Source organism: Salvelinus namaycush, chromosome 29 (assembly GCF_016432855.1).
Source record: "Salvelinus namaycush isolate Seneca chromosome 29, SaNama_1.0, whole genome shotgun sequence".
Lineage (NCBI taxonomy): Eukaryota > Metazoa > Chordata > Actinopteri > Salmoniformes > Salmonidae > Salvelinus > Salvelinus namaycush.
The window spans coordinates 15,538,688-15,610,776 of NC_052335.1; the positions used below are offsets into that span (position 1 = coordinate 15,538,688).

At 44.2% G+C, this 72,089-nt stretch overlaps 1 protein-coding gene and 1 pseudogene across 1 annotated transcript; one reads left to right on the top strand and one right to left on the bottom strand.

The window, feature by feature from the left end:
* Positions 1-36,170: 36,170 nt before the first annotated feature.
* LOC120023970 lies at positions 36,171-44,246 on the top strand (annotated as a pseudogene).
* Positions 44,247-44,496: 250 nt separating this feature from the next.
* Positions 44,497-47,234, bottom strand: LOC120024151 (39S ribosomal protein S18a, mitochondrial-like). The gene is made up of 6 exons (XM_038968309.1): positions 47,041-47,234; positions 46,108-46,139; positions 45,724-45,828; positions 45,375-45,498; positions 45,218-45,290; positions 44,497-45,046 (listed from the first exon to the last, which is right to left on the bottom strand). The coding sequence occupies exons 1-6, from the start codon at positions 47,192-47,194 to the stop codon at positions 44,902-44,904; spliced, it is 633 nt and encodes a 210-aa protein (XP_038824237.1). The 5' UTR covers positions 47,195-47,234; the 3' UTR covers positions 44,497-44,901.
* Between the last annotated feature and the right edge of the window lie 24,855 nt (positions 47,235-72,089).

The following is a 72,089-nucleotide window of genomic DNA, read 5'->3' on the forward strand; positions in this document are numbered from 1 at the left end:
TAGGACCCTGTGAGTGTGTAGGACCCTGTGAGTGTGTAGGACCCTGTGAGTGTGTAGGGCCCTGTGAGTGTGTAGGGCCCTGTGAGTGTGTAGGACCCTGTGAGTGTGTAGGACCCTGTGAGTGTGTAGGACCCTGTGAGTGTGTAGGGCCCTGTGAGTGTGTAGGACCCTGTGAGTGTGCACAGAGACAGTGCAAAACTAAAACTAAAAGGGCAATACAGATACAAAGTTAACTCAGATAGTCTGTGTAGTCTTATTGCTTGTGGATAGGAGCTGTTCAAGAGCCTGTTGGTGCCAAGACTTGATGCACCGGTACCGCCTGCCGTGCGGAAGCAGAGAGAATGGTCTATGGCTTGGGGGGTTGGAGTCAATTTTCCAAACCTTCCTTCCACACCGCCTGATATAGATGTCCTGAATGGCCGGCAGCTCGGCCCCAGTGATGTACCACCCTCTGTAACGCCATGCGATCGAGGGCGGTGCTATAGCCATGCCAGGCAGTGATGCAGCCAGTCAAGATGCTCTCAATGGTACAGCTGTAGAACCTTTTTCAACCTGCTGAGGTGTTGTGTGTTTGGACCATTTTCAGTCTAAAGTGATTTGGATATACTGTATATACTATATATATATATATATATATATATATATATATATATATATATATATATATATATATATATATCTATGTATATATATACTCTACGGGCATATCAAAGTCCCAGCGTTGGATTTCTGCTAGTTTTAAAGTTATGGTCCATTTTATACAGATACATTGGCATAGTAGTCACTGTAACTATTCACATCCTCAAAATCATCAGCCAACATGGCTGTCAGTACGACCAAGGAGCTGATCGTGTCCTACAGGAAACGGACGGGCGAGCACGCCCCCTCCACATCGACGGGGCTGCAGCGGAGCAGGTCGAGGGCTACAAGTTCCTATGTGTCCAAATCACTTTAGACTTCAAATGGCCTCAGCAGGTTGAAAAAGGTTCTATAGCTGTACCATTGAGAGCATCTTGACTGGCTGCATCACTGCCTGGCATGGCTATTGCACCGCCCTCGATCGCGCTACAGACGGTGACCATGTTGAATCCATTTTCACATTCACTCGGTTGGTAATGCTTACAAATTGGATCATCAATCTAAAAGTAGCAGAGGTCCCACTCTGGAACTTATGCCAGTAGAGTATACAGTATTATGTTCAACAATATATTGAATAATTAGCCAAATAAAACATTTCGTTTTTTCAATAATCATGTTTATATGTAAGGAAATTGTTATTGAACTCAAAATACTACTCATGTTACAGAGCAAGTGGTAAAGCTTCATATGACACATATGTAGCACCTAAAATGTCATAAATATGCCAACTTTGATAAATAATTGTTCAATTATGCGTTTAAATACAATAGTCAAATATATGGCAACAATCCATACTCCAAAGGACCCTTCTATTGATTCAATCTCATGAAAATCCCGAAAATCATGGTTTCTTTTTGTCCTGGTTTCTTGAGAAATCACTCCATTTCAAATATGCATTATTAGCTCGTAATCCAATAGAGTCTGGCTTGATAAACCAGCAAGTACACCTGCTTTAACAGTCAAAAGTACAAGACAGAGAATGGATTTCTTAGGTCCATCCATCCATTAAAAATAAGTGGCCATCATGAAATGGACATTGCACTAATGGGAAAGTGCTAATTGCTGTTATTTCAATTAGCATACTGGCATTATCAATGTCACAATACTATGTTTACATGAAAAGAGGAGAGACAATATACGAAAGAGAAAAAGAGTGTCAGAGAGAGAGAGAAAGAGAGAGGGAGGGAGAGAGAGCGAGAGAGAGAGAGAGAGGGGGTAGAGATAGAGATAGAGAGAGGGAGGGAGAGAGAGAGAGAGCAAGAGAGAAAGAGAGAGAGAAAGGGATAGAGAGAGAGTTGATGATCTGATACTGAGTCCACACACACCATCACAGGCAGCGGTAAGGTAATGACATGGAAATTATATGGTAATGATATGGTAATCTGGCAGAGTTATTCTACTCACCAGAGACAGAGAGGGAGAGGAACTGCCACACGTTGTATACACACACACACACACACACACACACACACACACACACACACACACACACACACACACACACACACACACACACACACACACACACACACACACACACACACACACACACACACACACACACACACAGAGCACAAACTAACTGACTGAGAGAATAAAGAGACTATAGGGACGGGAGGTAGGGGAGGTGCTATCAAGTTGTAAGAAAGGAGAATGCTGAAAGCTGGGGTAGTGAGGATAGTTTGAATGCTCTTCTCAGCAAAGAAGTCAGTGGACTTACAGCCAAAAACAGTGTGTGTTAAGACGAGGGAGCTTTAATGAAAAAGTATTGTTTTCTACACAATACAACACCATAGCCCACAACATGAACCGCAACACCAGAATGTAGCCTTACCCATGAGCTTGAACTGAAAAGATGTTGACCTGCAGGGTTTCCTCTGGTTACCACAGCCACAAATAAAAAATTGTCCCTATCATAAAAATTGATGAAAACAAAAATGTGTTTTTTGGTCTTAATTTAAGGTTAGGGTTGGGCATAAAGTTAGCAGTGTGGTAAAGGTTAGGGTTAGGTTTAAAATCAGATTGTAAGAAGATAAATTGTAAAAATGGGCGGGGTTTATGACTTTGTGGCTGTGGTAACTAGTGACGCCCCTACTCTAGAGCGCTCTTCTCTCGTATTTTCCTCTTCCTCTCTGAGGATGGCGTGGAGCATATGCCTGTCAGTGCAACAGTGCCACCATCTGTTCAACTTACACTACTGCAGTGTAAGAAGACATAAAGTGGGTAAGATCATCAACTGAGAAAAGTGAGAGAAGGTGTCCACATTCAATGATAGATCTTTCTGAAATAGACCAGACACACTCACATATGAACATCGCCGTCATGACCCCATAATATTGCTGCCTGATGTGTAGAAAAACAAGGTAAATCCTTGATACGTCCTGTTTACTGAGTAACATTTTATAATAGCTGCTTGTGCCTTTCATTTGAAAATGTACCCAATTTTTGAAGCATAAGGAACTGAAACATGTATGAATAATTCCAAACAGACAGAAAACCAAAATGCAACGTTGCCATGCCAGCACCACCGTTCCTCCCAACCAGCCTCCCAGCTCCTCTAAGTGTGTCAGATTGATAGGTGGGCTATATCCATTCAATATCGCTAGACACACGTTCCTGTTCCCTCCCGGCCGCTCCATCCGACGGCCAAATTAACCTTCCATGCCGACGGGAGGGGTTGTTCAGCGAGGGCCAATCAGCAGGTGATTAGGGCGGGGGTGGGCGGGGTGAAGGGTCACGGCGATGGGGCCATCGCAAGCCTGATTGGTTTCAATCAGTGGCCGGCCGCAGGGACAGCTGGGAACTGAGCCACAGCGGGGCACTAATCAATGCATCCCACAGCGAGGCATTAACGGTCACACACACACACACACACACACACAAACAGATACACACACAAGGCGAGGTGTGAGGATTGGACACACACACATTTTCCCCAGTAACAACTCTGAAATAGGCTCATAAATCCAGAGGTTATTACAAGACAAATAAAACCCCTAAATGAGAATGTAAATAAAACAACAGGCCATCAGTTATCCAGGCTTCGGCTCGAAGGGCTAATAGCTCAATAGAAGATTGTTAGTGTAATAGTTTAATAGGGCGAGTAGCGGACTGCCATGCACCCAGACTGGGGTTGGTCTATTACAGCAATAAAGATTGGGCGTATGGGATATACTTACCTTAGAGTTGTTGGCAGATAACAATACACACCAAACACACACACACACACAACAAGTATGTACACGCACACCATTACACACAGACACACGCACACTGTGCTAGGGTTAGGATCAGTGTTAGGGTCAGTGGATAGTTAGTTGAGCAGTTTGTATGGTGACTACTCCCATACAGTATACAACGCAAGAATAGAAGGAACAAATGCCTCACAGGTTTCTACAACACCTCTTGCATCTCTCTCTCTCTCTTACACACACCGTGGTGGTATATATTTCATATATATTTCCAGGCCTGCATGGCGTGGTTGTCCATCAGCAATCCATCAGAATGCAAAGAGCACTCAGAACCAATCTACAGCACATCTATTTCCTGCATGTCACACCACATAGAGGGTAGTGTTTATTAAAGCCTAACACAGGTGAGGAGGGAGGAAACCCACACACACTCACACACACACACACATCGATACATACTAACTGGAGGGTTGAATGTGCATCACACACGCTCGCACACACAAACAACATACTGATGCCTTGCCTGGCTCCGACCGTGATGGATTGGCTGCACCCCCGCCGTGACAGACGAGCGATGGATGGAGCATGGGGCAGATGAAGGAGAGGAGGAGAAAAAGAGAAAGGAGGAAAAGAGCTGAGTGAGCGGTCTCCATTCCAGGAGGATCTCACACAGGCAAAGGAGTCATTTCCTAGGAAGGGAACATGTCCTTTCCTCTAAATAAAAGAACCTATGTGTAATGGATAAGACCCAGAGCGTCACCTTGACAATCCTCCCTTCTCCTCCTCTTCCTAGCTGCTGCTTGTCCCCCTCTTCTCCGCTATCGCCTTCATTCTTCCTTTTCTTCCACCACCTCTCCCTTTCTCTCTCCTCCATCTCCTCTCTCTCTCTCACACACACACACACACACACACACACACACACACACACACACACACACACACACACGTGTCAATCAACCCTGTCTAACCCCTCCCCTCTCATGGCCCTCCCAGAGGATGTGTCAACCTGCCGTAGATGAAAATGTCATCTCTCTGTCTCTACCCCCTCCTACAGCACACACACACACACACACACACACACACAACACACACACACACACACACACACCACACACCACACACAACACACCACACACACACACACCACACACCACACACCACACACACGCACGCACACACACACACACACACACTTACTCCTTAGAGCTCCAGCCAATCGATCCAAACCTGCAACCCTTACATCTCAAGCCTCTAAGAGCTTTATTGACATGGCCAGTGTGTGTGTGTGTCTGTGTGTGTAGATGTTTGATATCATGAGGGTTCTGTGTGTGTATGTGTCTACATTGATATGACGATGGGCCGTTGGTTGGTTGGTTAGTTGGTGTTGATGTAAATAGGAGTTCAAGTGACGTGTGCATGTGTTTTCCAACCTGAAGCCTGCCGTATGTATACACCACCAATTACACATGCTGCTAATTACTGTGTTAATTACATAATTAACACGGCCTGTTCCACAGCTACACAACGAGATATCCCCACTACACACAGTGAGAGAGGAACTCAGCCTACACACAGAGAACATATCGACACACAACATATTTACTGAGGAAAATAATGCGACTTATCCAAATTCTGAAGAATAACGTGTAGAATTACTTTACATAGTTTAGTACTACTTTCTTCCCTAATTATAATCTCAAAACATCCATTGCAGGGGTGTGAAGTAGTGTTGGTGTTTATGTTTTCATAAATCAGAAAGACAGTGCTGTTTGTACAGTATATGCTGAAGGTGTCTGGTTACTTAAGTATAGTTTTCCACAGGTGTTCAAAATAGTTGACTTTTCTCATGGATGATGATTCCTTAAATACAGACAGGGAAATCTGCACAAACACATACACCAAATCCAGGGTAGGGCTGGGGACTGCCAGAGACCTCACGATACGATGTTATCACAATACTTTGGTGCCGATACAATGCATACCGCGATTCTCACGATTCTGTACGTACTGCAATTCAATACTGTGATTTTATTGCAATTCCATGGTCCAAACCTATTGCTCACCATATGTCTGCTGCAGAGGGACAAGAGAGAGCCATGAGAAAATAACACGTTTTGATCAGTCAGGAAATAAAAGTGCTGAAAACTAATTTGCTCCCCATTTAAAAAAAAGATGGAGAACAACATATGAAGAAGGAAAGTTTTAGTGCAGGTACAGCCAACTAGCGCAAAAAAATAATATTGGGATATTGTCAAACAATACGATACGACATATCATCAAAAAGGATATCCTGATGTGTAACTGAATGCATGTTTCTCACCATCAGTACTATGGAAGCACAGACAAACTCTAGTTTGAGCATATGTACCTGAACCCTGTGTGTGTGTTCAGTTGTGCGCACGCCTGCGTTCTCAGCCTGTGAGTGCGCGTGTGTGTATCCAGCAGCCCCTACTCCATCTTGCTGGCTGCTTAAGAATCCAGTCACATCTCTTTCTAGCAGGCAGGCAGTAAGGCGCTTTCACTCGCAGGTTTGCTTTGGTTGTCTAATAACCCCTCCTCTTGTGTGTGTGTGTGTGCGTATCTGAACTTGTGCGCGTGTGATTTAACCTGTGTGTGTCTGCTTGTGTGTGTGTGTGTGTGCTCCTGTGTGTGTGTGGTGTGTATTAGCCCCACTCTTTGTGTCTTGAAGGGGGGGGGGGGGGATCTACGCCGGACTGATAAACCCACTTAGGCTTGGTCCTGATCCGCAGCCCAGGGCTGGCAGCCCTGCTTTAGCTGGGAGCTGATCTGTGACGGCCTGCCACTCAAAAGCCAGCACCACTGAGACACAGCACAAAGGAGGAGAGGAGAGAGGGAGGAGGGGAGGAGGGGGGGAGGATGAGCACGAAGAGAGGGGAGAGAAAGCAGGATAGGGTATCAGTGTTTTTTGTGAGCGTACTAGCTCTCCCTCTCGCTGGCTGTCTCTTTATCTCCCTCTCCCCCTCTCTCACTCACTGTTTTGCTTCTGTCTCTTTCTCTTTCCCTCTCCCCCTCTCTCTCTGGCTACATTACAACATCTCCTCTCTGCTCTCCTCTCAGCTCTCCTCTCAGTTCGCTCTCTCTTGCACACACGCTCACGTCTCTCTTCTGAGAAGCAGAAAAAAAGAGGGAGGGGAGGAGGAAAAGAGGATAGTATCAGTAGTGGGATGAATGACAAGGTTGTGCTGGACTGCTATCACAGTTGAGGGCCCCGGGAAGCTGAGGTGTGTGAGTGAGAGAGAGAGGAAGGAGAAAAGTGTTTCAGAGAGTAAAAGACAAAGAGAGACACAGAGACAATCAGAAAGAGAGAGAGAGAGCACAGAGAAATGTCATTCTTCATATTTGTCTGCAGAGGCTGTATCTCTGGCCTGCAGCTACTCAACACACACACACACACACACACACACACACACACAAACACACACACACACAACACACACACACACAACAACACACACAACACACCACACCACACACACACACACACACACACACACACACACAACCACACACATCCCTCTGAGAGAAGAAGCAGCTATCCCTCTGTTGGTATTTTATTTGAAGCTACATAAGGTTAGGCCTGGTCTGTGAAAATCTGAATTCTTCTAAAAATGGTGCTGGAGGGCCACTAAGGGACACTTCCTTCTGGTCTGAAAGCTGACGGGGATACTTCCCTGCATGGGGTGCCGTCCTGTGGGCAACGTTACACCAATGACCTCACTCTGTTAATACATGGGAACTAATATTCCATGACACTCGTGGCAGTGTTAACCCCAGTGTCCTGGCTGAACTCCCAATTCACAGTACGTCACCTAATTATCCCCAGCTTCTTGTTGGCACAACCACTGCTCGGCTCGCGCTGCCTGTGTGTGCTGAGTGTTCTGGCACAAAATGGCTGCTGTGCATCACCTGGGTGGGCAGTTCAGATTGATGTGGTTGGTAGGGTGAGTTACTTGCATGCATCAGCCGGGCCTAACACAAAGAGACAAACAGGGAGAGTGAGGGGGAGACAGGAAAACGAGCAGAGAAGAGAGAGTGAAGGGGAGTGATCCTGAAAGAGACGGGAGAAAAAACAGATAAGAGAAATGATATAAACTGAGTTGAAGAAGAGATGAGAAGGAAGGGGGGAGAAGCCAGAGAAAAGAGAAGAGAGAGAGAGAAGACTTTAGAGCCAACTTTGCTGGGAGAAAGAGCCAGCTCAGCAGTATAGAGTTAGCCCAGGTTACTGCATAGGGTTCCTCATCAGCACCTTCTGCTATGAATATCAATGAGCATCACTGCTACAGCACACCACCACCTCATCCTCATCATCCTCATCCTCAGGAACCTAACACATAACCTCTAGATGATCATCTCATCATCCTCAGGAGCTAACACATAACCTCTAGATGATCATCCCCATCATCCTCCTCATCCTCAGGACCTAACACATAACCTCTAGATGATCATCCTCATCTTCCCCAATGCATGGCCCAAATACTTTGAGTAACCTCAGCTCTTCTTCTTTACCATCTTCTTCTTCATCCTCCTCCTCATCCTCACCAATGACAAAAGACAACGATTAGCTTGTTTCAACACAGTCATTTTCATCAATTGCTAGGTGAAGTTCACTTGGCAAATGAAAAGGTTTACTGGACTTTCTCTCCCAGACCTATACACACCTGCCCCTGAAGCGGAGTAAAAGGGAGAATAACTATGCCTGCCTGCCTGCCTGCCTCTCTCTCCTCTCTCTTCCTCTCTCTCTCTCTCTCTCCTTTTTAATTACAGAAAAGCAAAGAACTGCAAAAAACCTGCTACTAATTACACAGCCCCTGCCTCTCTCTCCTCTCTCCCTTTCCCCTCGATCTGCATTCTTCTCTCTTCCTCTCTTAATTCTATCTCTCTCTTCTCTTCCTCTCTTTCCTTTCCCTTCTGAGCTCCATTGGCTCAATGCAACAGCCTGTGGAATCACTCACTCGCTGCTGAGACGAGGACACACTCTCACACACACAAACAAACACACCAATGATGCCACACAAAAATAAAAGCTCAAGCACGTGTGTGCGTGTGTGTGCATAAGCGAGCATGTGTGAGGGGGCAGGCACGAGGCTGATCAGCTCCTAATGAGAGAGAACACTAATCATATTTCACACTGACACAAAAACAATCACAACATCTGTATCTGCTGCCTGCGACCCTCCTCCTCCCCTCTTCACCTCCCTCCTTCCCTCCCTCTTCACCTCCCTCCTTCCCTCCTCCTCCCTCCCCTCTCCACTCCCTCCTTCCTCCCTCTTCACCTCCCTCCTTCCCTCCCTCTTCACCTCCCTCCTTCCCTCCCTCTTCACTCCCTCTTCCCTCCTCTTCACCTCCCTCCTTCCCTCCCTCTCCACCTCCCTCCTTCCCTCCCTCTCCACCTCCCTCCTTCCCTCCCTCTCACTATCCCTCCTTCCCTCCCTCTCCCTATCCCTCCTTCCTTCCCTCCCTCTCCACCTCCCTCCTCCCTCCTCTCACCTCCTCTTCCTCCCTCTCTAGGATAGGAGTCTTGGGAACGATGATCAGTCCACTGAACACCTGAGACAAGATCAACACTGAACAACATACAAACTCCTTTTTCCCAGGTGGCTGCTCTCCCTCCCTCTCCCTCCTTCCGCCTCTCCACCTCCCGCTCTCCCTCCTCCGCTCTCCCACCTCCCGCTCTCCCTCCTCCCGCTTTCCCTCCCTCTCCTCCTCCCGCTCTCCCACCTCCCTCTCCCTCCCTCTCCTCCTCCTCCCTCAATCCATCTCCTTATCGCTCATTTTCACTCCTCCCTTCTCTTCTTTCCTCTCCCCCTCTATCCCTCTCTTGTCCTCTCCATGTCCCTCCTTCTCCCTCTCTCGATCTCAATATAGAGGGTGTTTTTATTTAAGCTTGGGGGTGGAGGCGACACACTGTAATTTACCCATGGGTAGTCTATCCATCACACAGACAATGTAACACACTCTACTGCCATGCATCACTTGGGTCTGCTGGAGAACTGTATAACTGTGTGTGTGTGTGTGTGTGTGTGTGTGTTGTTGAGAGAGAGAGAGAGAGAGAGAAAGAGAGAGAAGGGGAGGAGACAAAGGGAGAAAGGAGAGGTTGTGAGTGAATGAGTAGAGAGAGCTTAGAATAAAGGGAAAATACAGAGATAAGTTGATGGAGAACACAGAGACAGTATAGAAACAGATCCAGGGAGAGTAAATAGAGAGCCACCGAGACAACAAGAGGAGGGATAGAGAAGTGATAGAAGATAGAGAGAGCAGATAGAGGAGTGTAGTTGGACAGCAGGAGTGGGTGGTACGCAGAAGCCCCTCTGCTGCAATCAAGGCTCTGTCACCATTGGACGCCATTTTAAAACCATCAGCTTCAGCTCCCCATATAAAAAAAGGGCGCGACCTCAAACAGGCCCCCTTTCTAAATGGCTCCGCTTTTCTGTAATGGACCCGAAATGTGACTGTGCTGTACAGGGGTTACTCTATAATGGACCAACATGGCCGACTGTGAGGTACAGGGGTTACTCTATAATGGAGCCAACATGGCCGACTGGGAGGTACAGGGGTTACTCTATAATGGAGCCAACATGGCCGACTGTGAGGTACAGGGGTTACTCTATAAAGGAGCCAACAGGCCGACTGTGAGGTACAGGGGTTACTCTATAATGGAGCCAACATGGCCGACTGTGAGGTACAGGGTTAGTCTATAATGGAGCCAACATGGCGACTGTGAGGTACAGGGGTTACTCTATAATGGAGCCAACATGGCGACTGTGAGGTACAGGGGTTACTCTATAATGGAGCCAACATGGCCGACTGTGAGGTACAGGGGTTAGTCTATAATGGAGCCAACATGGCCGACTGTGAGGTACAGGGGTTACTCTATAATGGAGCCAACATGGCCGACTGTGAGGTACAGGGGTTACTCTATAATGGAGCCACATGGCCGACTGTGAGGTACAGGGTTACTCTATAATGGAGCCAACATGGCCGACTGTGAGGTACAGGGTTAGTCTATAATGGAGCCAACATGGCCGACTGTGAGGTACAGGGTTAGTCTATAATGGAGCCAACATGGCCGACTGTGAGTACAGGGGTTAGTCGATAATGGGTCCAACATGGCCGACTGTGAGATACTCTGCACAAACAAAACTTACCTCAATGGTTAAGTTTAGGAATTCATTCCGAGACTTTAGTTAAATTTAGGCAACAGTGTTAAATGTAGGCATTCATTCTGAGTGGTTAAGGTAAGGTTTAAAGTTTGGGATAGGGTTAAAACTAATCTCGCTCACCCAGATGTAAATTATTTCGGGAAAGTTGTCATTGCCTGTTTTACAAAGATTGTTGACATATAATAATTAATATTTGTATCTAAAAGCATAATTGAGTAATAATTGATCAAATTTAGCATATTTCTGACATTGTGGCCTTACCCACTACCCACTACTCCATAATGTTTCAAAGCTAAAAGTAAAACGTGATGTCATATAAAGCTTTACTGCTGTGTTCTGTAATATCAGTAGTATTTTGTTTCAATACCAATTTCTTACATTAATATTGAAAAATTTAAACATGAATAAGAAAAATTAACATTTTTGATGCCATTTTTTTCAAGTTTCAAGTTTTTAATGTCACATGCACAAGCACAGTGAAATGCCTTTCTTGCAAACTCAAAACCCAACAATGCAATAATCAATAAAAATGTAATACTAGAAAAATCATACTAAAAATAGAAGAAATAAGAAGAACACAGTAAGTAAGTAAGTAAGTAACTATATACAAGGTCAGTTCCAATACCATATTTACAATGTGCAGGGAGGAGATCGATAGATGTAGATACAGTATATATAGGGGTAAGTTGGCAAGGCAACAGGAAATAAGATAAAGTGTGTAGGACCCTGTGAGTGTGTAGGACCCTGTGAGTGTGTGGGCCCTGTGAGTGTGTAGGACCCTGCGGTGTGTAGGACCGTGAGTGTGTAGGGGCCCTGTGAGTGTTAGGACCCTGTGAGTGTGTAGGACCCTGTGAGTGTGTAGGACCCTGTGAGTGTGTAGGACCCTGTGATGGTACCGGAGTGTGTAGGACCCTGTGAGTGTGTAGGGCCCTGTGAGTGGTAGGACCCTGTGAGTGTGTAGGACCCTGTGAGTGTCTAGGGCCCTGAGTGTAGGACCTGTGAGTGTGTAGGACCCTTGAGTGTGTAGGACCCTGTGAGTGTGTAGGGCCCTGTGAGTGTGTAGGGCCCTGTGAGTGTGTAGGACCTGTGAGTGTGTAGGACCCTGTGAGTGTGTAGGACCCTGTGAGTGTGTAGGGCCCTGTGAGTGTGTAGGACCCTGTGAGTGTGCACAGAGACAGTGCAAAACTAAAACTAAAAGGGCAATACAGATACAAAGTTAACTCAGATAGTCGTGTAGTCTTATTGCTTGTGGATAGGAGCTGTTCAAGAGCCTGTGGTGCCAAGACTTGATGCACCGGTACCGCCTGCCGTGCGGAAGCAGAGAGAATGGTCTATGGCTTGGGGGGTTGGAGTCAATTTTCCAAACCTTCCTTCCACACCGCCTGATATAGATGTCCTGAATGGCCGGCAGCTCGGCCCCGTGATGTACACACCCTCTGTAACGCCATGCGATCGAGGGCGGTGCTATAGCCATGCCAGGCAGTGATGCAGCCAGTCAAGATGCTCTCAATGGTACAGCTGTAGAACCTTTTTCAACCTGCTGAGGTGTTGTGTGTTTGGACCATTTTCAGTCTAAAGTGATTTGGATATACTGTATATATATATATATATATATAATATATATATATATATATATATATATATATATATATATATATATATCTATGTATATATATACTCTACGGGCATATCAAAGTCCCAGCGTTGGATTTCTGCTAGTTTTAAAGTTATGGTCCATTTTATACAGATACATTGGCATAGTAGTCACTGTAACTATTCACATCCTCAAAATCATCAGCCAACATGGCTGTCAGTACGACCAAGGAGCTGATCGTGTCCTACAGGAAACGGACGGGCGAGCACGCCCCCTCACATCGACGGGGCTGCAGCGGAGCAGGTCGAGGGCTACAAGTTCCTATGTGTCCAAATCACTTTAGACTTCAAATGGCCTCAGCAGGTTGAGAAAAAGTGTTCTATAGCTGTACCATTGAGAGCATCTTGACTGGCTGCATCACTGCCTGGCATGGCTATTGCACCTGCCCTACACACACACACACACACACACACACACACACACACACACACACACACACACACACACACACACACACACACACACACACACACACACACACACACACACACACACACACACACTCTGAGCACACTTTGCTCAGAGTGTAGAAGGCCAGTGCACCAGACCGGTGGACATAAATACTGTGCTTTTGAAGATGTTTCTGGTCAGGAAACAACAATACAGGCTGGATGCCTAAACAAATGAAATGTGTTTGTCAATAGATTTTTTGATTCATTCCATTAATGACAACATTCTTGAACTGAGTTATCACTCATCGAATTCTGGGTATTCGGGGTAATTTGGTTAATGATTATGAAATTGATTATGTGGCTCTTTCCTTGTAGAATGTTGACAGCTGTATAGAACACATTGTATTGCAACGCAAACTTAACTTAATAGCTACACTCACCGACACGGGATAAACTTTATCCATCATGCTGGCCTTGACCAAACCTGTCATGTTGGTATAAAGGGATCGGGAGACAGGCGCAGGAATGCGTATTAGGGTTTTTTATTCACCCAAATTACAGTGTGCCGTGTAAAGACACGGGGACGAAGACCAAACAAACACGTACACAAAACACAGGGTTGAAACCCAAACAAAAGAGCGAGGAGTACATCAAATGAATACACAAGCGCACAATGATACCACGTGGGATGAGACTTGTAATCATCTGCACAATACACGCAGCACGAAAGCCAAAACAACACAGCACAGGTACACACACAACCAACGGACATTGGAACAATAATCAACAGCCCAATGGTGAACCAAAGGGCACATTTATACAATTACAATCAGGAAAGAATATGGGGACCAGGTGTGCGTAATGACACAGTTCCTAGAGGCCGGTGACATAGACCTCCGAAACTGGTGCACGGAATGAGCAACAGTACCAGCCAGACTTATAGTGGTCTACCCATCCCTTTTAATGCTCTTATGCTCATCCTTTAAAAATGCCATAAGGTCTGAAATGGACACCAAAGTCAACTGTAGAAACAATTATCTAGGCTAAGTAAAACAAAAGTATTTTTTTATCTATTTCTCTGCTAACTAGCTACCTAAAGTGTATTTAGTGGCTAGCTAAGATAGAGAAAGGGGACATAAGTTCATGGATTGGACACAGGTCTCTGATCGTGCTGGTGTACTGTAGCTGACAGTGACAAGTTGTAATCTTTCTAAGGCCTTCTCAGTTGCTAATTAGCATTTATGATTTGAGAGAAAATTGAGGCTAATATTGATCAAACGCATTTTGTCCAAGAGAGAAGAGCAACATTATCATAACATTACGCCAGGGTAAGCCTACACCAAACACAAACCTTATATGAAGTAGTTCTAAAATCCCAGACGCAAAAATGAACGGTGAAAAAACTATTATTGGGTTTTACCACTAGGTTTTATGGGTATTATGACAAGTCCACTGTGCTAGACTATTGTGGTCTTGAAAAGGTAAACCATGATATTGAAGTGCCAGAAGTCGGTATTTTTGTTTATCGGCTGTGTAGTGCATTGACACAGAAACCGGTTGGCAGGTAGCCTAGCGGTTAAGGGTGTTGGGCCAGTAACTGAAAGGTCACTGGTTCGAATCCCTAAGCTAACTAGGTGAAACATCTGTTGATGTGCCCTTGAGCAAGGCACTTAAACATAATTCCAATTTGTTGTGGCTAACGTTAGCTGGTGGCTAGGTGACTAATGCTATTGTTAACTAGGGGAAAAGTTTAGGGCTAGTGGAAGGGTTAGCTAACATGCTAAGTAGTTATAAAGTAGTAAGTCGTTGCTCATTAGCAAAAATGCTAAAGTTGTCCGGGATGAGATTCGAACTCGCAACCTTTAGGTTGCTAGACGTTCGCGTTTTACGCATACATTAAAACCAGTATTTATAGCGCTGTCATCATCCACATATTCCTATGGAAAACTCCCTATGGCGCATGAAGCCAGAAGAATTTGAATTTGAAGCGTGCCATATTGCTGAATGGGGCTGAATGGCACCAAAAAATCACTAAGGATCATGGTCAAAGTGAGTTACATTGTCTACTAGCCTATTATACCATTTTGTCTGCTCAGCTAACTTAATGCACCCGTGTCATTCTAATTTGATCTATTTACACAGTAAAAAAGTTTGAAAAAAACAATACTTAAATTTTTTGTCTACAAAAGGTTCCTGCATTGTCATAAAATGTGGAGTATAGGGCTAATAGCCAAGTTTAGAACTATGCTACTAGATCGTAGGCTATTAGATGCACTAGACCAGGACTATAAGTTATATTTAAACCTCCTTTCCATAACCACATCATTACTCTGTCATGAAAACCAAGACGACCCAATTAAATGAACTAAATCAGGTCCGGTGGCTAGGAAAAACTCCCTAGAAAGGCAGGAACCTAGGGAGAAACCTAAAGAGGAACCAGGCTCTGAGGGTTGACCAGTCGTCTTCTGGCTGTGCCGGGTGGAGATTATAACAGTACATGGCCATTAAGGCCAGATTGTTCTTCAAGATGTTCAAACGTTCATAGATGACCAACAGGGTCAAATAATAATCACAGTGGTTGTAGAGGGTGCAACATGTCAGTACCTCACAAGTAAATGTCAGTTGGCTTTTCATAGCTGAGCATTCAGAGGTTGAGACAGCAGGTGCGGTAGAGAGAGAGGGAGAGTCAAAAACAGCAGGTCCGGGAAAAGGAAGTATGTCCAGTGAACAGGTCAGGGTTCCATAGCAGCAGGCAGTACAGTTGAAACTGGAGCAGCAGCATGACCAGGTGGTCCTGAGGCATGGTCCTAGGGCTCAGGTCCTCCGGGACGGGACGGGGGGGGGGGGGGGATTAGAGCGAGCATACTTAAATTAACAAAGAATATCAGATAAGACAGGAGAATTACACCAGATATAACAGACTGACCCTAGCCCACTGGCACATAGACTATTGCATACCCCCTGAGAGGGCCAACCAAGCAGGATATAACACCACCCACTTTACCAAAGCACAGCACCCACACCACTGGAGTGATATCAACAGACCACCAACGTATTACCCTGAGGCAAGGCTAAGTACATCCCACGAAGATGTCTTCCACCACACGAGCCGGAGGGGGCGCAAAACCGGACCGGAAGATCACGTCTGTGACTCAACCCACTCAAGTGACACACCCCTCCTAGGGATGGCATGGAAGAGCACTAGTAAGCCAGTGACTCAGCCCCCGTGATAGGGTCAGAGGCAGAGAATCCCAGTGGAGAGAGGGGAGCTGGCCAGGCAGAGACAGCAAGGGCGGTTCATCGCTCCAGTGCCTTGCACCCCTTGGCAGACTACACTCAATCATAGGACCTACTGAAGTGATCGAGACCGAGTCTGCGTCTCTCACATGGATAGGCAGACCCTTCCATAAAAATTGAGCTCTATAGGAGAAAGCCCTGCCTCCAGCTGTTTGCATAAGAATTCTAGGGACAATAAGGAGGCCTGCTTCTTGTGACCGTAGCGTATGTGTTGGTATGTATGGCAGGACTAAATCAGAGATAGGTAGGAGCAAGCCCATGTAATGCTTTGTAGGTTAGCAGTAAAACCTTGATATCAGCCCTTGCCTTAACAGGAAGCCAGCACTGGAGTAATATGATACATTTTTATGGTTCTAGTCAAGATTCTAGCAGCCGTGTTTAGCACTAACTGAAGTTTATTTAGTGCTTTATCCAGGTAGCGGGAGAGTAGGGCATTGCAGTAGTCTAAGCTAGAAATGACAAAAGCATGGATTAGGTTTTCTGCATCATTTTTGGACAAAAAGTTTCATATTTTTGCAATGTTACGAAGATGGAAAAAAGCTGTCCTTGAAACAGTCTTGATATAATCATCAAAAGAGAGATCAGGGTCCAGAGTAACACAGAGGTCCTTCACAGTGTTATTTTTAGACTACTGTACAACCATCAAGATTAATTGTCAGATCAAACAGCAGATCTCTTTCTTTTTTGGGACCTAAAACTAGCATCTCTCTTTTGCCCGAGTTTAAAAGTAAAACATTTGCTGCCATCCACTGTCTGAAACACAGGTTTCCAGGGTAGGCAATTTAGGGGCTTCACCATGTTTCATTGAAATGTACAGCTGTGTGTCGTCCACATAGCAGTGAAAGTTGACATTGTGTTTCCGAATGACATCACCAAGAGGTAGAATGGATAGTGAAAACAATAGTGGTCCTAAAACGGAACCTTGAGGAACACCGAAACGTAGAATGGTCAGAGGACAAACCATCCTCAGAGACAAACTGATATTTTCCGACAGATAAGATCTAAACCAGGCAAGAACTTGTCCATGTAGACCAATTAGGGTTTCCAATCTTTTCAAAAGAACGTGGTGATTGATGGTGTCAAAAGCAGCACTAAGGTCTAGGAGCACGAGAACAGATGCAGAGCCTTGGTCTGACGCCATTAAAATGTAATTTGCCACCTTCACGAGTGTAGTGTCACATCTGTTCCCGCTCTCTCCCCCCGGCGCTTGAGGGCACCAGGCTGCCCTGCATCACGCACTTCTGCCATCTATTACGCACACCTGCCTTCCCTTGTTACGCGCATCAGCGATATTGGACTCACCAGGACTCACTCATCACCTGTTTATTACCTCTCCTATATTTGTCAGTTCCCTTGCTCTGTTCCCTGCTGCTGCATTGATTGTTTTTTTGTCTGTGTTACCTGTTTGCTGATGCTGTTACTGTCTCGTTCCATGTCCGTTCTATATTACATTTTTTACTCCCCGTACCTGCTTTGTCTCTCCAGCATCATCCCATGTGACATGTAGTCTCAGTGCTATGATGGGGTCTAAAACCAGACTAAAGCGTTTCGTATACATTATTTGTCTTCAAGAAGGCAGTAAGTTGCTGCGCAACAGCTTTTTCAAAGAAATTAGAGCGGAATGGGAGATTCGATATAGTCCGATAGTTTCTGACATTTTCTGGGTCAAGGTTGGACTTTTTCAAGAGAGGCTTTATTACTGCCACTTTTAGTGAATGCTGTTTTTTAGTTAGCTCCTCAATTAGGTAAAAAATATGATGATCGAGCAGAAGAGCTCTTCAATATTGCACTGTAATGTCTTTTCAAGCTAGTCAGAAGACTTCCAGTTTGGTGGAGCACCATTTCCATTCCAATTTTCTGGAAGCTTGCTTCAGGGCTCGGGTATTTTCTGTATACCAGGGAGCTAATTTCTTGCGACAAATGTTTTTTGTTTTAAGGGGTGCGACTGCATCTAGGGTATTTAAATCCTCAGTCAGGTGGTTAACCGATTTTTGTTCTCCGACATCCTTGGGTATGTGGAGGGAGTCTGGAAGGGCATCTAGGAATCTGGGTTGTCGGAGAATTTATAGCACAGCTTTTGATGATCCTTGGTTGAGGTCTGAGCAGATTATTTGTTGCGATTGCAAACGTATGTGGTCCGATAGTCCAGGATTATGAGGAAAAACATTTTGATCCACAATATTTATTCCACGGGACAAAACTAGATCAAGGGTATGACTGTGGCTAATTAAAAAAACTCACAAAAGCTCTGACGAAGGCCATGGGGCCGATACGTAAAGCTGATTAAAGAGCAGTGATACTATCAAGAGCAGTGCGTGGGTTTCTTCTTTTTTCTCTTTTTTTCTCATGACTAGAAGCTTAAAATACAAAAACACAGTCATGTTTAGTTTTGCCCAACCTAGATCGAAGCACAGACAGGGTCTCAATGGTCTCAATGGAGATATGTCCGGGCAGCCGGCCAGATACAGTAGGTCCGGTCGGCCAAAGAGGTCCTGTTGGCCGGCCAGATAGGTCTAGTCGGTCATTCAGCTAGGTCCAGTCTGCCGGGTGGACGGCCAGATAAATCCGGTTGGTCTGCCAGTGAGGTACAGTCGGCTGGTTGGCTGACCAGATAGGTCCGGCCGGCTGACTGGACCTATCTGGCCACCCTCCCGGCCAATTGTCCCTATCTGCCTGACCAACCGGACCTATCTGGCCGGCCTACCAGACCTATCTGCCTGACTTTCCAGCCCGACCAGAACTATCTGGCCAGCCGGCCGACTGGACCTATTTGGCCGCTTCCAACTTTGTGGCAACAGTTTGGGGAAGGCCCTTTCCTGTTTCAGCATGACAATGCCCATGCTCAAAGTGAGGTCCATACAGAAATGGTTTGTCGCGATTGATGTGGAAGAACTTGACTGGCCTGCACAGAACCCTGACCTCAACCCCATTTAACACCTTTGGGATGAATTGTGCATTTTTGAAAGTGATCTTCGATGAGCCGGTGTCCACACACTTTTGGTCATGTAGTGTATGTTAAACAGGTGAGACTGAGAACCCGCCTCTGTATCAATCAGGTGGGCGCAACGTTACAGAACATTCTGATAGAGATATATACAAATAGACAATAATCTGTGTTGTACATGATTAGTATGGAATGGTTAGCTCAATGTTCAACTTTTCTATCTACAACTTTCTTAACCGCAAGCCAGTGTTAAGTTCAGATGATGTGGGATCTAACGCCTTCTTGTCCTGTCTGCAGAACTAGGCAAGAGCCATGTACGGGTGGACCCTGTGTGTGTTCACTGTCATTATGACCTACAGCATCGCTGTACCTGAAGCACCTAGTGTGTGATGCTAAAGCACCTAGCACCTTTGCCTACCTGCACACTCGCCTGGACAGATAGGTACACTTGGGAGCTGTCAATCAAGCCCTGGCCCTGACCATCATCTGGCTCTATTTCTTCTCTGTCCTCTGGACAGGTAACACACAAACCTGGATAATTGAGCATTCATACATGGGAGGCTTTACTAACTTTGGCTGTTTCCCTGTACGTACCTGCTCAAGTTAAAGAACCATTTTTTACTTATCCTCCCACTTCTTCTGTTGCATGTGTGGCGGACACGTCTCTCTTCACCCTGGTGGACCTGTGTGGGACCATCTGCATACCTACTTCAATGTAAGCTTGTGTTTGATGCACACACTAGGTTATTTTTCTATGTAAGTTTGTGTTAGATGCACAAGCTAGGTTCGTTTTCATATAAGTTTGTGTTTGATGCAACTGCTTGCCATGAGACTTCAGAATTTATCCACTGTTACCATGGCAACCTCCTGCCCTTAAATGGGGAGCTGAACATTTTAGTCTCACCTAAGTGACTCATATTTGAGGGTACATTATGCCTGATTGAGCATGGAATACTCCCAAAAACATTTATTCATGAACTTTTAGTCATGTCTTATCATTAAAACACTCTTCCTCAAATACTTTCATTGTGCTCATGTTTTAACACTGTTAACACTGAAAACACATAGCAATGTATTAAAGATATGAGACAGGATTTATGTTAAACTTTTCTTTATGCACCTCTATAGAACAACTTGTCTAATGCAGGTGCATTGCATACTCATGTATTCCTGTCTGGGGAGAGTGAGATTATCATTATATGTCATGATGAACCTTAAACCGAGACCAAAGAGCCCAACTCCACCCTACCCCAGGTCCCTTTTTCCAAATGTGTATTATGTACTTCAAATCAAATCAAATCAACTTTATTTGTCACATGTGCCGAATACAACAAGTGTAGACCTTACCGTGAAATGCTTACTTACAAGCCCTTAACCAACAGTGCAGTTCAAGAGTTAAGAAAATATTTACCAAATAAACTAAAGTAAAAAATAAAAACAATAAAAAGTAACACAATAACATAACAATAACGAGGCTATATACAGGGGGTACCGGTACCGAGTCAGTGCGCAGGGATATAGGTTAGTTGAGGTCATTTGTACATGTAGGTAGGGGTGATGTGACAATAAACAGCGAGTAGACAGCAGCATGGTCAGTAACAGTTTTATTCCAAATCTGTCGAAGGGGAGAAGCAATATGGTGTAACCCCTCTCCTTGTTCTGTCCAACTATTTCACAAGAATTAGGTAAAGCCCATTTAAGAGTTTCAGAACACTTCTCTCTGTGTCCATAGGTTTACATTCCCAGGGTGCTTAGAACTGACTTCCCCGACTTGACGGCCACGTCACCAGATAGGTGTAAAACCTCTCAGTTGTACGGGACCACAGACAGCAGCCCAGTCTGTCAGAGCCCGGTAGCTGATGAATTGTTAGTGAACCCCTGAACCTGAGACGCTACCCCCTGGTGGGGCACCCCAGAACTGAGGTGATGGTGTAACGGATGTGAAATGGCTAGCTAGTTAGTGGTGGTGCGTGCTAATAGCCTTTCAATTGGTGATGTCACTTGCTCTGAGACCTTGAAGTGGTGGTTCCCCTTTGCAAGGGCCGCGGCCTTTGTGGAGTGATGGGTAACGATGCTTCGTGGGCGACCGTTGTTGATGTGTGCAGAGGGTCCCTGGTTCGCGCCCGAGTCGGTGCGAGGGGACGCCATAAAGTTAAACTGTTACAATGGCATAGGGGAGTAGATCCCTAAATGTATTGCTGTACCATCCAACAGAGTTTAACACAGACCCTTCCTATGATCTTGACCTTTCTTTCCCTTTTCATTGAACTTAGCATGTATCTTATATCAATAGATTGGCCTTTGCTCTCACTTATTCAATAGTGCTCGATCAGTGATTCTTTCCAGGAAGGGAGGAGAGAAGAAGTGGTTACGGGGCTCCTGTGACAACTCTGCCAAGGCACCACCAAGAGCTGGGAGCCACTCAGAAGCAAAGCCGTCCGTCAGAATTGCCCTAATAGACAAACCTGGCAGGCTTGCCTTAGCATAGATTATTTTCCGAAGACCTGCGTATAAGGACTGCCTCGGCTGAAAAGTGCCTTTATAGCATAACATGGTTTAGAAATGACATTTTAAAGATCAACCCAGAGTGCATTTCCAGTTTGCTCTTGATATCCAGGTTGCCAGAATAGAAGGCATTTTGTTTCTCTGACCGACAGAGGGCACTCTTGCTGCACACTAAACCAGGGCCTTTCAAATCTGGACCTCAAGGTCCGCAGTACTGCTGCTTCTCATCCTTCCACTCTAATATTTATCTGAACAAGACTGAACAACCTTTCTTCTACAGCAACCTTATATTTGAAACCAAAAACACAACATTTCAAATGTAGAAAATCTTCCCATAGTGCAGCTGTGATTGATTATTTATTACATCATTGTTACTGTAGTTAAGAAGCTTAATTTGCCCGTTTAAAAGCATTATGCATAGGATAAGAATGATACTGTCAAGAATTTTGGGAATAGCGAACCAATAGCTTTTCTTCATACTTTGCACATACAGTAGTTACTGTAAATGGAAATCACGTTTTAAAGTTTAAAAAAAATACAGCCATGCAGTATTTTTACAAACACTTTTTTGTATTATTTAACAAGGACCTTTTATTTCATTGACTGAATCATGTTTTACAAATGTTTAATACTAATCTGATATTGAACATAACATTTATTTGACATTTTTATTAGACTTTTGACCCTGACAAAATCTGTCATGAATTGACAGATGACAATTGATTATAAATGAGAGTATTTGTGTGCAAATAAACATCATGGAACTTTTCAGTGTTAAATAGAATGCGTTGAACTCTTTGAAATGTCAAATGTTAATACATTATGAGCTTTTGTTGATAACTGAAGAGTTTATTTCCAAAACGCCATATCCACCAATTTTTCACATTTCTGTTTTTTTATCAGACATTATTACTTCTGGGTTCCTTCATGAGTGTGTAAGATATTACTGTTCTCAGATTTTTTATTCATAGATTTTAGATGTGAATGAAAATATATACTGTAACGGCTGTCCTCCTCCTCTTCAGACGAAGAGGAGGAGTAGGGATTGGACCAAAGCGCAGCATGTGTTGAATCCATAATTACGTTTATTAAAGTAAAGACGAAAACCGAAAACACTTCAACAAACTACAAAATAACAAAACGACGTAGACAGACCTGAACATGGAACTTACATAAATACACGAAGAACTCACGAACAGGAACAGACTACAAACAAACGATACAGTCCCGTGTGGTAACATATACGGACACAGGAGACAATCACCCACAAACAAACAGTGTGAACAGCCTACCTTTATATGGTTCTCAATCAGAGGAAACGTCAAACACCTGTCCCTGATTGAGAACCATATAAGGCTAATTACACCTGACCTAAACATAGAAACACAAAACATAGAATGCCCACCCCAACTCACGCCCTGACCAACTAAACACATACAAAAATAACAGAAAACAGGTCAGGAACGTGACATATACTGTATGTATCCATTGTTCGTATAGTATATTTTTAAATGAAACCATCAATTGATTTTCAACGAATGAATGTCTGTTATTGAATAACCCCATGTCATGACTATATAGTAAAAAAATATATATTTCATAATTTCTTTGACCCTAGAAATGACCCGGCCTAATGTTTTTTTTGCTGTATTGATCCCCCCCCCCCCAAATTGTAATCATCTAATATTCCAGGAATTCCTTAAATAATGTGTCTTTAATGTTCTAACATCCTAGTTTAGTTTTTTTCTTTCTTATTTTTTAAGTAAAAATAGTTTTTGCATCACTACCCCAAGTTTTCATATGTGGGTCAAATATGACCGTATGTATTTCCTATGGAATTCACCGCATTGCACTTGTCAAACTGACTTTTCTTTTTGCTACAACAATTAAATTTAAGTAATCAATAAAATATTTAGTAAATATCTTGTTCTTATGTTCATTAATCACCATTTTAATTAGTCCCTTTTAACTCATTGAGTATAAGGAGTTTCATAAGGAGGCTCATAGGAATGTTGCCAGATATACAACCAAAATGGTTTTACAGATGCTGGATGAGGAAGCCATCGGTGCCTCTTACTCAGAATCTGAGGTATCCAATTCAGATGACACAGACTATGTGCCTGTGGGTCAAGTTGGAGTTGTGGATGCACCTGGTAGTCCAGCTGTCCTAGATGATTCTACAGATGAGGAGGAGAGTGAAAACCAGTCAAATAGACTGAGTAAAAAGGTGTCTTACTGGAGTGAACCCCCCTCCCCCAAATCTTGGTTTCATCAGACCAGGGAATCTTGTTTCTCGTGGTCTGAGAGTCTTTAGGTGCCGTTTGGCAAAATCCAAGCGGGTTGTCATGTGCCTTTTACTGAGCAGTGGCTTCCGTCTGGCCACTCTACCATAAAGGCCTGATTGGTGGAGTGCTGCAGAGATGGTTGTCCTTCTGGAAGGTTCTCCCATCTCCACAGAAGAACTGAGGCAATGGAAAGATGTGGGGTGATGAAAGAGAGCCATGCCACCACTACTCAGAGCAGCCAGGGCCAGAAGAGGAAGAGGTGCCAGCTCTGCCCAAGCGCAAAGGATAGAAAAGTCAGCTGCTGGTGTTCTCATTACAACACACCCGTCTGCAAAGAGCACAGTCACATGCTTGTGGTTTGTAACAAATGCATGGGCTAAGACAGCATAAGTAAGCATCACACACACGCACACTTTGTTCCTCTTAGTGTTCATACTTTCTAAATTCACAATTGTTAGTGTTGTCGTTTATATTTGATGATGAACTTTCGATTTTCAAATAAACGTTTTGAAATATTATAAAACATGCTTAAGGTGGTTTTATTTTGTTCTTCACAAAAAAAGGTTGAATGTGAAACTTTGATTGTAAGAAAAATATGCTCACATTTTCAATAGCCGTTATGAATTTTCACAATATGTTATCATTGAAATGAGTATCAAACTGTTGAAGAGCGAATAAAAACATTTCAAACAATAAAATAATTATTGAAAGGTCCAAATCTTCACTCAAAATAATTATGTTCCTCAAAATTGATAATGTTTTAGACCCGGCATATGCATTCTTGGGGGCCATGTTTACTATACATTCTATGTACCGTTTCAGAATGAAACTTTTCAATTATTAGTGTTTGAGCTTATGTGTCAATGAGTTATTGATGTATGAGTTATTGATGTATACTGTAAGTAAGTATCCATAACAACAGGGGGCACTGCCTGAGATATTGTTCTATTAGTATTTAGCATTATCTTGAACAGTGTCTTGTAAACACAGGACTTTTCTTAATTTTTTCCCTTGCTTTCTGCTCTCTCTCTCACCAGGGTGTATCAGTTTTCAAAAGGCCTCTTTTAGGTCATATGTTTTTTAGAACAATAGATTAGTCAAGTAGGGTTAATGAAGTGCTAAACATGCCAGATATCTGGGTGGAGGCTTTTCACAGAGCAGAAAGAGAAAGTTTTGTTATTGGATTGGGATCAGTGTAAGTTCACCTTGTTTTTTGGGAGGAATGAATGGAACATATCAGGAACAGTAGCGAGCTGCAGAAGTCTTATTGGCTTACTACAAATGAGTACTTCCTTGTTTTGTAGTTTCACTACTGACACACTTTGTTATTCTCTATTAATTAGCTGTCCCACACACACACACACACACACACACACACACACACACACACACACACACACACACACACACACACACACACACACACACACACACTCAGACATAGTTCAGTTCCCCCAAAAGCCTCTTAAACGAACAGAGTAATCAGCACAACAAATTGTTTTAGCCCAGCTGTGATCTGGTGAACTCAGCTCTGATCAAGGTCTTTCATTCATTCATGGACAAAGATGCAACATAAAGCAGGTAAAGTAACCATGTGTGCTCTCAGAGATTGTGTAACAGCCATCTCTAGAGACTGGAGACATTTGGCAGTATTAAGCTTAGACACCATCTCCTTACCCTTATCACATGTATACACGTGAATATTTACACACATACAGTACATACAAACAAACCTGTAATTGAGCAGACTTAAATTTAGGGGGCCCTTAAGACATACTTTTCCTTCTCTTGCTGTTGAACGCTCAAGGAGTTCATGGGTTATATGGGTATACGTTTGTTTGGCCTTTGTTGGACAGAGATTTTCAATTGCACAAGAAGTGAAACACTTTCCCTTTTTTTGTTAAGGTTGTGTGTGGGTTGGTGTTTGTGAATATGAAAGAGGGAGAGTGTGTGTGCAGCATGCAGTGTGCAGTGTGTGTGAGAGTGTATGCTTACGTATGTGCCTGTGCGTGCGTGAAGTCCGTTAATAAATGGTAGATTTCATCAGAATGGATTACTGTTGTTAGCCTGTACCTCCCTGAAGTGTGTATTGGGTAATTGGGTAGCTGAACACCCAGAAAGCAATTAAAGAGTCATTGAGACTGCAGCCAATAATCTGCACCAGCAACTCATAATGGCAAATGTATCAACTACTATTCAAATCTCTATGCCTGTGTATGACACACACACACACACACACACACACACACACACACACACACACACACACACACACACACACACACACACACACACACACACACACACAGAGAGAGGAGACATGAGAGTGTTAGACAGTGAGTGTCTGCGGGGGCTCTAATTGCTTGCAGGCATGCTGGAAGCTCTAAGGATGAGTTGGGAAAGAGATGTGTGTGAGTGGGACACCTGTTGTCTGGTGTGTGTCTATCTCCCTGGGGAGGTGTTGGAATTGTTGTAGGCTTGATACACTATACAGTACCAGTCAAAAGTTTGGTCAAACCTACTCATTCAAGGCTTTAATATGTTTTATTTTTTATTTTATTTCACCTTTATTTAACCAGGTAGGCTAGTTGAGAACAAGTTCTCATTTGCAACTGCGACCTGGCCAAGATAAAGCAAAGCAGTTCGACACATACAACAACACAGAGTTACACATGGAATAAACAAACATACAATCAATAATACAGTAGAAAAAGTATATATACAGCATGTGCAAATGAGGTAGGATAAGGGAGGTAAGGCAATAAATAGGCCATGGTGGTGAAGTAATTACAATATAGCAACTTAACACTGGAATGGTCGAATGTGCAGAGGATGAATGTGCAAGTAGAGCTACTGGGGTGCAAAGGAACAAAATAAATAAATACAGTATGGGGATGAGGTAGTTGGACGGGCTATTTACAGATGGGCTACGTACAGGTGCAGTGATCTGTGAGCTGCTCTGACAGCTGGTGCTTAAAGCTTGTGAGGGAGATAAGAGTTTCCAACTTTAGTGATTTTTTGTATGTATATGGACATCCCTTCAAATGAGTGGATTCGTCTGTTTCAGCCACACCCGTTGCTGACAGGTGTATAAAATCGAGCACACAGCCATGCAATCTCCACATACAGACATTGGCAGTAGAATGGCCCGTACTGAAGAGTTCAGTGAATTTCAACGTGGCACCGTCATAGGATGCCACCTTTTCATCAAGTCCGTTTGTCAAATTTATGCCATGCTAGAGCTGCCCCAGTCAACTGTTAGTTCTGTTATTGTGAAGTGGAAACATCTAGGAGCAACAAGTGCCAAAGCGAGTGCTGAAGTGTTTGTTTTGGCTGGAGTGGTGTAAAGCTCACCGCCATTGGACTCTGAAGCAGTGGAAACGCTTTCTTTGGAGTGATGAATCACGCTTCACCATCTGGCAGTCCGACCAACGAATCTGGATTTGGCGGATGCCAGTAGAACGCTACCTGCCCACATGCATAGTGCCAACTGTAAAGTTTGGTGGAGGAGGAATAATGGTCTGGGGCACAGGAGGTTGGTGACACCTTAATTGGGGAGAACGGGCTCGTGGTAATGGCTGGAGCGGAATGAGTGTAATGGTATCCAATACATCAAGCACATAGGTTCCATATGTTTGATGCCATTCTATTCCAGCCATTATTATGAGCCGTCCTCCCCTCAGCAGCCTCCACCGGTCTGGGGCGGTTTTTCATGGTTTGGGTTAGGCCCCTTAGTTCCAGTGAAGGGAATTCTTAACACTACAGCATACAATGACATTCTAGACGATTCTGAGCTTCCAACTTTGTGGCAACAGTTTGCGGAAGGCCCTTTCCTGTTTCAGCATGTGTTACAGGTCCCAGTTTAGGGACTGGTGCAGTAGATAATAGTTCAATTAACACAGGATAAATGATGAAACAGGAGAACGTGGCTTCTCTTTCAAAGGTTCTCTCAATTATTATATTTAACATTCCCTCAAGTGCAAATTGTATTTTTCTGTCTTTTCATTGTATTTCAATGTTGTTGTTTTTTTCTTTAAAGTGTATTTACTAATTTGTCTCATAAATCCCTGACATATTATTTCATAAACATATCAAAAATACATAAATTTACACATAAAAAAAAATTAAATTCCAATCCAATTCACATCCTAAAATTCTTTGCATTTATACCCCAAACACATTTACTCTTAACTTGAATTCACCTGTTTAGGTTATAATTATGTAGTTGGCTGTTGCCCACTATAGCCCCATAGGAGACTCTAAAACATGAAAGGCTTTAAAGACTGGTATAATTTATTAGAAGTTACTTCATACCCATGATCAAAATACATTCACCCACTGTACGAAGGGCTGATAGAAAGACCAGACCATTACAAATGACATTAATGCTAATTATTGGAAAATTACTGAACAAGCTAGCAAAAACCTAGCAAGCTAGCAACCAACTGACCGGAGTTAGCAAACAGCTAACAGGAGTTAGCATATAGCTAGCGGCTTTTCTAACATTTACAGCACAACAATAAAAAATTCTTAAACATCACAGTTACAACATGACGTTCTCTAAACCTTTAGGATATTGTCAAGTGTGTCTTTTTCAAAAATATAAATGGTCATGAGTTAACTATTTGTTTTTTCCTAGATCAAAGGAATGCACCGCCATCATTTCATTTTACACTCGACATGCGTTTTCTGTATAGTACGAAGTTTTACAATTACTATGTTTTTCAAAACCATTACATTCACTTCATCAGGCAAGTTACAAAACTATATTGTGGTATTCAGCGTAATTTTGCACTTTACTGACCTGTAACACAGGATTAATGATGAAACAGGAGAACGTGGCTTCTCTTTCTAAGGTTTTCTCAATTCTGAGAACACACAGGTGCAGGATCGCATATAGTCGCAGTGTGAAGTGAACATGTCTCACTGCCCCCTACTGGCCAACAGTAGTATAAATGTATCGCAACAGCAAAACCTTGGAGAAAAGACATTTCATTTCACAATACATAAACACAAATATGACCATACATTTTATGTGCGTCACACATGACAATGTCCTCGTGCACAAAGTGAGGTCCATACAGAAATGTTTAGTCGAGATTGGTGTGGAAGAACTTGACACAAATGTGGGAAGCATTGGAGTCAACATGGGCCAGTATCCCTGTGGAACACTTTCGACACCTTATAGTCCATGCCCTGACAAAATTAGGTTGTTCTGAGGTGCAACTCAATATTAGGAAGGTGTTTGGTATACTCAGTGTATTTGTGTGTGTGTGTGTGTGTGTGTGTGTGTGTGTGTGTGTGTGTGTGTGTGTGTGTGTGTGTGTGTGTGTGTGTGTGTGTGTGTGTGTGTGTGTGTGTGTGTGTGTGTGTGTGTGTGTGTGTGTGTGTGTGTGTGTGTGTGTGTGATAGCCAGCACTGCTGGTGAGCAGAGGGAAGAGCACCAGTTCGTTGCCAGCTCAACAGAGCAGAATTAATCTGGAGTTAAGAGCAAAGGAGCCTGGGAACCTGCTTACTCCAGACCCAGCAGTGGAGAAGCAGTTCAAACCTCACAGTGAAGCCTGAACCCGACCTGACCTGCGGTCAGACTGCAAACACAGTGGATCTGTTCTGACATTGGGTTTGGGCTGCAGTGGAGGGAAGTGACAGTTTCAATAATTTAGCCTATCATAACGAAGTGGGATATGGACCAATGCACTGAGTCAAAAGACTGCTACACCAACACACAATCCCTTTGGAAATGAAGCCATAGATTTAGAGTCTTGTGATTGTGACACAGCCCATTGCTGTGTTGAATATGTAGGTGTTGGGCAAGGCAGAATCATTCACCATGTAAAGGGGATAACGGATCAGTTGAGACTGGGATGCAGTCCTAGTCTGGATCAAGACATTTATCCACTGCTAATCCAGACTTCACTGCTGCAAGGAGTATGTTTATCCATGTACGTGCAAAGATGTGTGTGTACATTCACACACTATGAACGTGTGTGTGTGAGAAACCCATCGAACCCAGGGCTCTCACCACATTCTTGGCATTGTGTCTCAGCGCTACATTACACCACAGACACTTCTTTATTAAGTCATCTCTCTCCCTCTTTCTCTTTTCTTGATCTTTCTGTCTACTCTCAGCTCAGTGCAAATAACTTACCCATGGCCTATCGCAAGATGAAGAGGTGGTGTGTGTGTGTGTTTGTGTGATGTGTTGAATGGGTATAAACCAATTATGTACAGTACCAGTCAAAAGTTTGGACACACCTATTCATTCCAGGGTTTTTCTTTATTTTTTACTAATTTCTACATTGTAGAATAATAGTAAAGACATCAGAACTATGAAATAACACATATGGAATAAAGTAGTAACCAAAAAAGTGTTAAACAAATGAAAATATATTTTATATTTGAGATTCTTCAAAGTAGCCAGCCTTTGCCTTGATGACAGCTTTGCACACTCTTGGCATTATCTCAACCAGCTTCTCACCTGGAATGCATTTCAATTAACAGTTGTACCTTGTTAAAAGTACATTTGTGGAATTTCCTTCTTAATTAATGAGTTTGAGTCAATCAGTTGTGTTGTGTTGTGACAAGGTAGGGGTGGTATACAGATTAAAGCCCTATTTGGTAAAAGTCCATATTATGGGAAGAACAGCTCAAATAAGCAAAGAGAAATGACAGTCCATCATTACTTTAAGACATGGTCAGTCAATGCAGAACATTTCAAGAACTTTTGAAAGTTTCTTCAAGTGCAGTTGCAAAAACCATCAAGCGCTATGATGAAACTGACTCTCATGAGGACCGCCACAGGAAAGGAAGACCCACAGTTACCTCTGCTGCAGAGGATACGTTCAATAGAGTTAATTGCAGCCTCAGAAATTGCATCCGAAAGAAATGCTTCACAGAGTTCAAGTAACTGACACATCTCAACATCAACTGTTCAGAGCAGACTGTGTGAATCAGGCCTTCATGGTCGATTTGCTGCAAAGAAACCACTACTAAAGGACACCAATAAGAAGAAGAGATTTGCTTGGGCCAAGAAACACGAGCAATGGACATTAGAGCAGTGGAAATTTGTTCTGACACTGTCAGTGATTTATTTCAAATTCAAGGCACACTTAACCAGCATGGCTACCACAGCATTCTGCAGCGTTACACCATCCCACCTGGCTTGCGCTTAGTGTGAGTAATATCATTTGTTTTTCAAAAGGACAATGACCTAACACACCTCCAGGCTGTGTAAGGGCTATCTGACCAAGAAGGAGAGTGATGGAGTGCTGCATCAGGTTACTACATGATTCCATATGTGTTATTTCATAGTTTTGATGTCTTCACTATTATTCTATAATGTAGAAAATAGTACAAATGAATAAAAACCCTTGAATGGTACTGGTACTGTATATAAACTATGCATTGCCAATGCTATGTATTAGCCATTAAGAGACTATGAAGCCACTGTTTGGCCATATTGTCACTCCCCAGTAGGAGCAGTCCTCCAAAGGAGTTAATGGATTTCTACAGTATTTCAAAGACAGAATTACTGTCACGTTCCTGACCTGTTTTCCTTGTTTTTGTATGTGTTTAGTTGGTCAGGGCGTGAGTTGGGGTGGGCATTCTATGTTATGTGTTTCTATGTTGGGTTAAATGTGTTGCCTGATATGGTTCTCAATTAGGGGCAGGTGTTTGACGTTTCCTCTGATTGAGAACCATATTAAGGTAGGCTGTTCTCACTGTTTGTTTGTGGGTGATTGTTCCTGTGTCTGTGTCTGTCGCACCACACGGGACTGTTTCGTTTTCGTTCGTTTGGTTAGTCTGTTCCTGTTCGTGGGTTCTTCGTGTTATATTGTAAGTTCTCATGTTCAGGTCTCTCTTTGTTGTTTTGTAATGTATTCAAGTGTTCTTCGTGTTTCCTGTCTTCTGTCTTTGTGTTCTGCACCAGATAGGACTGTTTTCACATTTATTGTTTTGTTGTTTGTAGTGTTCACATTTTCTTTATTAAATTATGTTGAACACTAGCTGCGCTGCGTTTTGGTCCTCTCCTTCACCAATGGAAGAAAACCGTTACAATTACATGTATTTAAGGATGTTTGTTGTTGTAGGTGGATAGTAACAGTACTCTCAACAACAAAAAACTTGAAGGAAAATCATTCTATATATTTGTTCATTTTTATCTCACTTAATATAATTTCAAAGTATGCATTAAGGTGTCTGTAATATAATAAATGTGTCAAAAACTAATGTAGACATTAATAAATGCATTTCTATAGCTTCCAAAATCTTTTTTTCACACTGGAGGAGTACCAAGATGGCTGCGTGGTGGTTTCAATACAGCCCCCTGTCAGTCATCCAGGGTTTAAACACATCACTGGTATAAATCATGTTTGAGTTCCATGGGGGTCACTCTTCCTCCATGTCACCGCCATGATCGATGGATCTGACCTCTGACCCTGTGAGTTTGTTCCAGCCAATCAGACGATTGCGTGTCCCAACGCCAACCAATCAGATGCTATAGAGCAGGGTTTCTCTCTGATTTTATTTGGCCCCCAAGTTTTCTGAGTTTTTTTTGTATGGTTGTTCATAAAATACTGTAAAAACACCAACAAATCAGCTTCAAGTGATTTTAAATGTGGAAATCTGTTCTAAAGTATTCCCACACATAATAGATACGTGATCGTATACAAATGTAGGCAAGGTTTGAAATTATTATGTCTTAGTCAAATATTATATCTGTTTGGGCAGTCAAATTACTGTCTAAAAAATAATTTATAATTATGTTACGGCCCCATGACCAAAAATCGGCCTGCAGCTTAATCTAGTTGATGATCCCTGCTATGGAGGCATCGTATTCCACCACGTTCCCACCTTTTGTCCCTCAGGATTAGTTCCTTGGCAACGCTGGTCGCCTGGGAGGTGAGGTTCCCAGAGGAGTGGGACCACAGCCTACCAACTCCAACATCAGGGGGTGGGGGGGAGACATATGTAATAGGGAGACATATGTTGAAAGTGTTTGAGCATTAGTGTGTTTCAGTATGACTGTGTGCGAGTACATGCTCATGTGCATGTAGAGTACGCAGATGGTAAACATGAGCTGCACCTGTGTATATGTTTGTGTATATGTTTGTGTATGTGTTTGTGAGAGAGTGTGTATACACAGGAAAAGTCACCCCACTCGGTCTCTTTGTGTTCTCTGGCTGTAGTCAGGGCCATGGGGAGGACAAGGGAGAGGGGACGAGGGAGGTAGGAAGAGTGAGGGGGCTGTAGTCTCCAGTCTCCACTGAGGCTGTAGCATCTGATTTCGGCCCGAGGCAATCACACTAAACGAACAGAGCCTGGGAAACAGTAGGGTTCTGGTGCCCTGGCGGAAGGCATGGAAATAACCAGCCAGGACAGAATGGGTAGAGAACACAAAGCAGGATTTATGGGAACTGTTTTACCTACTGGGCCTTAAAGGAGTAGTTCACTATTTTACAACTTGATATTAGATGGTTCATCACACTGAAGTAGTCTATGGACCAGGAGAAACAGTGGTCCATGGTTCAGTTGTCTTTAAGTAGTCAATACAAACTTCAGCTAACTTTAGTCACCACAAGCTAACACTGAATGGAAGTGATGGGGACATGTGGGCATACTTCTCTTCCTCCTTTCTGTTGCATCCTCTCTGCTCTCTTTCTGGTCCCAAATCCTCCTTTCATGAGATCTCAGACAGACTCAGGGGTGAGAGGATGAGAAGCTGTCAGTAGAAATTGACAGTAGGCCTAAACTGGTCAATGCAATTAAATAAACCAAAAGTTCTTTATCACAAGTAATGTGCAGTTTGTGAGCTCATCAAACAACGTTTCCAGTTGGAGAATGAGAATGCTATGAATTTATATTAAATTGAATGAATTATCAACATTTACAGAATCCAACATTCTAAATTAATGGGGGGATATTTTGTGATTAACAGTAACTTCATTGATGAATATGTATTTCACGGGGCATTGATAAACATTGACAAAACAATTGGCACAATGAAACAAATAGCGTGCACAAATAGGTGGGAGTCAGTGAGCAATAGCGGAGAGAGAAGTGCCTATCTTTGCCACACATCCCTCCCCTTTTCTATACAAGCCTGGGGAAAGGGTCAGAGCACATCCTCCCCTCTCCAGTCTCCGGCAAAAAGCTCTGTCATAATCAATTCAGTGTCAGTCAATGTCAGGATGAAAATCTCACACACCCCATCATAGGGCAGACATTCCTGCAGAGTGCCCCCCATAGGAACAGCAGAGGAGCAGGATAGTTTGGCATCCAGCACTGCTTCATCACCAGAGCCCGACTGGTAAACCCTGCCCATATAAATCCAAATCTAATATTACAGGCGGACTCATATCACTTCGCCTACCACAGAGACAAGAAGTGTTTTTTCCCGCTTTTTATGGAAACCAAAAGGAGTAATACCTAACCACCCCAGTGGCTTTCCATAGCCCCCTACACACACCGCAGCGCGCTCTGTCCATTGTGCTGACACAGGGCAGCGGAGATACCGATTTTTTGGGCCGCCAACCTGTCACTCAATCATTTTAAATGTTTTTCTATTTTTATATAGGGACAAAAAACTAAAACTGAGAGGGCACAAGCTTGAATTGGGGGGGGGGGCTAAGCCCCCTTTAGCCCCCTCATGGAACTGGGTACAGCATAAAGTAGAGAATCCTGCACATGTGCAGAAGCTTCAGGACCTTTAGCAGCCGAGAAAGGTCCAGAAAAGTCAGATCTGTGTAGTCACTACGTAATTTGTGCAGCAGGACTGCCATAAATTAGGATTTAAAATACAAAATGGACAAGTATCTTCTTATTATGGTATAAAAGGTCAGCCATTTTGGTAAGGGAGTTGGTCAACCTTGGTGCCAGTGCTGTGATAAGATAATGTGTAAAACAATGAATTTGAAGATTATCTGCACTGTTTGTTCGCTAGCTAGCCAGACAGTTTTAAAGGAATCATTTCATTATTTTTTCAAAATAAATAAAGTGCAGCAGGTTTATACAGGAAACCTGAGTGATAGCATCAGGTGTTATTGCACCGATTAGAGTCATCGCACAACCTTAATACATCAGTCTATTAGTTGACCAGGTTTGCACACACTGATGGCTGCAATCCGCAAGCTATGCGCTAGTGGTCTTGGTGACATGCTGTTACATGTGTTACTCGCTATGCATGTCTGTTTTCTGCTTTTTCACCACCCAACCCAGCCTCCAACTGCTTGGGCTCTGCTTTGTTCGGTCAGGGGGATTGGTAAAGCATACCTTGTTCTCTGCCTGTTATTATTGCATTTTACATGATGTATGCTCTACCCCTGAAGGAGCAGAGCCTAGCGCCAAGACTAATGTACTGCATGTAATCTTCGAATAACTGGTTAAACGAATACGTGGCGTTTCCTGTCTGAATATGCCAACATTCCATTCAAACAATACAGTCAATCCACAGCCATACACTGTCTGAAATCAGTTGATGATAGGACTTAGACAAGTTTTAAATGCAACAAGTACTGATATGGTATCATATAATAACATTCAAAGCTTTCCAAGGAAACAAAAATGTATACATTTATGGTCTGTTTACATATATTTTAGAGGCTATTTATACAGAAAATTGGTATAAAATCCATATAAACTGTGTTTATAATTATATGACAGTATTTTAGGTTGACAATAATTCTATTACACAATTTCTCACATATATATATATCACATGCCTTACTTAAATTTTTCTGAATAAGTCAAATCAGGAAATAATCACCTGCTATTCATTCCAATTGGACTGGTTTAGATTTCTCCCTGACCACAACAGCTGCGATTTTCAGAACATTGTTGAACTTTAAAGGGTTAGGAATTAGGATCTCTATGGCGACTGCTTTGTACACGGTCTGGAACGCGGCCTCCTTTTGGGGGAGCAACCAGCAGTTGCTGTGACTACACGTAACTAAGAAGATTTGTTTACATTGGCAACTGGACCTGCTTAGCAGCTGTCCCCACGTAAACTTGCTAACACTTTGCCTTTTTTATTTTATAGAAATAAAAGTATTTACTTTTCAGTGATACAGACTGTATATATGCAATGGACTCCAAGACGTTATACTACTCTCTGGACCTCGTTTCTGGCAACGGTTTAACTTTGAGCAGTGAACAAAAAGCTGCCCTGCAGACTTCCCTGGTCAGCCTGAGGTACTATCTACAAATTCTGGGCATACAGGGTGACTATTTCATTGCACAAGGGGTTTCATATGATGAGATCAGTGATAAAAAAAAAGCTTTTTTTTGGGTAAGGGGTCCAAAGGAAATAGTTTAGAACCTCTTCCGCCACAATATTTATAGCCAGCTTGCTTTTAGCAAGTCACTGTTGTGGCTTTGGGGTTGTGATCCCTTCTCCTATTCAGATGTTCTCTCTTGCTCTCTCTCTCTTTTTTTTCTCTCTCTCTACTCTCTCTCTCTGTGTGCTATGTTCTCTCTGTGTGCCCTGTTGTACATATGTGTTTGTATCCTCTCCCCAATCCAGTTTCAACTGTGTGGACTGGCACCGGCTTCCCCCTGCCGCACCGAGGCAATGCTAGCGGAGGTTTCTTCTGCAGCAAAAGGTCGCTACGTGGGAGACCCCTCACATAAGTATGAGCCCACAGAGACAAGGGGAGGGGGACGAGGCTATGGAGGAGGACGTCATGGTGAGGAGAAGTATGACAAAGTATGTTGTTTGAATGTTGAAATAGGTGTTTTGCTTATTAATAAGTGATGAATGTGCAGTGACTTGATGCAGATGACCGTCATGACTGAGTGATGAGTAATGGATGCTGTGACGGATGTTTGGTAATGGTTGTTGTTTGGTTTGGATTGCAGATCAAGGTGAATGAGGAGAAGAGGCTGCCCACCACTGTCCACACCATTGATTAGGAGGTGTCTGTGGTCCCGCGCGGCATCTCCATTAAGAGTCCCCACGGTCTGGTGCAGACAAACCGCAGCTTTGAGGGTAAAGCTACTGTTCAAAGTAATTAATGAAATGGATGGCTCCACGTAGAGAGTGTGGTGGTTACCAGTTGAGAATGTGCTCTGTCTGTTGGGAGATGGGACACAGCTGTGTGTATTTTTGCATGGAGATGATGACTCAGCTGTGTCGTTTTTAGCTCCGAGTGTATTGGAAGTTGGAACCAGAATCCAGACCATCATATATTACACACTGCACATTGTGCATCTGTAGTGTACACATATGTTGTACTGTGTTTTCACTCTCATACATGGACAGAATCATATCATGCTGTCAGTGACTGAGTGAGGGAATGAGTGAGGGAATGAGTGAGTTTGTGTGTGTTCTGTCTATCCTGCAGGTCTGTCCTCCTCGGAGACGGGTAAACTCAGGTGCTTCCTGCACTTCACTGAGCCGCAAAACCTGAAGAAGAAATCCATCCTGGAGATGGCTGACCTCGACCCCTCCATCAACTTCATGGACCCTCTGAGTTAGGACATCCCCAAAGGTAACAGAGTGCCAAATCTCTCACTACACCACTTCTTTACCAGGGCCATTCTAACAGGTACAGTCGGTCTAACTTTCCCCCCATGGGTGGGGTTTCCTTCCAACAAATTGTCTGTCTTTAGAAATAGATCCAGTTCCTTGAGTTCCTTGAAAAGCCCTTCAAAGAGTCTTTGTGGGAGACAAAATGTAATATGAACATGAGGTTACTTCTGTTGGACATGCTCTGGTGGCCATGCACTATTATACTAAACTAGCCTTGTTATTGGCGCTGACAATGATTTGGGTTGGCAGTTGAGAGCCCAGTGTTTCTGTGAGGAAACTATCCAGGCATCCTCTTCTGGATCTGGACTCCATATTTTATTGTTCTGCTCTGTAAAGCTGGCTGTTTTGGCTAACACATCATATAAAACAGCTGTAGGCCTATCTGCTGACAGCAGTTCCAGTCGTGGGTCAGTAGCGAGGACGTGAGCAAGGCTGAATGGATAAACTCACGAGTCTGCAAAATGGTCAATGGAAGCCTTGCTCTGCTGATTGTGGATCTTCACCAGATGGAATATAGATTCTAGAACATGGTTAAGTAATTCCCTGGGTAGTATTCAAACTGGTCTTCAGTGCTCAATCTGGGATGGAATTGAAAGAAAGCTGACAGCCTTTCCCTTTAGATAGTTATATTTCAGGCCAAGCCTTGGGCACACCACCCACTGTTAGTCTAGCCTTGAGTTTTAGAATTACACATTTCAGACAATATTATATACAGTCACCATATTTTTCACAAGGGAAGCCAACATGATTCAACCAGAAGCCAAAACAGAGGGCCAGGGATAAATGTAATACAGTACTACATCTGGATGTAGTTAGTCTAAACATGTATCAAAATGTTTTTGTTGCGTGCTCAACAGAATGATTGCAATGGACAAGTGATAGATAATACTGTGTGCGTGTCCTGACCCTGTGTCTAAAACATCTCACAGCTGTTCATTTAACAGGGATGAGTATCTCTGTGGTGTGTAAATGTGTGTATGTAAATGTGTGTGTGTGTGTGCATGTAAATCTGCATGCCAGCAAAGCCACTACACAACACAACACTAAACAATACATCAATTGGACTATAACAGTGACAAACGGGGCCCACAAACTGTTAGGGCCTACAGAAAGCTGTCCCAACAGCGGTACCAACACCTTACCACTGTTACACCTGGCTATGAGCGAAGCCATGTCTGGAAGCAAAATAGTTCATTCAGCCTCATTTACAGCCTTTAAAAAAAAACAAGGTCGAGTCATGACATTAGTGATCTTCAGGTCGGAGCTCTAGAAAAAGGCCAGAGTTCCCGACTTGGAATTTCGAGTTGGATGACCGTTCAAAACATATTTTCCCAGTCGGAGCGCGTTTTTGTCTGAGTTCCCAGTTTTCTTGAACTCACTGAAGTCTGAGATTTCCCAGTTCTGAGTTTCCAGTTGTTTTGAACGCGGCAGAAGTCATGCTGGATTGACAGCATGGCCAATGTAGAATGTTTACCTTTTAAACTTGGAAAAGAGACCCTTAAACCCAGACTTGGACCACACATCTACTCCACTGAGTAGCAGACTAGTGATTGCTTTGCAATGCTTGCAGTTAGACACTGATTCCTTCCAAACCAAACCACTGTTGTCATTTATGCTAATACACCAGCCATGCCTGTCCTCCTACTAGGTTCCTCCCTATGCCTCGACTATGGGACATCCACACGCTGAGTTTGAAACCACCTATGTGAGTTTCAGTGGAAAGTAGACACCATCGCAGAGCGGTTTCTCTGAAAAAAGTTGTAATCAATAAGAATTTTTGGCCCTTGACTCAAACTGAACTCTGATGAAATCACATGGCTGGAGAGTTTATTTTGGTCATGGAACTGCAATACGTGATAAGTATATTATCAACAGAACAACAGACCCAATTTACTGGAATAGCTGTTCATAGATAGCTCTGGCACAGAGCAGGTTCATGCTTTACATTACAACATCTGTAGAGTACAACCATACTTCACACAGGAAGCGGCACAGGTCCTAATCCAGGCAGTTGTGATCTACCGTCTGGACTACTGCAGCTCGCTGTTGGCACAAGCGGGGAGCTCCTGCAATTTATCCAGAACGCTGCAGCCCACATGGTGTTCAACCTTCCCAAGTTCTCCCATGTCATCCCGCTCCTCCGCACACTCCACTGGCTTCCAGTCGATGCTCAGATCCACTACAAGACCATGGTACTTGCCTACGGAGCAGCAAGAGAAACTGCCCCTCCCTACCTTCAGGCTATGCTCAAACCCTACATCCCAACCTGACTACTCCGTTCTGCCACCCCTGGTCTCTTGGCCCTCCACCCTTATGGTAAGGCAGCTCCTGCTCAGCCAGGTCCAAGCTCTTCTCTGTGCTGGCACCCCAATGGTGGAATCAGCTTCCCCCTGAAGCTAGGACAGCAGAGTCCCTGCCCATCTTCAAAGAGTATCTTAAATAATCCCACATCACCACTACCCATTGAAGGGAACAAACACTAAATTGGTAGTTAAATATACTGTACGTGCTTATTACTTACAGTCGCTACCGATAGTGGCTAATAATATTGAACATATACCCTACAAATTGAAGGAAACTATAATCTAGAGAGCACAAAGGTTACATTTGGTGTCAGTCTGCCTTCATCCCATTTGGTTTGCATCTCCAAATTGGATCCTTGCAAGAAGGCCATACAATTACAATTTGGTATAATGACACAGCATTTCATACTTCACTGTGGTAAAGGGGCATAAATACCTGTCATGTTATGATATGCCTTTCAGATTCATGCCATATAACTGGTTTCCCGTTCTTCTCCAGCGATCATAAGGTAAAATAGATCTAAAACAATAGTAATGTAGCCTATTTAGTGCCTTCAAAAAGTATTCATACCCCTTGACTTATTCCACATTTTGTTATGTTAGAGCCTGAATTCAAAATAGATTCAATCGGGTTTTTTCTCACACCCATCTACACACAATACCCCATAATGACAAAATAAAACATGTTTTTAGAAATGTTTGCAAATTTATTGAGAATGAAGTACAGAAATAACTCATTAACTTAAGTATTTACACCCCTGAGTGAATACATGTTCGAATCACCTTTGTCATATTACAGCTGTGAAACTTTCTGGGTAAGTCTCTAAGAGCTTGGCACACCTGGATTGTACAATATTTGCACATTATTCTTTTTTTAATTCTTCAAGCCCTGTCAAGTTGGTTGTTGATCATTGCTAGACAGCCATTTTCAAGTCTTGCCATAGAATTTTAAGACAATTTAAGTTTAAACTGTAACTAGACCACTCAGGAAAATTAAATGTCATCTTGGTAAGCAACTCCAGTGTATATTTGGCCGTGTGTTTTAGGTTACTGTCTTGCTGAAAGGTGAATTTGTCTCCCAGTGTCTGTTGGAAAGCAAACTGAACCAGGTTTTCCTCTGGGATTTTGCCTGTGCTTAGCTCTATTCCGTTTATTTTTACCCTAAAAAACTCAGTGATCTGTTGTGTTGGATTTGCACCAAACATAACGCTTTGGGCTCCATTTCTGGCTAGCGTTAAGGCGGTGCTAGTGTCAAACGCACATTAGTTTGCAATTTCATCATGTAAAAACTGGAGCACCGGCATTTTCAAACCCTAACGCCAGGTTTGGCAATTTACCTGTCTTATTTCAGCTTGCTTGCGCTCAGATGGGAGGGGTGGAAATATTTGTCGTGTGTCCTTAAAAACATGATCCAAAGTGCTAATTTCAGGCAGCGCTGATTAGGATATCTAAGACCAACCAAAAGCTGGTTTTATCAGTAACACAGTTGGTTATGGCATGCATTTTGACAGTGGAAACACAGCCTATCCAAGAGAAGCCTAATGTGCTTTTAGTGTCTGTGTACTTCGTATCTAGGTTAAAAACCAAAGCATAGCCTCCTCTCCTCTCAATTAAGGCTTTTTCTTGTCCTGCCCAATGCAATCGCATAGTCAAGACTGTCAACGAAGGCTTTGGCTCCTCCACTTGGAAATGAATCTTAATCACAAAAGCTTTATTAAAATATAAAGTTTGAGCAGCGTAAAACAGTGAGCTGACATTCCCTTTTTATCTATGAATTGTAGGCAGGCCCACATTATTTTAGCCATGCAGGTCCCGTTTTGGACGTGTGTAAAACCCCTTCCACGATGTAGGCTACGTGTCCATGCCCATCATTAAACGAGAGATGAGAACCTTGGTGAAAACCCCTGAACCTCGTATTTAGAAGTTATCTGTAACCTGTAATAATTGCTTGTTTTCCGTTTCATTTGTTCAAAACCCAAGCCCTCTCATAACGAAGGCTGCTTCAAAAGCAATGTTTTTTTTTATCCTGTGGATTTTACAGTATTACATTTTACATGTATTTATTGTTATTTAAAAAAAAAACAGATTGCTTGTTTTTCGTTTAATTTTATTACAACCAGTCTTATTAGAATGATTGAACTTCCTGGATTTATGTTTACTACGTCTGTGGCGCGCATGCACTGCAACTTCTGGAGATATGTGAATGGGATGTGATGTGTAAGATGGTTCCGGTTATGTTCGTAAAACATAGGCCTATTTGGGAGCAGTATAACAGTGAGTGTTAAGAATTTAATTCAAATTATTCACTCTTTTTAGGCTGTTTTAATAATCCAATTTACAGTAAGACTTTCCCCTATATCAGTGTGAATGTTATTGAAGCCCTGCAATTACTTAGAACAATGTGGACAAGTTGAAGCAATCACATATTTTGCCATGGAGCACGTTCTGATTGACAAGTGAGGGGACAAGCCTCGACCCACCCACAACTTGTTTATTCATCAAAACCCAGCCCCTTTGTGCCAACACCAGCAAGTGCGCCGATAATTGTGATAGTGAAAATAGCTCAAATATTTCTGACACACCCCTGAACCTACAGTAGAGCACAACTACCTGTGCTTCTTAGACTTACCATTACATTAGGTTTGTTAAAATAGAGTCCTTCATATTCAGGACATAAAGTTAATTTCTTTGCCACATTTTTTGCAGTTTTACTTTAATGCCATATTGCAAGCAGGATGCATGTTTTGTAATATTTTCATTATGTACAGGCTTCCTTATTTTTACTCTGTAATTTAGGTTAGTATTGTGGAGTAACTACAATGTTGTTGATCCATCCTCAGTTTTCTCCTATCACAGCAATTAAACTCTGCAAGTCTTTTAAAGTCAGCATTGGCTTCATGGTGAAATCCCTGAGCGGTTTCCTTCCTCTCCAACAACTGAGTTAGGAAGGACGCCTTTATCTTTGTAGTGACTAGGTGTATCGATACACCATACAAAGTGTAATAACTTCACCATACTCAAATGGATATTCAATATCTGTGTTTTTTCCCCCTACACATCTACCAATAGCACTTCTTTGCGAGGCATTGGAAAACCTCCCTGGTTTTGTGATCGAGTCTGTTTGAAATTCACAGCATTAAAAAAAAAATGTATATTGAACCTTTATTTAAACTAGGCAAGTCAGTTAAGAACAACTTCTTCTTTATAATGACGGCCTACCCCGGACCCGGACGACGCTGGGCCAATTGTGCGCCACCCTATGGGACTCCCAATCACGGATGGATGTGATACAGCACTGCTCAACTGAGGGACCTTACAGATAATTGTATGTGTGGGGTACAGAGATAAGGTAGTCCTTAAAAAATTATGTTAAAAGACTATTATTGCACACAGTGAGTCCATGCAACTTATGTGACTTGTTAAGCACATCTTTACACTTGAATGTATTTAGGCTTGCCATAACAAAGGGTTGAATTCTTACTGACTCAAGACAATTAAACTTTTCATTTTTGATTAATTTCAAAACATTTTTAACTCCACTTTGACATTATGGGGTATTGTGTATAGGCCAGTGACACAAAATATAAATGTAAAATTCAGGCTGTAACAGAACAAAATGTGGAAAAAGGGTTGTGAATACTTTCTGAAGGCACTGTATCTACAATAGTTTTATCCAAACAGATTGCTCATTTACCTGGCTCTTATCAATGTATAAATGACAGTGCATGGAGAAAGCTGTTATTTCTATCTAAAAAGAGAAAATAGAGGTTTTTCCATTTAGAACAGACAGGTTCACTTGACCTTATTCATGATTTCTTCACGTGTAAAGATGGTAGAATTAAGTTAAGGTCAGAATAGGTATATCTGTAGACACACCTCTGCCACACCTCCATTTCTGTGATCTCCACCCCAAACAAATAGCTGCCTGGCACCGGTTTCCTCATGCTTAAGTTCGAGGTCAAAATGCGCAGTGAGAAAAAGGAATAAGTTCCATTTACACCTGCGTATCTTGGGACTTGAATCCCCCCATTGGGAATAGCGGAATCAGTAATGGGAGTAATGTGAGACTTGTACATGGTCTCGATTTATGAAGGGTCATTTGAGAAGCAGCAGATGGGGGTTATAAAGACTTTCAAACCATCAGTGTGTGTGTAGGGTTGTGGAGCTAGCAGTTTGAGCGCAGCAGTACTGTGTGTGATCAGCAGCATGCTGTGGCTGGGCCTGACCACCTTTAAAGAACCCATGACACCCCAGCACAGACACATCTACATGGGCGACAGTCTCAAAGAACCTGGGCCTGCCCTTCATGTTTTTAAAGAGCCAGTGAGATACTGAAAAAAAACAAAAAAATACCATCAACCACTCATCTGAGAAAAGCAGTGTTTCATCCCCACCCACACTGAAAGCAGACAAAACGGAGTTATATTTATGCAAGAGATGTTTCTTTCCTGTTATTTAACGTAAATAAACAGAAACAAAAATCATTCAGTTTGATTTCCTTCCACATGCACTTGGCTACTTCTGCTAATAGGCCCAGTAAATGCTTACTCATGCAATCACACACAGTATACAGCTAGTGGAGGAAGAGTAAGCAGATCTGTTTTATTTGCACATCTGTCTTGAAGTACACAATGTCAACATACCACCTACATTGAAACAGTTGTTCCACTGGCCCAATTGCAATAAATGGAGTTTTTCCAGAGTTAATTTTCAGGGCATCTTCAAAGGCCGAATGACAGAAAGGGTGTTGTTTCTGGGTATTGCTCCGAATGACTTGTTCCAATGGGTAACGGCCACTAAATAGGTTGGACAAATACAGATGCTTCCTCAGCTGTTCAAAAGGCTAGTTTTCAAAGTCAATGGACGAGTCCCAAATGAGGCAGGAGTTCCATGGGGATAGACATCCGATAGAATTGCTGCACCCCATCTATGTCCCGCCCACACCGACTCCTACTGCTGTGGGTTGACATGCCCCCATGTCCTCAATGTTTCAGGTAGAGGATTTTCTTGCCGTATTGCACGTTGTTTCTGAGAGCTGGGTGGCCGACAGAGATGCGATTTTTACACCACTTCAGCCCTGCCCTATAGATGGGCTTCACCGAATCAATGGACCAGCGAGTCAGGTATCTGTGTGATGAAACGACACAGGTGTGAGTTGGCCAGAGACAACAGAAGGTTAGCGAAAGACGAGTGTTAATGTTAAAGGTAATGTGATGAGAGGTCTAACAAGAAACAATACAGGTGTGAGAAGGTACATTCGGAGACACTGCAGGAGTCAAACACACACGCACTAGTTACCTGTTGAGCTGGGGCTTGGGCTTCTTTGGTACGTGTCCCTCTGGGAGAGGTGGTTTGTGATCGGGGAGAAGACCTGGAATAGAGTACGTTTATCATCTTGAAGAAAATACACGTCACAATAGTTGAGTATCCAGAGCTGACACACAGAGTATCGTACCTGCTCTATGCGCCATTTGCACACAGATGGCGATCTTGCGGTGCTCTTGGGCACAGAGACCAGTGACTCTACGAGGCAACATTCCTCCATCAGACCTGATGAACTGACTGAGCAACAGAACATCCTGACAAAGACAAAACACAGGGAATTACTGTAGGTCTGAGCTCACAGAACAGGCACACATACTGATAGACAGAAACACAGGCACACATACTGATATAAAATGCATGAGACACATAGGAGATGTGAGTGTGTGGACCAGCACTGATCATGGTCACCGTGTTAGTTCTGCGGAGCAGTCGAGAGGCAGTAGCTATGTATTCAGTCAGGTGTCCGTGAAAACACTTACTGTGTAGTTGTATTTGTTCTGCAGGTTCCATCGGTAGATGGGGCACTGGGCTGTGGGGTTGGGTGGCTGTGGTCCGGCTGGAGTATCCTGTGGTAATCCCTCAATCTGAGAAAGAATGCAATGACAGTCAATAACTAAATAAGCACCGCACAAATACTTCCAATCTACTGTAGACATTTACTAGCTAGATAAGTGTTGATAGCTAACATGGTATAGAGATTGTCTTAAATATCTTGAAATGTGTGGATACCATATTGACTAGTACTATTAAGTTGAATGCAATACATCGCCATAGCTAGAGATAAACGCAACACATCACCACAGAAACCACAAAATGAGTAGTGTGCAATGAAGAACCAACAGGTTAGCAAGCTTGTCACTTACTATTGTTGTTTTGCCTTCTTTCTTTTCGACGACTGTAAACAAACAAAATAGGCAGTCACAGTTAGTACAATTCCAGGCCGCCGTTTCATAACGAACAGGTGTTGTGCCGAAAATCTTCCCCCCCCCCCCCTTCGCGTGAACGCGCACACATCAATTATTCATTCAGTTTAGCCTACATTTCACTGATCTTAGTAGCAGAACGCATTTTTTATTTGTGTCCTTCAAGGCAGCTGTCAATGATCACGTTAGGCTGAGTTTCATTTTAATATGGCGGTTTGATCGCGGGGAGGCGCCAGTAATGTCTGCAGTTCAGTTGGGCTGTTTCAAGAGTCTTAGTCTAAATAAATCTCTTTGCCAAAATTCGTCATCTCTCCCATGTCTTATTCGACTAGTAGTTGTTCTGAATGTTTATTGCTTGCCTACATGTTACTCCCTATGTTTAATAACACACATACATGAATGATTAATTTCGGTTGCCTATCCTGACATGAAGTTTGTTCTATGGAATGTTTTGACTATGTGTGCCACGGAAAGTATTTGACTCTAGCCACAAAACTAAGGAAAATAGAAAGGGGGTGTGGTGTTTCGGAAATGTAATTTTCTTGCCTGCCGAAATCCTAAAGGTAAACTGACAACGGAGTGAAGAGCAGAAATCTCAATTTGCAAGCAAGTCACAACAATGAAGAATCGAGTGTGCGCGCGTTCACGCGAGGGGGGGGATTTTCGGCACAACACCGGCAAGCTAGTTTAGCTTGTGCTTCTAGTGAGTTTAAAAAAAGAAATTAAACTACAACATGGTCGTTCAAATGACTTTATTCTTATAATCAACTACATTTAACGCCTAAAATACTTCTTGTCGAAGGGCAAAGGTTACTGAATGAATGCGCTACTGCTAGCTCATATGGCTACAACAGGATTCAAGGAGAATCTCACCTTGTCGAATTCCTCTACTTTGAATAATTCCAAAAACCGAGAGTTGAGGGCTATTGGTTATACTCTGAAAGGCACTCATATTGCTGCTGCTGGCCACACATTTAACGCCAGATAGAGAGGTCCAAATAGACCCCAGCACACAGCGCGCTGCCATCTTGGAATTGTGACCTTCTCTTCTTCCTGCTTCTTCTTCTCTGAGGTTTATTGGCAGCCTACACGCAAAAAGTTGTATTACTGCCAGGTACTGTGCGGGATGAAAACAAAAAGTTCCCAACTTTATAACTGAACAAAAATATAAACGCAACATGTAAAGTGTTGGTCCCATGGAGTTTGGTCACCAGATGTACAGTGTTTCCTCCGACACATTGGTGCGGTTGGCTTCCGGGTTAAGAGTGCAGTGTGTCAAGAAGCAGCGCGGCTTGGCGGGGTTGTGTTTCGGGGAATTTGGGAGAAAAAAGGGGTAAAAAATACAAAAAGTTTCAAATCCAGGGTTACTCCAAGCAGTTTAGTCACCTCAACTTGCTCAATTTCCACATTATTCATTACAAGATTTAGTTGAGGTTCAGGGTTTAGTGAATTAATTGTCCCAAATATCTAAGAATGGCGCAGGAGAGGATGGCTGCCGTTTTATGGGCTCCTAACCAATTGTGCTATTTTGTGTGTTTTTTTCACATTGTTTGTAACTGAATTTGTACATAATCTTGATGCTACCGTCTCTTATGACCCAAAACAGCTTCCGGGTATCAGAACAGCAATTACTCACCTCGAACTGGACAAAGATTTTTTCTTTAATCAGTCTGATGCGAAGGATATGATGTTGCTCCCAGACAAAGCCCAAATCCACGTCGGCGAGTGGGTAACCCGCCTCTACCATCTGTTCTATTGGTCAACGTGCAATCACTAGAGAATAAATTGGATGAGCTCAGTTCGAGACTATCCTACCAACAGGACATTATAAACTGTAATATCTTATGTTTCACTGAATCATGGCTGAACAACGACACAGATAATATACAGTTGGCTGGGTTTTCCGTGCATCGGCAGGACAGAACACTTATGTCCGGTAAGACGAGGGGTTGTGGTGTGTGTCTATTTGTCAATAACAGCTGGTGTGCGATGTCTAATATTAAGGTAGTCTCGAGGTATTGCTCACCTCTCATGATAAGCTGTAGACCACACTATCTATCAAGAGAGTTTATCCATATTTTTCATAGCCATCTATTTACCACCACAAACTGATAATGGCACTAAGACCACACTCAAGGAGCTGTATAAGGCCATAAGCATACAATAAAATGCTCATCCAGAAGTCGGCACTCCTAGTGCAGGCAAACTTAAATCCATTTAACCTAATTTCTACCAGCATGTCACATGTGTAACCAGATGAAAAAAAAACTCTAGACCACCTTTACTCCACACACAGAGACGCATACAAAGCTCTCTCCATTTGGAAAATCTGACCATAATTCTATTTCCTGATTCCTGCTAACAAGCGAAAACTAAAGCAGGAAGTACCAGTGACTCGCTCAATACGTAAGTGGTCAGATGACGCCGATGCTACGCTATAGGACTGTTTTGCTAGCATAGACTGGAATATGTTCCGTTATTCATCCAATGGCATTGAGGAGTATACCACCTCAGGTCAGTTAGGATCACCACTTTATTTTAAGAATGTGAAATGTCAGAATAATAGTAGAGAGAATTATTTATTTCAGCTTTTATTTCTTTCATCACATTCCCAGTGAGTCAGAAGTTTACATACACTCAATTAGTGTTTGGTAGCATTGCCTTTAAATTGTTTAACTTGGGTAAAATGTTTCGGGTAGCCTTCCACAAGCTTCCCACAATAAGTTGGGTGACTTTTGGCCTATTCCTCCTGACAGAGCTGGTGTAACTGAGTCAGGTTTGTAGGCCTCCTTGCTTGCACGCGCTTTTTCAGTTCTGCCCACAAATTTTCAGGGATTTGTGATGGCCACTCCAATACCTTGACTTTGTTGTCCTTAAGCCATTTTGCCATAACTTTGGAAGTATGCTTGGGGTCATTGTCCATTTGGAAGACCCATTGCGACCAAGCTTTAAATTCCTGACTGATGTCTTGAGATGTTGCTTCAATATATCCACATAATTTTCCTTCCTCATGATGCCATCTATTTTGTGAGGTGCACCAGTCCTTCCTGCAGCAAAGCACCCCCACATCATGATGCTGCCACCTCATGCTTCACGGTTGGGATGGTGTTCTTCAGCTTGCAAGTCTCCCCCTTTTCCTTCAAACATAATGGTCATTATTGCCAAACAGTTCTATTTTTGTTTCATCAGACCAGAAGACATTTCTCCAAAAAGTACGATCTTTGTCCCCATGTGCAGCTGCAAACCGTAGTCTGGCTTTTTTATGGCAGTTTTGGAGCAGTGTCTTTTTCCTTGCTGAGTGGCCTTTCAGGTTATGTCGATATAGGACTCATTTTACTGTGGATTTAGATACTTTTGTAGCTGTTTCCTCCAGCATCTTCACAAGTTCCTTTGCTGTTGTTCTGGGATTGATTTGCACTTTTCGCACCAAAGTACGTTCATCTCTAGGAGACAGAACACGTCTCCTTCCTGAGCGGTATGATGGCTGCGTGGTCCCATGGTGTTTATACTTGTGTACTATTGTTTGTACAGATGAACGTGGTACCTTCAGGTGTTTGGAAATTACTCCCAAGGATGAACCAGACTTGTGGAGGTCTACAATGTTTTTTCTGAGGTTTTGGCTGATTTCTTTTGATTTTCCAATGATGTCAAGCAAAGAGGCACTGAGTTTGAAGGTAGGCCTTGAAATACATCCACAGGTACACCTCCAATTGACTCAAATTATGTCAATTAGCGTATCAGAAGCTTCTAAAGCCATGACATAATTTTCTGGAATTTTCCAAGCTGTTTAAAGGCACAGTCAACTTAGTGTATGTAAACTTCTGACCCACTGGAATTGTGATACAGTGAATTGTAAGTGAAATAATCTGTCTGTAAACAATTGTTAGAACAATTACTTGTGTCATGCACAAAGTAGATGTCCTATCCGACTTGCCTAAACTATAGTTTGTTAACAAGAAATTTGTGGAGTGGTTGAAAAACGAGTTTTAATGACTCCAACCTAAGTGTATGTTAACTTCCGACTTCAACTGTATATATCCCAACCAGAAGCCATTGATTACCGGCAACACCCGCACAGAGCTAAAGGCTAGAGCTGCTGCTTTCAAGGAGCTGGACACTAATACAGACCTTTATAAGAAATCCCGCTATGCCTTCAGACGATCAAAGGCAAAGCCTCAATACAGGACTAAGATTGAATCCTACTACACCAGCTCTGATGCTCGTCGGATGTGGCAGGGCTTTCAAACTATCACGGACTACAAAGGAAATCCCAGCCGCGAGCCTACCAGATGGGCTAAATGCCTTTTATGCTCGCTTCGAGACAAGCAACATTGAAGCATGCATGAGAGAACCAGCTTTTCAGGATGACTGTGTGATCACGCTTTCCGTAGCCGATGTGAGCAAGACCTTTAAACAGGTCAACATTCACAAGGCCGCATGTCCAGACGGATTACCAGGACGTGTACTCAAAGCATGCGCGGACCAACTGGCAAGTGTCTTCACTGTTCAAAGGAACACCTATGTGAGGATGCTGTTCATTGACAACAGCTCAGTGTTCAACACCATTGTGCCCACAAAGCTCGTTACTAAGCTAAGAACCCTGGGACTAAACACCTCCCTCTGCAACTGGATCTTGGACTTCCTGATGGGCCGCCCCCAGGTGGTAAGGGTAGGCAACAACACATCTGCCACGCTGATCCTCAACACGGGGGACCCTCAGGGGTGCAGGCTTAGTCCCCTCCTGTACACCCTGTTCACCCATGACTGCGTGACCAAGCACGACTCCAACACCATCATTAAGTTTGCTAACGATACAATTGTCGGTGATCAGGCCTACTACTGTTGTGTTGTCTGCAAAGTTGATGATAGAGTTGGAGGCGTGCATGTCCACGCAGTCATGGGTGAACAAGGAGTACAGGAGGGGGCTGAGTACGCACCCTTGTGTGGCCCCTGTGTTGAGAATCAGTGAAGTGGAGATGTTGTTTCCTACCTTCACCACCTGGGGGTGGCCCGTCAGGAAGTCCAGGACCCAGTTGCACAGGGCGGGGTTAAGACCCAGGGTCCCGAGCTTAATGATGATCTTGGAGGGTACTATGTTGTTGAATGCTGACTGTAACAGAGGCTTGGGGGCAGTTCTAGCCCAGGTACAAGAGGGTAAAGAATGGGTAATCTCATTTGCAAGTAGAAGCCTCCATCCCTCAGAAAGAAATTACAGTAACTATAGCTCATTTAAACTTGAATTCCTTGCACTGAAGTGGGCCATTACTGAAACGTTTGCAGAATACCTCAATGCCTCACCTATTGTGGTTTATACAGGCAATAATCCTCTGGTACATCTAAATTCAGCTAAATTGGCAAGCAGAGATGGGTAGCCAGATTGGCAAGTACTGTGTAGGACGTAATAACCAGAGCGCAGATGCCTTGTCTCGTTTCCATCCAGAAAACACAGTCCCAAACCAGCTGGAGGACTGAGACCCGGCATTCCAGGAGATGCCACCTGAAGTGGTAAAGGCCCTGTGTGCGGGGGTGGGGTGGAGGACAAACAAGCCGTCAGAAGACCAGGATGCAGAAGAAGGACACGGCAAGCCACTCATACCAGAGAGAACTGGCTCAGAGGAAGAGCCTTCAAGAACCGCACTGTGCTTTCTATCTTCTCATACTTATAAGAGAAAAATGACATGATCATTAAGGCTACACTTTTACATGATTTCCATCAGAGATCCATTCCTGTTATTGAAACATGGTATAGTACTTTAAGAGTTTTAAATGAAAATATGAGATAGTTACAAAACTGAAATGGTTGTTACAGTGGGGCAAAAAAGTATTTAGTCAGCCACCAATTGTGCAAGTTCTCCCTCTTAAAAAGATGAGAGAGGCCTGTAATTTTCATCATAGGTACACTTCAACTATGACAGACAAAATTATAATTTTTTTTCCAGAAAATCACATTTTTCACTGTAGGTATGGTGTTCTTTTCTTTGAAAGCTTCATTTTTTTGTGTGTGAACATAGAGCTGATGTGACTTGCCAAAAATATCCAGTTTTGACTCATCTGTACAAAGGACATTCTCCCAGAAAGATTGTGGCTTATATGCGTTTTAGCAATATGCGTTTTAGCAAATTCCAGTCTGGCTTTGTTTTTCTTTCAAAAGTGGAGTCCTCCTGGGTCTTCTTCCATGGAGCCCACTTTCGCTCATAAAGCGACTGATGGTGCGATCAGAAACTGACGTACCTTCACCTTGGAGTACAGCTTGTATCTCTTTGGCAGTTATCCTTGGTTCTTTTTCTACCATTCGCACTATCCTTCTGTTTAATCTGGGGTTGATTTTCCTCTTGCGGCCACGCCCAGGGAGGTTGGCTACAGTTCCATGGACCTTAAACTTCTTAATAATATTTGCAACTGTTGTCACAGCAACATCAAGCTGCTTGGAGATGGTCTTCTAGCCTTTACCTTTACCATGCTTGTCTATTACTTTCTTTCTGATCTCCCCAGACAAATCTCTCCTTTGCTTTCTCTGGTCCATGTTCAGTGTGGTACACACAATGATACCAAACAGCATAGTGACGACTTTACTCCATTTAAATAGGCTGAATGACTGATTACAAGATTGGAGACATGTGTGATACTAATTAAATAAACACATTTGTTTTTGTACCAACAAATGTGTCCATGCCATTTTAGAATATCTTTGTAGAAGAAGCAATAATTCATGTCTTTTCACAGGTTCTTTGCTTTATTCTATGACATACCAAAGGCATGCAAGTATACATGATAAAATAGCTTTTAATTTCAAAACTTTTCAGGAGGAATGAAGCATTATTTCAATGAGCTGTAAGGGTACCAACAAATTTGAGCACGTCTGTTAGTGGACCTTGTTGGCCTAGTTAAATTTAGCCTAATGGCAGTAGAATCAACCTAGTGCATGAGCAATGGGTATTCAATAGGGGACGTACAAAGGGGAGGTATTTGCTGTTTTTCTGACTTTGACCTACCTTAAACTGATATGAATTATAAAATGTCCATGTACTGCATGATTAGACTAAATACTAATGTTGATGCAGGAAACTCCAGAGACTGGGCTAAAGGGCACAGCTATTTGTTTTTTGTCCTCAGACATTTAAGAATGAAACAAGTAGAAGCGGGTGTCTTGTCACAGTAACTCCGCTGTAGCTCCATTTCACCATGTGTTGTACAGAAGGCCATGTCATCTTCTGGATCTGATTGATTGGATGAGAGAAAATAGAAGAGAAAGAGGTGTTCTGTATGTATTTGTATTTATTATGGATCTCCATTAGCTGCTGCCAAGGCAGGGTATTAAGAGTACTGTATGTTTGTAGGAGCAATGGAGTGATGTTGTCATAGCAGTAATGCTAGTTTCCTCTGAATGGCAACAGTTCGTAGGCCTATTCCTGAGGCCTGAATAGGCTATTCTGTGATGATACCTTGTAATCGAATCAGTGACCACGAAAAATTGCTCAGTGATAGCCATTTTTTATTTATTTAGTTGATCTATTTAAGACCAGGCAGGAAAAAAACACCTCCACCACCACACCACAATATTTCAGTTTATGTTGGAACTTTGTCATGGCATTTTACTATTCAGTAAGCACAGCTGACTTTGCCAAATCTTTTTTCAAGTAGACAATTTTTTTAGTGGACTACACTTTTATTTCTAAGTTATATACGCAGATACCTCTTGAAGGGAAATATAACCTCTAATGAAATGCCATACACAGGCTTGAAGTGGGACAGGGTCTTGCATGTACTCAATTCAACTCTTTCAGCATGAGCTAAGACTTCCTGCCCCACTTCACGTCCCTCTGAATTTACGATTGGTCATGTAAAGGAAGCACAGCACATCCAGATGTGTGCAGCACATGCACGCTGTGATTTGTACCCATGTGAGGATGTAAGTCCAAATTTATCAGCATGTGCCCGTGCAAGGTATAGTTCTGTAATGTATACGAACATATAACATGTCTATTGGACCACAAAGTTCTCAACGCATTTGGTTTCTCCCATTGCTGTTGTTAAGATTTACATCGTGTCGGCAAGGATAGGGATGTAGATATCGTTGCTATGCTCTAACTCATTGTCAGATGAAAGGATGAGGTATTGAGAAAGACAATGCAGGAACATGTCCTGACTTTGTTACAAAAAAACAAAGATAGAGGTGGATTTGTTAAGCCCAGACAGCCAGATAAAGAGACTCAGCTGATGCTTGATAGTGTTATCAGACCATTGCATGCCTCTGCCTCCTACATAAGCAGAGGACAGAGAGCATTAAAGCAGGTTGATGATAAACGTCACAGAAACCGCACAGCGATTAATTAAAGAAGAATAAAGACCATAGAACAGAACTGTTATGTTTTTGTTTTCTTTCATTCAGGATTTAGATGGGTTCTGTCACTGACATGAAAGAAACCATTCATTGTGGTAAGATCTGCTTATAGGCTAGAGGTATTTTGTTGTCAGGGGTCTGAATGAACTCAATGCTCTCAGCCAACTTAGTTTAACAACTAACTACATAAAATTGCATAGACTGCTGATTTACTCAAGTCTTTTCCCAGTGGAAGGGGAGGGATGGGCTGGTCACCTCTTCTGTGCAAGTCCAAAAGCATAAATCCAAGAATAATATTCTTGGCCTCTACACCCCTGCCCCTTGGTTTTACCATCCCTTTGATTTTTGACACCTTCAGTAGAATTATTCATTTGGGAATTTGTGAAAGGGAAACCATTGATATGGCCTGGAGCCCCTTTGAAAATGTAGGGCGATCTCACATGATTTACAGGTGTACCTCATTTTCAGGATCTGCCTCAGAGAGAGGTCAACATAACACACATAGAGGAAAGAAATAAATTCCAGGACAATAGCAATGCCTTTCTCCATTTTAGTGGAGATAAAGTCAGCAGCATAGCACCCTGCATCCTACTGGTGGCTTGTCTCTGAAACTAAGCAGGGTTGGTCATGGTCAGTCCCTACATGGGAGACCAGATGCTGCTGGAAGTGATGTTGGAAGGCCAGTAGTGGGCACACTTCCCTCTGGTCTAAGGAGATCTTAATGCCCAAGGCAGTGAAAGGGAATTTGCCCGTGTAGAATGCCGTCTTTCGGATGAGACGTTAAGTGGGTGTAAAGATCTCATGACACTGGTTGTGAAAGTAAGGGTGTTTTACCCCTGTGTTCTGTCCCCATTCAATCATGGCCACCTAATCATCCCCCTGATTCCCAATTGACATATATCAGTTTTAACCATGATAGCTGATGTGTGATGAGCGTTTTGGCACAAAGTGGTTGCCGTGCATCACCCAAGTGGGTGCTACACATTGGTTGTAGAAGACCCTACTGTAGGTGGAAAGGCCCTATATAAATCCAATCAATTATTATGATTCATTTAATGCATTGATTGAGATGACAAAACCTGTCTGGATGAATTCCTGTTTTTTCACTGATATTGGATTGAGGCAGAGCATTGGAACACAACATTGGAATTTAGCTTATTCCTTGAAATAAAGGATTCAACAAGGACAAGTCACCCATTTGTCAAACAGAGCATTTGATGTTTTGTTTCCTGAATGATTTACAATACTTTTTTCACCCATTTGTCTTTTTGCATTGTGACAACTGTCACCAGGGGCCCCAGTGTGTCTCTCTCTCCTCAGTATTTCCCATAGTCACCATGTACACTTTGACAGGAAGAGCAGTATGGAGACTGAATGTGCTGGAATGTGACAAGGGGGTGTCAGAGGCATGTTAACACTCACAGCTTTGTTGCACAAACTCTAGTGGTCCGCTATTCAAAAATTCAACCAATTTAATTTCATCCCAATGGCGGAACCTAAAAAGAGGCATTGTTTTGGTGACCCTCTCCTTTCGTCGTGGACACTTAATCAGTTACATTTCTTGAAAGACGCCCCAAAAAATGGCATTTAAAGTGTCTGGACACCTTCTCGTGGGCTTTGATATTCAAATGAAACACAGTGCTATACAAACAGGCGCCTCGGCAGAGGAACAGGGAGTAAATCATATAGGATTTCGCTCGGATGAAAAGAGCTGCTCTGACATTTTCATAGTGAGCACTGGGGGACACTGAGGCAATGTTGGTTTAATAGGCAACTTTGAGGCAACTTTGATGGGGGTGGGGGCCACAAAAAATCTGAACTCACCATGAGGGGCCGCAGTTTCTCGCTGGTCTGTGTACCCACATCCATACCCCCCCCCCCCCACACACACACACATTGTGAGCAAAACATTTTAGTGGCCCCTCTCTTGACAGCAGAGATACATTTATTTACATTTTAGAGTTCATTTCATGCAATTCTACACATTTTGCCATGGGCCGGAGAAAATTGCAAAACCTTCTCTAACTCATTTCATGCAATTCTGCTCATTCTGCTATGGGGTGAAGATGAACATTTGCTGTTTTACACATTTTGGGGTGGGGGGGGCTTCAAAATGGGGTACTGGTTGCCCTTTCCTGGTTTAATGTCATGGTGGGAAGTTATGGCTGTGTGGATATTTTACCTTCCTAACCCTGCTCCTCTGGAAAAACTGCTAAGCACAACATGAAATGGTCAGATGAACCAAAATAGAGAGAATGAAGCCACACGCAACCCTGCTTCGTGATCCCCCATCACTACTTAATGTCATTGTGGGAAGACATAGCATAATAGTTTGTTTTGCAATCAATGTTTTGCCAATGGGGATGATCTATTGGCTGTTACCCCAAGGAAGAACCCCAAAATATAAGAGATTGGCAAGACTCCAGTAATAAATTACTGGGTCCATGTCTATGTTAAAATCTAACCAATTCTTCAATGCTCATGATCCTATCTCGTACTTGAAGCACGGCAAAGCTAGTTTCTTTCATTCCCATGCAGTGGAATGTCTGGATTTCTCCAAATTGATGGGCACAGTCTGGTATGCAATTAAGGTGTAGCTGTCACTAAGAGGCTTTCCAGGGTGAGTAACTTGTAAGGGCTGTTGCATCCAATGAAGTCAACTGGACACAATTAGCCTATTTGGAGAAAAGGGGCTTTGCAAAAAGGCCCCTTTCTGTAAAATGAAGTATGAAATAAAACTAGCAAAGCACACAGACATAGATTTACTAGAAAAGCAGTCCTCTCAGACTCTGTCCTGTCAGTCAGCTCCAAGTCCAGCCTGAAAGAGAGAGACATGACTGAATGATGACATTCACAATCTCCACAGTGTGTGTTCACCGCTCATCTTTTGATGTGATGCCAGGCGGTGCCTTGATGTGCCAGCGACGTGAAACTTCACCCATCTGAGCACCAACAAGTGTATCCCCCCTTTCACTGTCTTTCTCCCACTCTCTCTGCCCAGCCAAGCACCCCTCCCATACCCTTGTCTGCCAAATGAAGGGGCCTGTGAAAAATCAATGCTCTTTGGAGAGGTGCTTATCCTCTCCTTCTCCCTCCGCTTGGCTCTCCCAGAGCGCCAGCTTCTATCCTCACGTACTCCAATGTCGCCTTTGTTTCTCACACACACACACACACACACACACACACACACACACACACACACACACACACACACACACACACACACACACACACACACACACACACACACACACACACACACACACACACACACACACACACACACAGGCACAGAAACACAGACATACTACTCACAGAAATACAAATGATCTCACACACAAACACAAACTTTGTGCTTTGCGTGCCACCAGCAGCTGGCCCCTGGGTCCATTAATGTAAATGCAATGCAGGACACATCGCCTGTGATACAATGACGCTATAGGCTCCTGAGAGCTCTCATTTAAATGTTTGAAAACTTTTCAACTCTTCCTGCAGCGGGGTGCGTTTTTGTTTTAGTTTGGAGCTTCTGGAGTATCTCCTGAGGTCAGTATTATTCTTTGGTTGAGTTGTGTTTGTCTGACCTTTAAAAGGGTCACCCCCGGGAGGTGGCCAGTGAGAAGACCCATTTTTGTAAAAAGGAAAATATTATTAAGAGCCTGAGGTATACAAAGATAAAACGTTTCCATATTGGCTGAACCGAAGTGCTTGTGTATCCAAATGTTCTTGTGTCTATTTGTGTTGTGTATTTAGTTTAAGTTCGTGCCTCTGCTGAGACTTGATTAGATTTCAGTAGGAGGGCTGCCCAGGAAGGAATAACAATCAAGCTTCACCAAAGGTTACATCGACCTGGCACAGGACCGTCACTACATCTCCACCAAATGGTTTCAGGGACAACAAACATAACCGATGATTCAATTAAGTTGCAAGAGGTCTCTGGTATGATGTCAGGGTTTCTCATGCTGTGCAGATCTGTGAAGCACTACCCAGATTAGATTCCCACCACTGCTGTTGTCCCTTTGCTGTTCACTTCCTCTTTGTGTGTTGCAGAGGTACCCCAGAGCGGCATTCTCACACAGACTAGATGGTTTCCTGCCACAGATCTCCTCAGTGGTGAAAGCTGCCCACAGGTGGCCCACAGGTGGTCATGTGACCTCAGCGCTGACCAGCACCATTAAACATACAGGAACTGGCACTTTAATCTCTCTCAGCACAGCGGGGAGAGCCAAGATTACTTGCTTTTAGCCTGCACTATAGCAAATATGCCAGAATCTTGCTCGATGGAGCATGAGTGATTCTACCCTTATGTATTGGGTTGACCCTTTAGAGTCCTTTGAGTCTCAAGAATCAGGAGTGCTCCCAGGTGGCGCAGTGGTCTAGGGCACTGCATCGCAGCGCTAGCTACGCCACCAGAGACTCTGGGTTCGCGCCCAGGCTCTGTCGCAGCCGGCCGCGACCGGGAGGTCCGTGGGGGCGACGCACAATTGGCCTAGCGTCGTCCGGGTTAGGGAGGGTTTGGCCGGTAGGGATATCCTTGTCTCATCGCGCACCAGCAACTCCTGTGGCAGGCCGGGCGCAGTGTGCGCTAACCAAGGGAACCAGGTGCACGGTGTTTCCTCCGACACATTGGTGCGGCTGGCTTCCGGGTTGGAGGTGCGCTGTGTTAAGAAGCAGTGCGGCTTGGTTGGGTTGTGTTTCGGAGGACGCATGGCTTTCGACCTTCGTCTCTCCCGAGCCCGTACGGGAGTTGTAGCGATGAGACAAGATAGTAATTACTAACAATTGGATACCACGAAATTGGGGAGAAAAGGGGGTAAAATTAAATTTAAAAAAAATAATTTTTTAAAAAGAATATTCTGAGTGGTCAGAATGTGGAGGTGGGAGTGGATTGTCAATATGGAGGTAGACCATCGAGACATGAGTCATGAGTGACATTTTCAGTTTGACAAAGGTCTCTGCTCACTGCCTTGGGAAACTTAACAATCGCACACCAAGTGCCTCTCATGGACCTAATTGAGCAGAAGTCTAATAGGTGCTATACCAACTTTGTGGCCTTGTGGTTAGAGTGCCCACTCTGAAAATGAAAGGTTGCGAGTTGGATCCCTGGCCGAGTCATACCAAAGACTGTAAAAATTGGATCCGGTACATCTCTGCTTGGCATTCAGCATTAAGGAGACAGAATGGAGGTAAGGCCCTGCGATACACTAGTGTCCCTCCAGGGGGTGTACTTGTGCATCAAGCTGCCTCACGCTACAGAAACAGGAGATAGGCTCCTGTTCCTAAAAGCCATACTAGCTTGCACCCGCCAAGGCTCGTGCAAGGGTACTTACTACATATGTAGTGGGCAGTAATTGTAACGATCGTCGTCATATTCCTCCTCCTCGGATGAGGAGGAGCATGGATCAGACCAACACGCAGCGAGGTATGTGGACATAATGATTTATTAGACAAACGACGAAACACAAAATAACACTTTAGAAAACAAAATAACAAAACGAACTAAACAGACCTAAACTTACGAACTTACATGAAACGAAGAACACACGAACAGGAACAGACAAACCGAAAACAGTCCCGTGTGGTAACATGTACTGACACGGAAGACAACCACCCACAACAAACAATGTGAAACAACCTACCTTAATATGACTCTCAATCAGAGGAAACGCCAAACACCTGCCTCTAATTGAGAGCCATACCAGGCAACCCATTAACCCAACATAGAAAACACATAACATAGACTACCCACCCAAAACTCACGCCCTGACCAATTAAACACATACCAAACAACAGAAAACAGGTCAGGAACGTGACAGAACCCCCCCCCTCAAGGTGCGAACTCCGGGCGCACCCCTACAACTCAAGGGGAGGGTCTGGGTGGGCATCTGTCCGCGGTGGCGGCTCCGGCGGTGGACGAGGACACCACTCCACCACTGTCTTTGTCCCTCTCCTTCGCGTCCTTTGAGTGGCGACCCTCGCCCCCGACCATGGTCCAGGAACCTTCACTAAGGCCCCTCCTACATAGAGGAGACAGCTCAGGACAGAGAGGTAGCTCAGGACAGAGAGGTAGCTCAGGACAGAGAGGTAGCTCAGGACAGAGAGGTAGCTCAGGACAGAGAGGTAGCTCCGGACAGAGAGGTAGCTCCGGACAGAGAGGTAGCTTAGGACAGAGGGACAACTCTGTACTAATGGCAGCTCCGGACTGAGTGGCAGCTCCGGACTGGGTGGCAGCTCCGGACTGGGTGGCAGCTCCGGACTGAGTGGCAGCTCCGGACTGAGTGGCAGCTCATGACTGGAGGGCAGCTCATGACTGGAGGGCAGCTCATGACTGTAGGGCAGCTCATGACTGTAGGGCAGCTCATGACTGTAGGGCAGCTCATGACTGTAGGGCAGCTCATGACTGAAGGGCAGCTCATGACTGGAGGGCAGCTCATGACTGGAGGGCAGCTCATGACTGGAGGGCAGCTCATGACTGGAGGGCAGCTCATGACTGGAGGGCAGCTCATAACTGTAGGGCAGCTCATAACTGTAGGGCAGCTCATGACTGGAGGGCAGCTCATGACTGGAGGGCAGCTCATGACTGGAGGGCAGCTCATGACTGAAGGGCAGCTCATGACTGAAGGGCAGCTCATGACTGTAGGGCAGCTCATGACTGTAGGGCAGCTCTGGCAGCTCCTGACTGGCTGGCGGTTCTGGCAGCTCCTGACTGGCTGGCGGCTCTGGCAGCTCCTGACTGGCTGGCGGCTCTGGCAGCTCCTGACTGGCTGGCGGCTCTGGCAGCTTCTGACTGGATGGCGGCTCTGGCAGCTCCTGACTGGCTGGCGGCTCTGGCAACTCCTGACTGACGGACGGCTCTAGCGGCTCCTGACTGACGGACGGCTCTAATGGCTCGGGACAGACAGGCGGCACTAATGACTCGTGGCAGAAGGATGGCTCAGAAGGCGCTGGGCAGACGGATGGCTCAGAAGGCGCTGGGCAGACGGATGGCTCAGAAGGCGCTGGGCAGACGGATGGCTCAGAAGGCGCTGGACAGACGGATGGCTCAGAAGGCACTGGACAGACGGATGGCTCAGATGGCGCTGGGCAGACAGATGGCTCAGACGGCGCTGGGCAGACAGATGGCTCAGACGGCGCTGGGCAGACAGATGGCTCAGACGGCGCTGGGCAGACAGATGGCTCAGACGGTGCTGGGCAGACAGATGGCTCAGACGGTGCTGGGCAGACAGATGGCTCAGACGGTGCTGGGCAGACGAGCAGTGCAGGCGGCGTTGGGCAGACAGCCGACTCTGACCTGCTGAGGCGCACAGTAGGCCTGGTGCGTGGTGCCGGAACTGGTGGTACCGGACTGGAGACACGCACCTCAAGGCTAGTGCGGGGAGCAGGAACAGGGCACACTGGACTCTCGATGCGCACTATAGGACTGGTGCGTGGTACCGGAACTGGAGGTACCGGGCTGAGGGCACGCACCTCAGGGCGAGTGCGGGGAGAAGGAACAGTGCGTACAGGGCTCTGGAGACGCACAGGAGGCTTGATGCGTGGTGCCGAAACTGGAGGCACTGAGCTTGAGACACGCACCACAGGGAGAGTGCGTGGAGGAGGAACAGGGCTCTGGAGACGCACTGGAAGCCTGGTGCGTGGTGTAGGCACTGGTGGTACTGAGCTGGGGCGGGAAGGTGGCGCCGGATATACCGGACCGTGCAGGCGTACTGGCTCCTTTGAGCACTGAGCCTGCCCAACCTTACCTGGTTGCATGCTCCCCGTAGCCCGTCCAGTGCGGGGAGGTGGAATAACCCGCACTGGGCTGTGTTGGCGAACCGGGGACACCATGCGTAAGGCTGGTGCCATGTACACCGGCCCGAGGAGACGTACTGGAGGCCAGATATGTTGAGCCGGCTTCATGGCACTTGGCTCAATGCTCACTCTAGCCCGGCTAGTGCGGGGAGGTGGAATAACCCGCACCGGGCTATGAACACGTACAGGAGACACCATGCGCTCTACTGCGTAACACGGTGTCTGCCCGTACTCTCGCTCTCCACGGTAAGCCTGGGAAGTTGGCGCAGGTCTCCTACCTGACTTCGCCACACTACCCTTTAGCCCCCCCCCAAGAAATTTTTGGGTTGTACTTGCGGGCTTCCAGCCTTGCTTCCGTGCTGCCTCCTCATATCGTCGCCTCTCCGCTTTAGATGCCTCCAGCTCCGCCTTGGGACGGCGACACTCCTCTGGCTCTGCCCAGGGTCCTTCTCCGTCCAGAATCTCTTCCCATGTCCAATCCTCCTTGACCCACTGCTGCTGTCGTTGCTGTCCGTTAACCCGCTGCTTGATCTGGGTTTGGTGGGTGGTTCTGTAACGATCGTCGTCATATTCCTCCTCCTCGGATGAGGAGGAGCATGGATCAGACCAACACGCAGCGAGGTATGTGGACATAATGATTTATTAGACAAACGACGAAACACAAAATAACACTTTAGAAAACAAAATAACAAAACGAACTAAACAGACCTAAACTTACGAACTTACATGAAACGAAGAACACACGAACAGGAACAGACAAACCGAAAACAGTCCCGTGTGGTAACATGTACTGACACGGAAGACAACCACCCACAACAAACAATGTGAAACAACCTACCTTAATATGACTCTCAATCAGAGGAAACGCCAAACACCTGCCTCTAATTGAGAGCCATACCAGGCAACCCATTAACCCAACATAGAAAACACATAACATAGACTACCCACCCAAAACTCACGCCCTGACCAATTAAACACATACCAAACAACAGAAAACAGGTCAGGAACGTGACAGTAATATTTGATATGTTAATATACATTAGATTATACAGGGCCTTCTTGAAAGTATTCAGACCCCTTGATTTTTAAATAAAAATACACAGAAATCTACACACACTACCCCATAATGACAAAGTGAAAACAGGTTTTTAGAATTTTAGCAAATGTATTAAACATAAAAACAGATACCTTATTTACATAAGTATTCAGACCCTTCGCTATGAGACTCGAAATTGAGCTCAGCTGCATCCTGTTTCCATTGATCATCCTTGAGATGTTTCTACAACTTGATTGGAGTCCACCCGTGGTAAATTCAATTGATTGGACATGATTTTGAAAGGCAAACACCTGTCTATATAAGGTCCCACAGTTGACAGTGCATGTCAGAGTAAAAACCAAGCCATGAGGTTGAAGGGATAGTCCGTAGAGCTCCAAGATAGGATTGTGTCGCGGCACAGATCTGGGGAAGAGTACCATAAAATGTCTGCATCATTGAAAGTCCCCAAGAACACAGTGGCCTCCATAATTCTTAAATGGAAGAAGTTTGGAACCACCAAGACTCTTCCTAGAGCTGGCCGTCCGGCTAAACTGAGCAATCGAGGGAGAAGGGCCTTGGTCAGGGAGGTGACCAAGAACCAGATGGTCACTCTGACCGAGCTTTAGAGTTCCTCTGTGGAGATGGGAGAACCTTCCAGAAGGACAACCATCTCTGCAGCACTCCACCAATCAGGCCTTTATTGTAGAGTGGCCAGACGGAAGCCACTCCTTAGTAAAAGGCACATGACAGCCCGCTTGGAGTTTGCCAAAAGGCACCTAAAGACTCTCAAACCATGAGAAACAAGATTCTCTGGTCTGATGAAACCAAGAATGAACTCTTTGACCTGAATGCCAAGCGTCACATCTGGAGGAAACCTGGCAACATCCCTACGGTGAAGTAAAGTGGTGGCAGCATCATGCTGTGGGGATATTTTTCAGCGGCAGGGACTGGGAGACTAGTCAGGATCGAGGCAAAGATGAATGTCGCAAAGTACAGAGAGATCCTTGATTAAAACCTGCTCCAGAGCGCTCAGAACCTCAGACTGGGGTGAAGGTTCACCTTCCAACAGGACAACGACCCTAAGTACACAGCCAAGACAACGAGGAGTCTCTCAATGTCCTATAGTGGCTCAGCCAGAGCCCAGACTTGAACCTGATTGAACATTTCTTGAGAGATCTGAAAGTAGCTGTGCAGCAACGCTCCCCATCCAACTTGACAGAGCTTTAGACAGGATCTGCAGAGAAGAATGGGGGAAACTCCCCAAATGGGATATTGTGTGTAGATTGATGAAAACATTGAAACAATTTTAGAATAAGACTTTAACGTAACAAAATGTGGAAAATGTCAAGGGGTATGAAAACTTTCTGAAGGCACTGTATATACCTCACATGCAATTAGCCTATAAAAATGTTTATCTGACTGTAACGGTTTCTCTCCTCCTCTTCGTCTGAAGAGGAGGAGTAGGGATCAGACCAAAATGCAGCGGGTTTTGAAAACATCATGATTTATTAAACGACGAACACGAACACGAAAAAACACTTGGAAAGATTACAAAATAACAAAACGAACGTAGACAGACCTGAACTAGAGAACTGACATAATAACACGAAGAACGCACGAACAGGTACAGACTACAAACAAAACGCTACAGTCCCGTGTGGTACGAACAGACATACAGACACGGAAGACAACCACCCGCAAACAAACAGTGTGAACAGCCTACCTTTATATGGTTCTCAATCAGAGGAAACGTCAAACACCTGTCCCTGATTGAGAACCATATAAGGCTAATTACCAATGACCTAAACATAGAAACACAAAACATAGAATGCCCACCCCAACTCACGCCCTGACCAACTAAACACATACAAAAATAACAGAAAACAGGTCAGGAACGTGACACTGACTCCATAAAGATCATTAGCAATATGCAAGAGACTATGGTTGAATTACACTAATAGACAATGAAGAAATGTCTGAGAATGGAGTTTTAAATACAAGTGTATTTAATTACTTTGTAAAATGATTGGATTCACATTCAAGGCATAAAGCTTCATTTACAAAGCATTAACAAGCATTACAAGACATTATTCTAAGCATGGTCAGAGAGAGAGAAACCATAGCCTGAAAGGCTATGCCCCAAAAGTCCATGAGGTGGAGAAAGAAAGAATGTCTCACCACAGCAGGTCAGGAACAAATAAGAGGAAGAACAATGAATCCAATACCCTCGTATAAGCATCTGAGTTGCTTGGATTCGAAATATGAATTGTTGACCAATAGTATTACTGTGAAGTTAACCTCCAATCAGATATCAGACCTACATGATGTCACCTCTGCTTCTCAGAGGTGAGATAATGGGGGGTTGGCAAGATCAACACAGAGAATGGTGAATTCCTACAACAACACATAGGAAATTCTTGCATACAGTTGATAAGAAGAGTCACTTCGGGAGGTGCCCTACACATACAGTGCCTTCAGAACGTATTCACATCCCTTGACTTTGTCCACATTTTGTTGTGTTTCTAGGTGGGTTTAAAATGCATTTGATTGTAATTTTTTGCCATTTTCAAGTCTTACCATAGATTTTCAAGCTGATTTAAGTCAAAACTGTAACTAGGCCACTCACTCAGGAACATTCAATGTTGTCTTGCTAAGCAACTCCAGTGTATATTTGGCCTTGTGTTTTAGGTTATTGTCCTGCTGAAAGGTGAATTTGCCTGTGCTTAGCTCTATTCTGTTTCTTTTTATCCTAAAATACTCCCTAGTTCCTGTCGATGACAAGCATACACAACCATAACATGATGCAGCCACCACCACGCTTGAAAATATGAAGATTGGTACTCAGTGAAGTGTTGTGTTGGATTTACCACAAACAATGCTTTGTATTCAGGATATCTTTTGCAATTTTACTTTGGTGCCTTTGTAACGGATGTGAAATGGCTAGCTAGTTAGCGGGTACGCGCTAGTAGCGTTTCAATCAGTTACGTCACTTGCTCTGAAACCTAGATGTAGTGTTGCCCTTTGCTCTGCAAGGGCCGCGGCTTTTGTGGAGCGATGGGTAACGACGCTTCGTGGGTGACCGTTGTTGATGTGTCCAGAGGGTCCCTGGTTCGCGCCCGGGTCGGGGTGAGGGGACGTACTAAAGTTATACTGTTACATTGATGCTGTTGACCCGGATCACTGGTTGCTGCGGAAAAGGAGGAGGTTGAAAGGGGGGTGAGTGTAACGGATGTGAAATGGCTAGCTAGTTAGCGGGTACGCGCTAGTAGCGTTTCAATCAGTTACGTCACTTGCTCTGAAACCTAGATGTAGTGTTGCCCTTTGCTCTGCAAGGGCCGCGGCCTTTGTGGACCGATGGGTAACGATGCTTCGTGGGTGACTGTTGTTGATGTGTGCAGAGGGTCCCTGGTTTGCGCACGAGGTCGGGGCGAGGGGACATACTAAAGTTATACTGTTACACCTTATTGCAAACATGATGCATGTTTTGGAATTGTTTTATTCTATACAGACTTTCTTCTTTTCACTGTGTCATTTAGGTTAGTATTGTGGAGTAACTACAATGTTGTTGTTGGGGTAGCAGGTAGCCTAGTGGTTAGAGCGTTGGACCAGTAACTGAAATTTGCTGGGTCGAATCCCTGAGCTGACAAGGTAAAAAATCTGTCGTTCTACCCCTGAGCAAGGCAGTTAACCCACTGTTCCCCACTAGGCTGTCATTGTAAATAAAAATTGTTCTTAACTGACTTGCCTAGTTAAATAGAGGTTACATTTAAAAAAAAAAAATAATTGTTGATGCTTCCTCAGTTTTCTCCTATCACAGCCTTATGGTGTATAATCCCTGAGCCGGTTCATTTCTCTCCGGTAACTGAGTTAGGAAGGACGCCTGTATCTTTGTAGTGACTGGGTATATTATTACGCTATCCATAGTGTAATTAATAACATGCTCACTGCTCAAAGGGTTATTCAATGTCTGCTTTTTTTGCTATCTACCAGAAAGTGCCCTTCTTTGCGAGGCATTGGAAAACTTATCTGGTCTTGTCATTGAATCTGTGTTTGAAATTCACTGCTCGACTGAGGAACCTTACAGATAATTGTATGTGTGGGGCACAGAGATGAGGTAGTTATTTAAAAATCATGTTAAACACTATTATTGCACACAGAGTGAGTCCATGCAACTTATTTTGTGACTTGTTAAGACAATTTTTACTCCTGAACTTATTTAGGCTTCAACAAAGGGATAATATTTATTGACTCAAGACATTTCAGCAATTCAAAAAAATAATAATTCTAAAAACATAATTCCAATTGGACATTATGGTGTATTGTGTGTAGGCCAGTGACACAATCTCAATTGAATCCATTTTATATTCAGGCTGTAACACAACCAAATGTGGAAAAACTCAAGGGGTGTGAAAACTTTCTCAAGGTACAGTACAGTAGGTGTTATGAACAGGTGTGTAATACGTTCAGCCCAGCAGGGGGAAGTGGTGAATCTCAATTGCTGTTTCACTCAATGGACACCATCAGACCACTCTCCATGGAGTCAAATCAAATCTAATTTTATTGGTCGCGTACACATATTTTGCTGATGTTATCGCAGGGGCAGCGAAATGCTTCTGTTTCTAGCTCAAACCGTGCAGTATACCTAACTATAGAAAACAATACACACAAATCCACAAAATGGAAAGAACGACATTTTCAGGATACAGCAATTTCAACTTAACTTTCTCCCCTGAAATTTGGAAGAGGAGACTTCATTCAGGTGCCTGTCAATGCCTACTACGTTAGGTTACTTTCACACTGTCTTTATCCCTGTTGACATGTTCTACATACCCAGGTCTGCAGGACTGGAGCAAGGCCAAACATAGCAGACAGTGTGGAAAGAAACTCAACTGGATATTACTGAGGTCACTTGCATTTATAGCCATACCTTTGATAAAAGCAGATGTGGTCTTTATTTTTCATGGTCCAGATCAAGTATAGCCCTCATAGAAATATATACAAACCTTTAAAGTAATCAGAGTCTAGGGAGTTTACAGAACAGCTCTGGAAACCATGCAGAGGAATGAGCCATGCCTCACTGACAGGTTCGTAAGTTAAAAGATAAGATGACAACATACAGTATTTATAAAAGATTGTTGCTATTATCAGTGAACTGCATTAGCCCCTTTCGGCTTTGAAATATAAACAGGGAATAAATTACTTTTTCTCTCTCAAGTCTACAATACTTCCTGAAGAAAGTGAAGAATTCACATTTTTTGTCCATGTGGGTTATTGTTCTTCGGGTTTTTAGACATCCTCTCTGAATAGTTCTCAGTGAAGATCATTCTTCCGACGTGATCTTTGTCCCCAGCTCTGTTCCTCTCCCAGTTGGGGGTCATTCATAATAACAACTTGAGACTGTCTTTCTTCACCACCATGTCCAAAGCGTTTTCCTCGACCAAGGACAATAAAAACACTTATTTCTGTGTTTTTTACCCTCTCTTCTTGCCTTGGGTATTTGTTGAGTGGGGAGCAGTACAGTGAACTGCAGTCAGTCAAGAGCTTCTGGTCTGAAGCATCAGACTAATTTGGAGAAATTTACTCTGACAAAAGACTGGAAAAAACAAAAGGAGCAGATCTGGACCTGGACTCCCCCCACCCACTCACATCCACCAGGCAGGCATCCATGAACCTTTAAAACCAGGCCCGGTCTTGGCCCTTCTGCCGACCAATACAAGACAAAAAAAATTGCTGCCCTCCTCGTATACCCCCACAGAACTAGAATAGTTCCAGTAAGCAAAATGATGTTGAAGACGTCTTTAATTATGTCTTTTTCCAGACGTTGCGGTTCATTTTAGGTTCTGATAGAAAGGTGAAAATATGCATTTCACAGACGCTTAAAACACGTATTTTACGGGCGTTGAAAACAGGGATTTTTTCAGGTTCTGAACAAAAGTTGAAAAGACATTTAGAGAGTACATTAGAGTAAAGTAGGGTACAATACAGTACTTTATACATTACTCTATTGTGCTGTACTCTTCTACTGTACTGAACTATACTTTACTGTACTGTACTGTGCTCCAGTGTACTGTACTGTACTTTACTGTACTGTAATGTAATGTACTGTACTCTGCTGTACTGTGTTGTCCAAACTTGTGAAACATAGATGTCTATGATTGGTTCAAATTTGGTCCGTTTAAATGTTTGGGCCAAGTGAAGGCCGGTCCGAACCGGATGTCTGTGGACTTTGAAATCAAGGCCATTCCAGACCGGACCAAGTCTGTACAAAACATAGACGTCTCTGTTTGGTTCAGATTTGGACCCGGTCTGTGGATGTTGAAATCAAGGCCGGTCCAGAACACCCCCCCAAATGATAATTTTTTTGATATACAGTACACGACGTCGGAATTGGTCCGTGCTTACTGGGGTTTAGCCTACAGTGTCGGCCCACAATGGAATTTTATGAATGCCCATCACAGGAGGTTGGAGGCACCTTAATTGGGGAGGATGGGCTGTAATGGCTGTAGCGGAATGAGTGGAATGATATCAAATACATCAAACTGGTTTTCATGTGTTTGTTTCCATTCCATTTGCTTTGTTTCGGCCATTATTATGAGACGTCCTCCCCTCAGCAGCCTCCTGTGATGCCCATCCATGTGGTAGGCCTGCTGTTTGTAAAACAGCATTGGCTTTATTATTCCTGTGGCTAATCATTTTGACTAATAAGCTCTGAATACCACCTACTCAACTTTATCAGGAGTGAATCCATGTGTTTCCACAACGGGAAATGCAGAAGTATTTTTATTTTCCCACATGGTGAAACACCTGGACAGTAGTTGTGAGTAGCCGGATTTTCCAGTCCATATTGTCCATTTTACTCTGACCTGTTGTAACGATCGTCCTGGGAAGGAGGTGACCAAAACGCAGCGTGGTGTCCATGTTAAAATGTATTTAACTCAGAACACTAAGACAAAATAACAAAAATAGACCAACACGAAACAGTTCTGTCTGGTGCAGACACAAAGACAGAAAACAACTACCCAAAAACACAGGTGGGAAAAGGCTACCTAAGTATGGTTCTCAATCAGAGACAACGATAGACAGCTGCCTCTGATTGAGAACCACACCCGGCCAAACACATAGAACTAGACCACATAGAACACAACATAGAATGCCCACCCCAACTCACGCCCTGACCAACCAAAATAGAGACATAAAAAGGATCTCTAAGGTCAGGGCGTGACAGTACCCCCCCCCCCCCCCCCCCCAAAGGACTCCGGCCGCAAAACCTAAACCTATAGGGGAGGGTCTGGGTGGGCATCTATCCGCAGTGGCGGCTCTGGTGCGGGACGTGGACCCCGCTCCACCTTAGTCTTGCCGCCGACCCCGGACTGGGGACCCTTGCAGCGGGCCCCGAACAGGAGGGCGACTCTGGCGGCTCCGGACAGGAGGGAGACTCTGGCGGCTCCGGACAGGAGGGTGACTCTGGCGGCTCCGGACAGGAGGGTGACTCTGGCTGCTCCGGACAGGAGGGAGACTCTGGCTGCTCCGGACAGGAGGGAGACTCTGGCTGCTCCGGACAGGAGGGGGACTCTGGCAGCTCCGGACTGAAGCCCGTCGCTGGAGGCTCCGGACTAGAGGGCGTCGCTGGAGGCTCCGGACTAGAGGGTGTCGCTGGAGGCTCCGGACTAGAGGGCGTCGCTGGAGGCTCCGGACTAGAGGGTGTCGCTGGAGGCTCCGGACTAGAGGGCGTCGCTGGAGGCTCCGGACTAGAGGGTGACGCTGGAGGCTCCGGACTAGAGGGCGTCGCTGGAGGCTCCGGACTAGAGGGCGTCGCTGGAGGCCTCGTGCCATAACTCCTCACTGGAGGCTTCGTGCCATGGATCATCACTGGAGGCTTCGTGCCATGGATCATCACTGGAGGCCTCTTACCATGGATCCTCACTGAAGGCTTCGTGCCATGGATCATCACTGGAGGCCTCCCGGGTGGCGCAGTGGTCTAGGGCACTGCATCGCAGTGCTAGCTGCGCCACCAGAGTCTCTGGGTTCACGCCCAGGCTCTGTCGCAGCCGGCCGCAACCGGGAGGTCCGTGGGGCGACGCACAATTGGCATAGCGTCGTCCGGGTTAGGGAGGGTTTGGCCGGTAGGGATATCCTTGTCTCAGTATGTAAAATGTAATAAAATGTATGCACTCTACTGTAAGTCGCTCTGGATAAGAGCGTCTGCTAAATGACTAAAATGTAAAAATGTAAAATGAGGCTTCGTGCCATGGATCATCACTGGAGGCTTTGTGCCATGGATCATCACTGGAGGCTTCGTGCCATGGATCATCACTGGAGGCTTCTTGCCATGGATCATCACTGGAGGCTTCCTGACTTCCCATCTGTCCAGCGCCGCCTGAGCTGCCCGTCTGTCCAGCGCCACCTGAGCTGCCCGTCTGTCCAGCGCCGTCTGAGCCCCGTCTGTCCTGAAACGCTAGAGCCGCCCGTCTGTCAGGAGCCGCCAGAGCCGTCCGTCAGTCAGGAGCCGCCAGAGCCGCCCATCAGTCAGGAGCCGCCAGAGCCGCCCGCCAGTCAGGAGCCGCCAGAGCCGCCCGCCAGTCAGGAGCCGCCAGAGCCGCCCGCCAGTCAGGAGCCGCCAGAGCCGCCCGCCAGTCAGGAGCCGCCAGAGCCGCCCGCCAGTCAGGAGCCGCCAGAGCCGCCCGCCAGTCAGGAGCCGCCAGAGCCGCCCGCCAGTCAAGAGCCGCCAGAGCCGCCCGTCAGTCAAGAGCCGCCAGA

Bases quoted from the DNA above. Each gene is read 5' to 3' on its own strand.
- LOC120024151 (XM_038968309.1), bottom strand. From the start codon at position 47,194: ATGGCAGCGCGCTGTGTGCTGGGGTCTATTTGGACCTCTCTATCTGGC. The intron at 45,829-46,107 runs GTAAGTGACAAG...ATTCTTTCTCAG, and splicing joins AAGAAGGCAAAACAACAATA to ATTGAGGGATTACCACAGGA. The intron at 45,499-45,723 runs GTAAGTGTTTTC...TGTCTTTGTCAG, and splicing joins AGAACAAATACAACTACACA to GATGTTCTGTTGCTCAGTCA.